This window comes from Gopherus evgoodei, chromosome 16, assembly GCF_007399415.2.
Source record: "Gopherus evgoodei ecotype Sinaloan lineage chromosome 16, rGopEvg1_v1.p, whole genome shotgun sequence".
In the NCBI taxonomy this organism is placed as follows: Eukaryota; Metazoa; Chordata; order Testudines; family Testudinidae; genus Gopherus; species Gopherus evgoodei.
In genome coordinates this window covers 804051-873363 of record NC_044337.1, presented here as the reverse complement: position 1 = coordinate 873363, position 69313 = coordinate 804051, and the positions used below count along the sequence as shown (strand labels likewise).

The 69313-nt window shown below is 50.8% G+C and overlaps 2 protein-coding genes and 2 non-coding genes across 11 annotated transcripts; 1 reads left to right on the top strand and 3 right to left on the bottom strand.

Moving 5' to 3' along the window:
* Positions 1 to 11452: 11452 nt before the first annotated feature.
* RPL12 (ribosomal protein L12) lies at positions 11453 to 16750 on the bottom strand. 3 transcript variants are annotated; one of them, XM_030535096.1, is made up of 7 exons: positions 16624 to 16750; positions 16093 to 16166; positions 15045 to 15143; positions 13984 to 14065; positions 12896 to 12982; positions 11644 to 11756; positions 11459 to 11548 (listed from the first exon to the last, which is right to left on the bottom strand). In XM_030535096.1, the coding sequence occupies exons 1-7, from the start codon at positions 16658 to 16660 to the stop codon at positions 11543 to 11545; spliced, it is 498 nt and encodes a 165-aa protein (XP_030390956.1). In that variant the 5' UTR covers positions 16661 to 16750; the 3' UTR covers positions 11459 to 11542. The 3 variants fall into 3 exon arrangements, with proteins under 3 accessions (XP_030390953.1, XP_030390956.1, XP_030390954.1); XM_030535093.1 differs by lacking the exon at positions 11644 to 11756 and having other exon boundaries at positions 11453 to 11548; XM_030535094.1 differs by lacking the exon at positions 15045 to 15143.
* On the bottom strand, positions 13123 to 13250 carry LOC115636270. Its single transcript, XR_003996868.1, has one exon. It is a non-coding gene; the product is annotated as a small nucleolar RNA SNORA65 (small nucleolar RNA).
* Positions 14310 to 14439, bottom strand: LOC115636269. Its single transcript, XR_003996867.1, has one exon. It is a non-coding gene; the product is annotated as a small nucleolar RNA SNORA65 (small nucleolar RNA).
* A 119-nt stretch (positions 16751 to 16869) lies between the features above and the next one.
* Positions 16870 to 68400, top strand: LRSAM1 (leucine rich repeat and sterile alpha motif containing 1). 6 transcript variants are annotated; one of them, XM_030535090.1, is made up of 25 exons: positions 16870 to 17304; positions 21906 to 22079; positions 25657 to 25713; positions 27814 to 27858; positions 29820 to 29897; positions 32053 to 32121; positions 34929 to 35013; positions 38316 to 38437; positions 38865 to 38955; positions 40476 to 40606; positions 46426 to 46455; positions 47817 to 47939; positions 48473 to 48612; positions 49994 to 50038; positions 51222 to 51292; positions 52611 to 52710; positions 53661 to 53748; positions 54442 to 54516; positions 56253 to 56333; positions 60844 to 60939; positions 61608 to 61706; positions 62712 to 62843; positions 63406 to 63487; positions 63810 to 63946; positions 65176 to 68400. In XM_030535090.1, exons 2-25 carry the CDS (start codon positions 22008 to 22010, stop codon positions 65299 to 65301), a joined length of 2175 nt encoding a protein of 724 aa, XP_030390950.1. In that variant the 5' UTR covers positions 16870 to 17304; positions 21906 to 22007; the 3' UTR covers positions 65302 to 68400. The 6 variants fall into 6 exon arrangements, with proteins under 6 accessions (XP_030390950.1, XP_030390949.1, XP_030390951.1 ...); XM_030535089.1 differs by having other exon boundaries at positions 21886 to 22079; XM_030535091.1 differs by lacking the exon at positions 16870 to 17304 and adding an exon at positions 17754 to 17772.
* The last annotated feature ends 913 nt before the right edge of the window (positions 68401 to 69313 follow it).

Sequence of the window (69313 nt, the reverse complement as noted above, 5' to 3'; positions counted from 1 at the left end):
GGTAACTCCAGGCATGGCTGCCTGTGTGCTTACCTGGGCCCAATAAACCCTTTTGAAGACCTGGGCCTCACTACAAAGTTACGTCACCACCTTGTGTTGACCTAGTTGTGCATGTGTCTACATGTAAATTTGTCTCCCACCTATGTAAGTGGCCTGTTACGCTAGCATAGAAACACCACTTCCCTGAGAGGCACTGAGCCAAGGCTGATGTGTGGAGATTGATACAGTACCTATGTCAACTCTAACAGTCCTCCAGCAGCTGTCCTACAATGCCCCGCACTGACTTCTCCAGGGTGACCATTATGATCTCCACTGCCAAGGGATCACAGAGACTGGAAGCCCCCTTGTCCCGCCCCACTTTAAAGCCCTGTGAATTGTTGAAATTCCTGTTCCTGACTGTCTGGCTTGGTGAGCACACTAACCAGCTCTCCCTTGTTGAGTGCAACTACCCAGCTGATGATGCCAGCTATATGTTCCAGACGTGCTCCTGCCTGAGGTAGGCAAGAGGTATTGGATCTCCTGGGCCTGTGGGGAGAACAGGCTGTGCAGGCACAGATCCAACCAGTTGTAGAAATGAGGATATCTATGAGCAGCTTGTTTGGGGGATCCAGGAAAAGGGGCACATCAGGGGCCATTAGCAGTGCCATATGAAAGCTGAGCTGCAGCACGCATACCAGAAGGCCAGCAATTGATCTGGGGGCAAGTGGGGGACCTGCTGCTTTTACAATGAGTTGCATTGCCATACTTTGTACATACACCACACTATCGATATTTCTGAGAAGCCCAAGTTACAGGCCTCTGCCATGTACAGCAAGGAGAAGTAGGGGGCAGATGAGGAGGAGGGGTATAGGGAAGGTAATTGGGAGGATCCAGCTGTGCAGTGAGCTAGGATCTGTTTTTGACTCCACCACAGTCTAGCCACTCAAGCACAGGTGAGCTCAATGGAGAGGGGATAACCTCTGGTAAGGGTGTACATAAATTTCCATTACAGGGGTGCCCCCCACCCGCCCAGAATAGCAGGATACAGCTTTTGATTTTTCATCAATTTACTAGTGCTAGAAGAGGGAGAGTGCTATGCTTTTCATCCCCCCCACCCCAAAGTGAGGCAGGTGGGGGATGTGCGGAGCAGTTTGTTTATGTACACAGGGGTGTCCCTTGAACTACCTGAAGGGGGGTTCCAAAGAGGAGGGAATGCAGCTGTTTTCAGTGGTGGCAGACGACAGAACAAGGAGTAATGGTCTCAAGTTGCAGTGGGGGAGGTTTAGGTTGGATATTAGGAAAAACTATTTTTTACTAAGAGGGTGGTGAAGCACTGGAATGGGTTACCATCCTTAAAGGTTGTTAAGGCCCAGCTTGACAAAGCCCTGGCTGAGATGACTTAGTTGGGAATTGGTCCTGCTATCAGCAGAGAGTTGGACTAGATGACCTCCTGAGGTCCCTTCCAACCCTGATATTCTATGATTCTGGCTCTGCCGTCTGATTCTGCTCCAACCACTAGGTAGCACTGCCTACATCCCTATGTGTGACAGGTGGTTCTGTGCTTGACGCAGTATCCAGCACTCCTCATAAAAAGGAAAAGGATGATGGTGTGTTCCAAGTGGTATGGTTCTCATCCCTGGCTGTCCAGTAGTTGGTCATGAGCTGCTTAATCCTCTCTCTGCACTGGTCACCAGGCTGATGCATCCCCAATGCTGCCAGCTTCTTCACTATTTCCTGGTATACATGGTCATTCCTTGTTAAAAATCACACTTTTTGCTCATATCACACCAGAGAATCACCAAAATCTGGCCTGTGCTTGGCAAAGGACTTGCTCTGGGAGTGGCCATTGCAAATGCAGGCATAGGTTCAATGTGTTTGCAGCTCAGCAGTCAGAATAAAATGAAAGGGTTAAATACCGAGCAACTGTACTAGAACAAGAGGGGCCACTTCTGTGTCTTGGGAGTCATTTACCACTCTTGGGATAGAGAGGCTAAATAACACAACAGTGTCAGCAAACTCTCAGGGCTTGAGTCTGGGGGGGCCTTGGCCCAGGCCAAGCTGTGTCCACACTGCAAAATGATGGCATTTGGGCCCAAGCCCCCAGGGGAACCAGACGTGACCCTTCCACTCCTGTAGAATTCTGGGCCCAGGCCCAAGTTAGACAGAATTGTGTGTACACTAACAAGGGTTTGGACTTGCCCCTATATCTGAGCCCAGGCTTACATTGCAATGTGTACGTACCCTAAGTCTCTCTGATGGGAGTCCTGCTTAGCACTGGTGCAGTGTCTCTACACTAGAGGTTTGAACTGATGTAACTTCTGGGACAGAGTCCCCTAGTCTCGCCAGGCTCCAAGGCAGAGGGGGAAGTGCCTTCCATAAGGTCACACAGGAAGGCTAGCAGAGTGGTTCCAGCTCCCCAGGCTGCTGCAATAAGGGAGAATGGAACCTACAAGTCTTCAGAATCCAGGGACTTGTTGATGTCATACAGAGGGGAGCTATTGTTCCACCTAATGGCTGGCAGACAGCCCCCCTGTGCCTCCCCAGACACAAGAGCAATACGTCGCAGAAATGGAATATCAGCAAAAACTCACCAAGTTTTTGGCCCAATACTATATGAACGGCAACCAGCACTGGAAACCACATGGGAAACCATTGCTTAACAAGCAGCACTCACAGTATCACTGGTAATGTTGGGCAAGCATGTTTAAAGAAGGGGGATTTTCTCGGTGCCCTCTCGTCTGCTGGGGCAGCTCCTGTGAGCCCAGGGGTTCTGCCCTTAGGGTTGGTCACACTGGAGGTCCCCCTCTGAGGGTTTTCATTCTGCCCACAGAATCATGAGATTCTGATGCTGAGCTCATGTTTGAAGTGTTAACTCAGGTGTTGGGTTTGAGCTATTCGCTAACAGGACACCTCCATGGCAGGGTTAGAGCCGCCTTCCCTTTGGTTCACCAGGAGTTCAGGGGAATGGCACTGGGACATTGTGCCATTCACAGTCAGGTCACAGATTTTAGTAAGTCCAGACTGATAGTGACCAAATATCATCACAACCTGACAGCTGTTCAGTGGCTGGGTGGCTGTGAGGTTGGTGGTCTCCAGTCACAGCATTCCCTCAGTCTGCCATTTCCACCTCCATGGGCACCCTTGTCTGCAATCCCTGCAGCATCCCCGGGTGACTGAGCTCCAAGCTTCATCTCAGGGCTGGTGTGGGCAAGCTTACTGCTGCCTGAAACCAGCCCTGAATGCTCGGTCACTCCCTTGCACAACATCCCAGGCCAGGCCCTGTGCACAAGGGCTGGCCACAGATCCAGTTCTTTACCGTTTCTTGTGCTGTCTCTGTTGATTCCTGTTATAGTCTGTTTGTGCTGCTCCCCACATGCTCAAAGGCGCACTCTTTTGAACACAGCTGGTACAATTCTATTTTATCTGTATTTGAAGCTGGCATCAGCTCCATACCTTAATACCCACCTTGTCACTTCTGTGTGTCATGGGGGGCAGTCCTCCCAGAGAAGGCTCAGCACTGCCCAAGGCTGTGGGGAGGGACTGATGCTCAATGTGTCTTGTTTGCAGGGGTCGTCTGAACAGAGAACCCAGCACGCTTCTGTTTCCACAGATCAGCGCGCTGAAGGGCAGCAGTAAGTAAAAGTGCCTCAGATAGCCTCGGCTAGGGGGAAATCCTGCCTTCATCGGGGCTGCAGACCAGAGATGAGCTCAAACTGCTTAGCTCAGCCGAGCTTGGGGTGTTCAGATCCAGCATTTTACCCCATAGCCATATTTAGTAGGAATGAGACTCTCAGCAGGAATGACAATACTTTCTTCAGCACAAGCTTTCCGGGGAGTTTTCACAGTGAAATGCTCTGCCCTAGGGCCAGCAACTACTCCTTTTTATTTATTAACAAATAGCTGCTGCTGGAAAGCGGGGCCCTCCCTTCCCTCAGCCAGGCTGGCAAAAGCTCCCTTCCTGCCATCACCCGATGCTCCCCTGCTGCCAACCATGTACCCCTTGCCCTCCTCCTGTTGGGATACATCAAGGAGGCAGGTGTGCACTATGCTGGGTGGCCATAGTCTGTCAGTGGCTACATTAGTCAGACCGCAGGAGGCAATTGAGGCCGGCTCCCTCCCTTCCGAGTATTGTCATCCCTGCTGAGATTCTGGTCCCTACTCAATATGGCTATGGGGCAAAATGCCAGATTTGAGCACCCCAAGTTCATCTCCAGTTCCTACTGGTCTCCAGGAACAGGCACGCTAAGGGGGCTTTCACTGGGGTCTGGGGAGCAGCACTTGGCAGCACACAGTTGCAGGGGAGGGAGGAAGGTTGGCAGTAGCACAAACAGCCAGGCTCCCCATTTGCATGCCCGTCTGTCCGAGGCCAAGTCCCAGGAGGAAGCATGGCTAGATTCCTAAAGCCCCAGTCAGATTAGCTAGCTCATGTGTGGGGAGGAAGCTTCTCCTGACATTCCAGAACTGCCCAATGCAACCACAGTTGCACCCTAAAACGCTCTGCAGCTGGCTCTAACATGGTGGTCCATGGTCCCCACCACAGAAGAGTCCCTGATGTTTGTGCACAGAGCCCAAGCCCCGGAGCGGAAGAATGTCAGAGGAGAGACCCCCCTGTGGTTTGGGTCTAGGATCCAGCAGCCCAAATATACAGTGACATCACAAGGGAGGTGTTTGCACCCTGCAGCACTAGCTGTGCCAGGAGCCCGCCCCACTGTGCCAGGGCAGGGAGGTGCCCAGAGCACAAGCTCTGAGAGGCAAGGCCAACCTATGCCTCCTACTGCACATCTACTGGAACAGCTGCTCCTGCTGTCCTCCACGATCCACCCAGCTCTGTCTTCACCCAGCTCTCCTCACAGGGGATCCCCCCCTGCTCTTCTCACCGAACCATATCCCCGCTTTTCATGATAGGCCTCTCCTCTTCTCTCACCCTTCCAGTCCTGCCCCCAAAAGCTATCTGCTCCCACTCTCCTCCCCACCCCACTGGGACAGGCTCTAGTTCTGGGTATTTCCCAACCAGTTGGCTCTGTGCCCTAGTGCCTTGTGCTGCTGCTGAGTCCAGCTGAGGGACAGCTGGCAGAGGGGCTTGGGGCTCCTGTGTAGCCAGGAATGGGTCTACAGTGTTTACAAGGCATAGCATTGCTGTGCTAGAGCCACCACCCATATGCCAGGGCACTGGCTTGGGCTGAACCAACCCAGGGGTCTGATAGCTAAAACCTGGGACAGTACTGAACAAATGAGGGCTGCTGGCAGCTATGCTTCCCCTGAAAGCCCAGCCAGCTCTGGAACAGCCCCGCAGCGTGTAACTCACAGAGGGGCATGGACCACGCAGCCGGCCCTTTACTTCAATGAGCTTGGCTCCTTCACCGCATTGTGCTGTTTTCCTAGGCTATAGAGAGGCAATGGATAGCCGGCCACCACTGGTCATCAATGTGGATAGCCCTGGACCAGCTGCCTACTCGCCCCCGCCCATGAGCTGCAGGGAGAGCAGTGCTCCAGCCTACACTTTTGGGAGGAAGACACCCCCTAGAGGTACTCAGTGGAATGACCTGCTTTCAGTCACTGACCAGATGTCTCACGAACTCCCTGGGGCATGAGCTGTGTCTTTGTTCTGTGTCTGGACAGCACCTAGCGCTGTGGTGTCCTGGTCCAGGACTGGGTCTACCCCAATCCAAACAATATTGGTATGTTTAACTTTTTGCCCTGGGACAGGGAGTAGTGAACTGCACAGCTGTGGCTCTGCAGGTATCTGTCTGTCTTGGTGGCTTTATTTCAGTCAGCTCTCCCCCAGTCCTATCAAGCGGTAGTGTAGGTGGAGCAAAGGGCTCCTGGGTGAAGGAAGCAGCTCCCCAAACTTACCCTTTGCTGGTTGTTTTCTCCAGAGGGTGGAGGCCGCAGATCCTGGCAGAAGTCCTGGTTCCAGAGCAAAAGCCCCTTTACCAGGAGGGCGGATTTTAACACTGAGAGCGATGTAGGTGATGCTTGTTTTTCTCATTGGTTGAATCTTTACAAATTCCTCTCCCCCCACAGAGCTCAGATTGGAAAAAACAGGAGGTGGTGTTCTCCCAGGCTCTGTCCTCTGCCAGCCCCACCCAAGATCGAATGAGACGCAATAGCATATTCTGTTTCTCACTCCTCTGGGTGCAAAGAGCCTTAATGGTGGGGAAAAAAGATTATTGCATGGCCCTGGACCTTTTGCAGCCATTCCCAGCAGCGCAGAGCCAGTGCAAAAGGCTTGCCGTTAGGAGCTGGTAGCATTTTACAGCCACTCAGCATGTGTTTTACACTGGTGTAAATGACTGTCCAAGGCACAGGGCAGGGATGGAAGAGGCTCAGACTAACAGTTGAGCCTGTGGCCAGCAGGATGACACAGGCAGTCACAGTCACATGGAGAGGACACCTCAGGCAGTAGGGGGAGTAGATGGCAGACAGACCGTGTAGTCACAAGTATCAGAGGGGAGCTGTGTTAGTCTGGATCTGTAAAAGCAGCAAAGAATCCTGTGGCACCTTATAGACCATCCGACAAAGTGGGTATTCACCCACGAAAGCTCATGCTCCAAAATGTCTGTTAGTCTATAAGGTGCCACAGGATTCTTTGCTGCTAGCGTAGTCACAGGTTTCAGAATAGCAGCCGTGTTAGTTTGTATCCACAGAAAGAACCAGGAGTACTTGTGGCACCTTAGAGACTAACAAATTTTTTTGAGCATACGCTTTTGAGTGTAGTCACAGCATTTAAAGAGCTCTACATCACCCAGTAGAACTGGAGCAGCCTGAAGCCTTAGCAGCTGAGGCTTTGGAGTCTGCAGGCTGCTCCAGATCACCCTGACCATCACCCTTTCTGTTAATTGAGGAGTCCCTGAGTGTTCTAACCCCCTTTTCCCCACAGACCCATGGTGCACGAGTCTCCTTGATGCTCTTGCAGTGGGATATGCCCTGCACAGTAATGTCTGTTGCTTTACTTAGCTCTGTGCTTTGATAAGAATAACTCTGTTCTGGTAGTGGCCGTCTCCATTCCACTACACTCAGCCCTCGACCCTGGGCCCCCGGCAGGCCAGCAGACCAGGGTACCCGAGCTACAGCATTGGGAGAAAGGGGAAATTCAGCCTGGTAAGCAAAGGTGAGTGCTCTGATCAGGGCCATAACCAGGTGGGGTGAGCAGGGCAGCAGCCCCAGGCACAATGCCATGGGGGCGTAAAAATGACCAAACCTCCCCCCCCAAAGGGGGCACAAACATGCTCACTCACCCTGGATGCTAAAACGCTTAAGTTACAGCTCTGCTATTAAGACCGAATCCTCCCCCTAAGTTCCTATGCCCAGTAAGGTGGGCTCGTCTCTGACCATCTTCCCCAGCACAACTCTCTGGGCTGCTGTCAGACCCGCATGTGCCCTTCTTGGGGCAGCTAAGGGCCTACACTTCACTGCAGTGGGTGGGTCCCTCTCTTCTGCCTAGCTGATCTCAGTGCAGCTCTCAGCCTTAGCACTACTCTGTTTTTCAAGGCCTCATTTAAGAAGCCTGCTTCCCAGCACTGTCCTCTAATGGTTTATATTCTACTGTAACTCTCTAGCTGTCCCCCCTGCAGACAGAGAAGAGCTGGCATTTTACCTCTTAAAAGGACATGGTCAAAGTTTTTTTTTTCCCCCATTCTTTTTCTTCCCTGTTACTTAGCCTCATAAAATTTTGCACACTCAATGAGGGGTGGGAGTTGAAAAGGCAGGTAAAACACACATTGAATCAAAAACCTGTTTGCTCAAGCACAGCATGAACACAGGATTGCACACTGTAGTTGGTTGTTGAAAAGTCACACCACCTGTATATTGTGGGAGTTACGGTCCTATGGCCTGATTCTATGCTGTTAGCAAGACAATAGGGCAGACCCCAATACCACTGTCTCTTCAAAGTGTCTCCAGATTTTGTTTGTTTTAGGCCTGTTTGGTGTCATACTTTCCTGTTTATTTTTCCAGATGCTCAAATTAATCCAGCACCAAATAAATATGACACAACACCAGCTTATTTCCAGGTGCTGCAGACCTCACCTTCTTACTCCATAAGAAACCGGCCACAGGGGACTCATCAATGGGACAGTTCAGGTAAAGAAAATCAAAACCTTCTGTAATTAAATCTGTTGCTCTCTGGCTGCATACACACTTCACCATGCAAGCTGAACAGCAGTTAGCTACAGAGTACTCCTCATTCTTTTAACTTCCCCCACACTCCCTGCATTACTGCAATTCATAGAATATTAGGGTTGGTAGGCACCTCAGGAGGTCATCTAGTCCAACCCCCTGCTTAAAGCAGGACCAAGCCCCAGATTTTTATCCCAGTTCCCTAACTGGCCCCCTCAAGGAGGGAGTTCACAACCCTGGGTTTAGCAGGCCAATGCTCAAACCACTGAGCTATCACCTCTCCCTTTTTCTTCTTACCACGGTACTATTTCTCTTCCCCTCTGAGATTTTTCAGGGGAAGGGACAGAGCAGACAGATGCCATTGTTGAAAACATAGGAATAGGTTGTGTCAAGCTGAACACTAATAATTTCCACACTCATTGGTAACAGTGAAATGGCACTGACAGAAACTGATCAAGCAGAACTTACCTTTATGAAGATAAAACAGATAGCAGCAGCCAACCTGGGGGTCACATATTTTGTCAAAGCTCAGTATAAACTAGGAAACATTCAGTTCCATTCTACATGGGAAAAGAACCCACAGCAAAACAAGCATTTTTGGCTTAGTCCAGTTATGGGTCATGACCCAATTTTTCTGCACTAGGTCTTTTTGACAGTTGTTTTTTTTTTTTAAATCACTTCCCCCACCCACATTACTATCGTAGCTGAAGTGAAATATAGATCTGGCCTTGGTGGCATTTGGACTAGAGAAGTTTCAGATTTACAAGATTGTCAGAAGAGTTTAGCTACTATTTAGGCACCTCAACAAGTAGCAAGGTTTTTAGGATTGCTCAGCATGCCCTTGAAAATCTGACCTCAGAACACAGGAATTTCTCTCCCGAAAGAGGAGCTGAGATACATGGAAATAGGGACTGCTCTGTTCTAATCCCAGCTGACACCACTTCAGCAGCCAGGTTGGATAAGTCACTTGAGCTCTCTGGCTCAGTTTCCCCTTGTAAACTGGCGAGGTGAGCTGGGGTGTGAGGTAGCACATGCTAGGTAACAACTGCAAAGCATTTTGAACACGAAAGGCTGGACAGTTGACTATTGTTCATATTTAGATGCATAGCACTGCACACACACTATTGTAAATACTTCCAGACATATCCCTGACCTTCGCACCATGGAGAGAGGAGTGTTCTAGCTCAGGCTGCCTTGTTTTCAGTTACAAGTTGTAGCCTGGTTCAGACAGACTGTATGATTGCCCCAATAGGAGTGGATGTTATACTGAGATGAAGCAGCAAGACAAAAATCATGTGCAGAATGTGGTTCTTACACATGGACTAAATATTTTAGGAGTAAATCCTGTGCTGGTGAAACTGCCATTGTCCAGTGTAAGTGAGAATGGCCCATTGTAAAATTACTGGTGCACTGGGCACAAATCACAGAAAATGTGCATTGGTGTTTCTGCCTAGGGTAACTAGATAACCTGATTTTTGGGTCTTTTTTCTTATATAGATTCCTATAACCCCCTCCCCCATCCTGATTTTTCATATTTGCTATCTGGTCACTGTCTTCCTGCCATTCATGTATCTGGCTATTGCTATGTGCAGTTACCCAGCCTAGCTCTAGAATTACTTTTAAGCTCTCTGGAAATCTAGCTCTTCAAACATTAGTTTAAGTTAGCACTCTCCCACTGAAGGGATGGTTCACTTATTCTAGCATGTAGGCTTCTGCACCAGGGTCTCTTGGTAACTGGAACACACTGAAATTAAAACAAAGCAGGCTGCAGCATCTGAATTGAATTGGGTCTCTATACATCTAAACAACCCTGACAGACACATCAAGTAGGGCAGCAGCAGCTATGGAGTTGGTTGTTACAGCTGTAGGTGAAATCCTCACACTCCTAAGATGCATTTCACATGCTATGGACACAGCACTAAGATCCTGTTTTCACGTTGTTATGAAAGCCACTGGTAAATGCTGAGCACAGACTCCTAGAGGGAGCTTTCTAGTACCAAGAGAAGGGCACATAATCCACAAGTTTAAAGTGCACTAGCTGCTGGATTCTCTTCCTTCCAGGGAACACACCAGGACCAGGATTATATGATGTTGAGAAGGGGCACACAGCTCGTTTGCCCAGCTCCCCAAGTGTTATCATCCAGGGCATCAGAAGACCTAAGAGACATGAAACCGGGCCCTTCACAACTCTTTGAACAGGAGCTGCAAAGACCAGTAACTTTGCTCAATTTCCATCTGCTCGACAGCAGCTAATGTAGTGTGTTCATTTAAAGAGGCTCACAAAGTTAACACAGCCTAAGATTCATTATGCCCTATACTCTATTACTAAGTTACCTCCCTACACTGTGATTCTGATCTGAAACAACCTGTTAATTCAGAGGCAGAAGTACAAGCCCAGTACACCTAAAAAGCTGTACTGTAATAGGTAGCTTTCACTGTTAGAAATTGAGGATGCTGCCGTTCACCATACATTTACTAGTAATAAACCCTTGAAAATTGAAGATTTGAATTGGACTAGGTGCCTATTAAACACTAAGACTGAGGGAGCCTGTCTTCACTGCCACTCACGTTGAGTTTGGGAGCACTCACTTTTTACCTGTATTAAAACGGATTGATCTAAGTATATTTAACATGGCTGGGTGTTCAGGAATAGCTTTCCATTTAAGATGGTAGCGTTATATAATGTCAGGATCACGCTGTATCCTGTTTCACCACTACCATGAATGAAAGCTTCATAATTTAAACGAGTTAGTGCTTAAGCTAGCCACCTGAACAATTTGCCTGCAGGCTGTACTACATTTTAAACCATGATGGCAGTTCTCCATAGCCTACACATGCAAAGATATCAGTATTATTTATGCTCTTCTAGCTGCTAGATACACATAGCACTCAAGCATAAGTTAAGATTTGCAGATTTACTATTCTGAATAAGCCACCTGCTGGCATCATAGCAAATATGACTAAGTAACTTCTGACAAGCAGTACATATATTTATGATGGCAAATTTTAAGAGCGATAGGGAGTTAGGAGTTAAGCAATGCCAGTCTGAGTACAGTGGCACTTTATGTTCCACACCATGAGGTATAGTCTCCATTAGAATTAGAGGCAGAGGCAATCTCCATTTTTAACCTTTGTAACATTTCTGTAGCATATTTTCTCCATTCCAAAATGCAGGGGGTGTCGAGTACAACCCGTTAGTGTAGCTAGTAAATATTAATTCACTATGTGACCAGAAAAAATTCTGTAATCTTGATGTGGCATAATACGGATTGTCTGGAACCAGCCATGTGTTTAGATTCCAACATTTTGCACCTTCAGATGACAGCCTGGATTCTGTATTTAAACTACCAGATCATTCTCAGACAACTGCAGGTTTTATTGAGGTTTCATAATTGTTACAAAAAATCTTAATTAACTTTCGTGTTGTGAGTTCTTGGCTTCTGTATTAGCTCTGTTGAAAAAAGAAAAAAAACCAAGACTCCCATTAGTAAAGAGATATTTGTTCATAGTCAATGCTAGTGAATTTCAACTAAGTTTGAGACTTACAGCTGGGCACTCTATTGTGCCACTGTTGATGTCATCGATGACATCATGAGGATGTCTGCCATCAATATTGCAGCCAACAGACTGAGCAGTTCCTAGAATCTCCTTAATGGTTCCTGTAACAGAGAGACTGCATCTTAGCCCCACCCCACAATACAGTGGTGTGACATTGAAAGCAAGTCAGGCTTGGTCTGAGTTCAGCTTTATGGGGGGAGGGGGGAAAGGAGTGTCCCTGCCAGGTTGGTAGTAGTCTGTTGGCAGCAGCAGTCAGTGACTTACAACAGCATGTTCGTTGCTGAGCACATCTCCCTCCCGGTGGAAGTCTGTTAAACGCTGAAGTGTTTGATGAATGGGTGCAAGGAGGCTTGGCATGTATTATATGGGATGCTCCTGGGGTCCAGTGACCGCTAAAAGATATTCAAATGGGGGTGCAGACCCCTTTGGAAATCTTAGGCATAGTCTGGGGATCATCAGAGATCGATGGCTGACAGGTTGAAGGCCACTGCCCTATGCCATTTTCCACCTAGACAAGCCATAACCTCCATCCCCAGAGGTCTGCAAGGTGCATTAGCAGGATTCACAGCTGAGGGCATAATGAGCATGTCCTGGTACATGGGTCTCCTGCATGAGTGCAGAGCACTGACATTCCCAGGAGATAACCTAGAAAGGTCACTGATGTTTCAGGACTGACAGGAAGGTACATAGGACCTTCTTGAAGGAGATTCACACATTCCCTTAGTATCCCCCTTCACAGCTGACTAGGCTGAATGTATCTCAGTAAGACAGGCCTGTCACTAAATGGGTCTGACCAACTTCTAAAACTAAGGTATCTTGAGAAACTGAATCAGATATGCAAGCTACTCAAGAGGATGTATATTGTAGTTTAGGAAGCTAGCTAATGCCCAGGTATCTGTCAGCAGAGGACCAGCTAGTCCCCTTTGGGAACAGACTGCACTGTGACAGGGTCAGGAATATGGGGGGAAGAAACATGTTCTGCCTCTGCCAGCTTGACTGTCCAACGCTCATGAATCTACCTCTTCACACCAGGAAGTATTGTAAGTGAAAACCTACAGCAGAGACTGAAGTTTCTGGCATGGAGCCCAGAGCTGCATTGTAGGCCAGCTAGTGGGTGGACAAGCAGGATGAGGGTCTCTGAATTCAGATGGGCTGCAGAAGGCAGAGCTGGTTCAGGCACTCAGGACCAGCCTATGGTAGCCACCACAATAGTAACCCCCTAGCAGCATACTGCTCTTACCAGAGAGCTCCCGAGCCAAGGACCTGTGCCTCATCTGGCGTGCGATGTTTACTATCTCATCAAAGCTGACACTGCCACTGTGTTTAACTGTGAACAAAATCAAATCACCTGTGAGTCCCCTGAAGAGTGTTAACCAAATCAGTTCAACTTCTCAGCCCTGGGAGTGGAGAGGGTATGGGGATAATACACCAGCACACTCATTTCTTATGAGGTCTTGGTTTATCATCTGGTGTTCCCAGACTTTGGCACAGAGTTACCTACAGAGAGAATCACCCTGTTTCCTAAGCTGGTGTATTTTATCAGCTCATCACTGGATTGTACCAGCCACTTCATACTAGACAAGTACAGTGGCAGGTGGCTGTTTTACCAAATTGTTAGACAAGACATCCTCCAGCTAGTTCTGTGGTTCTCAAACTGGATGGCATGACACTTCAAGGGGTCATGAGTAGTCAGCTCCAAACCCTGCTTTGGCTCCAGCATTTATAATAGCATTAAATATAGAAGTGTTTTTAAATTGTTGGGGGGTTGCACCCAAGAGGTTTGCTGTGTGAAAGGGGTCACCAATACAAAAGTTTGAAAACCACTGAGATGTTCATACAAGTACAATGATCCACAGGCAGATCATTTCAATTCCCTGCATCCTAGGGAGTAATTTTCCCTTCAGATAGATTTGGATTGTACTTCTGTGCCTTTCAGATTGGAATCTCAAAGTGCTTCACAACATTAATGAAGCCCCACAATCCCCTACAAGGTTGGCAAATATTCCCATTTTGCAGGAGTAAACTGGAGGCAGGCAAGTTTGACAGCCAGCCAGATCTGGGCTGGCTGGATGCACCACTTAGCACTAGTGACCAGTGGAAGTTAGCAAAGCAGGGAATCAGGGGGGCGGATAGCTCAGTGGTTTGGGCATTGGCCTGCTAAACTCAGGGTTGCAAGTTCAATCCTTGAGGGGGCCACTTAGGGATCTGGGGCAAAAATCAGTACTTGGTCTGACTAGTGAAGGTAGAAAGCTGGACTCAATGACCTTTCAGGGTCCCTTCCAATTCTATGAGATAGATATATCTGCATATATTATAAATTAATCTTACTGTTCTTCTGCTTCTTCCTGTCACGAGGAGGCTCCTTGAGGGCTTTGATGATCAGGGCAGAGGCAGAAGGGACAACCTCAATCTAAAAAGGGGGAAGAGGCACATGTTTTCTTTAGGAGATACTGAGGTCAGAAAGCAAATCCAGAATCCTTGACAGAACTAGTCAGTCTCAAGACAGAGCTAACTAAAACACATCCTCCAACTCACACAGAACTGTAATTAATCTAAATGCATTGTATTTACTAGAAAATAATTATGATCATCCTCCCACCTGTGTGTACTGGACATGCTTGTTACTATTCTTCTCTATGGAAAGAGATGTGACTCAATGTTCCCAGCCTTTCGGCACAGAGCTCTCCACAAACAGAATAGCCCTGCTTCCTAAGCTGGGGATTCCTCTCAGCTCACCACTGGAGTACACCAGTCACTTCAGGACAAGACAGGCATGGTGGCGGGTGGCTACAAGTATACTGAAGAACAGTTGGACTATTTCTGCTTGGCACAGTGTTCCAGTGGTATAAAAACTTGCTCTCCACCTCCCACCTCCAGTATATATCAGTCAAAGGTTACACCTGAAATACTCTCTCAATAGTGTTGTCGTCATGGTTCCAAGACCAATATGATACCAACCCTGGCAGACTGGCGAACTCATTTGTTTCTCTCCATTCTGTTATTAACCTTGGCAGTTGGTTTGATGCCTGCTCTTGACTCAGACACACTCCACTATTTCTGTGCACAGTGAAACATACAGCACTGTCAGTCTAGACAGCCCTGAATTACAGACTAAAATGCAGCTGCCTCTGGATGGTGGGCCAGAGGCAGTTCTGGCCTTGGATACTCCTCAGCTCTTCAGAGCCTACAGAGATTAGGAAGGACTTTTGTTTTTAAGGTCTTGTCCAGGAGACCCCCACACAGTAAACTGCATGGAACTCATTTTATCTACCTCGAAAGGATGAAGGGCTGAGTCGACCCTGCCGGGATTGACTTTGTGGTTCCAGCAAATCCAGGTGTTTCAAACCTGGCGCTTCTACCACTAAGCCATCCCTTCTGGCATTTAGTACCTGAGCTTGCCTGTTCTGGATAGTGAGTTTCACGGTGATCCTCAGCCCCTTCCAGTCACCTGTTGCCTTGGCAATGTCATCACCAACCTTTTTGGGAGACTGAAGACAAGAACAAGCATTTAATTGACTCTCTTCAGAGTGACATTTTCCAACACACTCATTTGTTTGAACTCCTGCATTATATTGTACACTTCATGCCCTGTACCTGAAATTATCTTTATTGCTGTATTTGAAAGATTCCCCTCTTGCCAAACAGCTAAATTCACTGATGTGGGCAAATACAAACCCTCTTGTGTATCTCTGCAATCTCATGGAGAAAGAAATGACTCAGGAGAGCAAGCCACAAACCTAGAAGTGGCATCAGGAACTGCTGAACACACATTAGACAGCTTTCCCTCTGTCCTTACTGGCCATTTGCACCAATCCACTCCCACCCTCAGTCATTCCCCATCACACTTCTCCCCCCGCCCTCAAAAAACCCATCTCAATACCACAGCCCCCTCACACAGGGAGGTGCACTAACATGTTCACGCACCACACCTAAAGAGATACAATAGCCCAGTTATACAAAAACAATGCTAAATTCAATTTCTTGCAAGTTTGCTCTCTGCCCAGTCACAAATATCAAATTCACGTCTATGACAACCCCTACAGCATTTTAGAAGAGCCAAGTCTTTATTATGTTGAGCAAGTTTCATGCACTGAGAGTAGCCACACACTTTACAGAGACTGCTAAGACAGTGACCAGAGTTCCTATCTAAAAGGGAAATGGGTACACTGGATTCCTGCAGTAAAAGAGGCAACTGACTCAATCAGGAGTCATACCTACATACTTACATTTCAGCTCATGGCTATTCTGCAGTGGGGGGTTAGACAGTCACATTGGGTCAAAAATCTCTACCTTAGACTAAAGTAATTCAACCCTAATTATACCCCTTTACTAGATTAGCCATCCAGGCATCAGTTACAGAAAGTTTTGGCAGCATTTGTTAAGTACATTTTAAACCCATGAGCTACATATAGTAACATCTTTCCCAGCACCACTTACCAAACCCAAAGGGCCAATTTTAGGTGCCAGCGCAGAAGTGGCCCCGACCTCCCCGCCGGTGCATCTCAGGAACACTAAGGTCAAAGCAGAGCAGAGAGGCCAGTGAGCTCACACCGCTGGAGGTCGCTCGCTCGCCAGGCTGGGCTATCGCCATCTGTACCCAGGGACAAGCCCAGAGGGCCCGGCGGGGGCAGCACGTGCAGCCTGAGCTGCGCACGGAGACCAGCCACGTGGCCCCAGCCCGACGGCAGCTGCGCAGGGGACACGGGCCGGCCGGCCAGGCGGGATGAGATCGGCCGCACCGCTGCACGGCCCCCGCCCCGCCCCGGCCCGGCCGCCAGGGTTTCTCGGCTGCCGCAGGCGGCTGACCGGGCCGGGCACCGGCCAAGCAGAGCGCGCCAGGCCGCCCCCCGTCAGCGGAAACCACCTCAGGGAGCGCCGCGCCCCGCCCCGCCCAGCACAGCGGCTCCCCGGCGTCTCGCGGACCCCGGCCCGGCATCTTATGGGCCGCCACCCCCGCCCCAGACGTACCGACTTTGATCTCGTTGGGGTCGAACTTGGGCGGCATGGCGGCGGCGGCGGGCCCGAGCCGGATCCGGGGCGCGAGACACGGACAGCTCCCCCTCCCCTCCCAGCCTACAACAGCGCGCAAGAGACCGGAATGGCCTCCGATCGCGCAACATATACTAGCCGAGATCTCGCGAGAGAGATGCAAGCCACACCCTGGCCGCCATGTTAGCTGTGGGCAAGAGCCCAGGGGGGCGGGGAAACTCAGCCGCCATGTTGTGTGTGGGCAAGGGGCCCAGAGGCGAGCGAGCCGCCATGTTAGGTGTGGGCGGAGCCCCAGCAACGAGGCTTAGTGGCCGTATCAGGTGTGGGTACAGAGCTCCACGGACGGAGAGGCCCAGCCGCCATGTTATCTGTGGGCAAGGCCCTCAAGCCGGGCAGGCCAAGCGGGGCCTAGGTCTCTCCCCTTCCCTCAGAGCAGGCCTGGCTCCTCCTTCGGCTCCTAGCGAGGAATGGGCGGGTCGCACGACAACAAATTCCCCGTGTAGCTGCAGGTCCCTATGGCTCCGGGTCGCGGGGAGGCTCGCGCCACCCCTCACAGTTCCAAGCCGCTCCGGCTTCTCCTGTGGCGGTAGGTCAGGTCATGTGACCCCGCCGCCGAGGGGGCGGGGCACCCGGAAGTCCCTGGGATGACAGCGGAGAGTGGTGAGTAGGGGAGCGAGATCGGGCAGGAGAGGAGCCGGCCGGGGTCCGTGCCGGGGGGGCTGCCTGTGGAGCTCGCCGCCGCCGCCTCTGGCCGTAGCTGTCCGGGGCGCCCGGCGTTGCCCCGGGTCCTTGAGGCTGGCTTGGCTGTACCACCGCGCAGGTTGCCATGGTCCCGTGGGGCTCCCCCTCCACGGGTGTCCGTGACAAACCGAGTGGGGGGGAGGGCTCCCCCTCCCGGCCCCGCTGTGCGGCCTGAGCTGGGAGGGGAGCGGCTGCTTGCCTTGGCGTTGCCCCTCCTGCAAATTGCCCGTCAGCCTCCCGTCCTGGCCAGAGGCCCCTTCCTGCCTCCATAGGTTCCGCACCCAGGGGAGATTCTGGCTGCACAGCTGGGTGGCTGGCTCGGGGCTTGTCAGTATCTTCAGAAACAGGCTGGCCCAGTCACCCTTTGCACATCGCAGGTGATAGAAGGTGCATGATGAAAGAAGTGTATCACAAGGCCGTGCAGCATAGCATGTCACAGGGGTGAAGTGCAGATATACCCAGAAAACTGTTACAAGAACATTCTTAAAGGTTTGAAGTTCAGGCATGACTCAAAGTTAGGAAATACTAGAATTCAGACTGGAAATAAGGTGTAAGTGTTTAACAGTGAGGGTAATTAACCAATGGAACAACTTACTAAGAATTGTGGTGGATTCTCCACTGCTGACCATTTAAAAATCAAGACTGGCTATTTTTCTAAAAGATCTGCTCTAGGAATTATTTTGGGGCAGGTCTCTGGTCTGTGTTTTATAGAAAGTCAGACTAGTTAATCACAATGGTCCTTTCTGGCCTTGGAATGTATGAAGGAGTGCTTGTGCAACCTTAAATCAGCCTCCTTGCATGTATGCATGATACGGTCTGTAATTACATGGTCACATGGTATTTGACATATTGACACCCACATGTGTCATCAGTGTGGTTGGAACCTCTAGAGCCACCTCATAGACCTCTGCCACTTGAGCTAATGGAGTAACTGATAGTAGGTTGTGTGCTGGAAGGGAATAAGAACATAAGAGTGGCCATACTGGGTGAGACCAATGGTCCATCTAGCTCAGTATACTGTCTTCCAGCAGTGGCCAGTGCCAGGTGCTTCAGAAGGAATGAACAGATTGGGCAATCAAGTGATCCATCCCCTGTTGTCCACTCCCAACTTCTGGTGGATGGTAGGAACACTCAGAGCATGGGATTGCATCACTGACCATCCTGGGCAATAGCCATTGATGGACCTATCCTCCATGAACTTACCTAATTCTTTTTTGAATTCTGTTGTGATTTTGGCCTTCATAACATCCCCTGGCAACAAGTTCCACAGGTTGACTGTGTTTTGTGAAAAAGTACTTCCTTTTGTTTGTTTTAAACCTGCTGCCTATTAACTTAATTGGATGAGCCCTGGTTCTTATGTTATGTGAAGGAGTAAATAACACTTTCTTATTCACTTTCTCCACACCAGTCAAGATTTTATAGACCTCTATCATATCCCCTCCTAGTCTTTTTTCCAAGCTAAAAAGGCCCAGTCTTTTTAATCTCTCCTCATATGAAAGCTGTTCCATACCCTTAATCATTTTTGTTGCCCTCCTCTGTGCCTTTTCCAATTCTAATATATATTTTTTGAGATGGGGCAACCAGATCTGCGCATAGGATTCAAGATGTAAGCGTACCATGGATTTGTATAGAGGCACGATGATCATTTCTGCCTTATTATTTATCCCTTTCCTAATGGTTCCTAACCTTCTGTTAGTTTTTTTGACTGCTGTTGCACATTGAACAGATGTTTTCAGAGAACTATCCACAATGACTCCAAGATCTCTTTCTTGAGTGGTAACAGCTAATTTAGACCCCATCATTTTGTATGTGTAATTGGGATTATATTTTCTAATGTGCATTACTTTGCTTTTATAAACTTTTAATTTAATCTGCCATTTGTTGCCCAGTCATCCAGTTTTGTGAGATCCCTTTGTAACTCTTCATAGTCTGCTTTGGACTTAAGTATTTTGGGTAATTTTGTATCATCTGCAAATTTTGCCACATCATTGTTTACCCCATTTTCCAGATCATTTCTGAATATGTTGAACAGCACTGGTCCCAGTTACAGACTCCTCTGTTGTGAGGTAATATTTATATTGTGAGGTTATATTTACCATTTATTCCTACCTGTTTTTTCCTATATTTTTAATCAGTTACCGATCCACGAGATGACCTTCCCTCTTATCCCATGACTGCTTACTTTGTGTAAGAGCTTTTGATGAGGGACTTTGTCAAAGGCTTTCTGAAAGTCCAAGTACACTATATCCACTGGATCATCCTTTTCCACGTTTGTTGAGCCCCTCAAAGAATTCTAATAGGTTGGTGAGGCATGATTTCCCTTTATAAAAGCCATAGTAACTGTTCTCCAACAGATTGTATTCATCTATGTGTCTGATCATTCTGTTCTTTACTATAGTTTCAACCAATTTGCCTGGTACTGAAGCTAGGCTGACCAGCCTGTAATTGCCAGGATTGCCTCTGGAGCCTTTTTAAAAAAAAAATGATGTCACATTAGCTATCCTCCAGTCATTTGGTACAGAATCTGATTTAAATGATAGGTTACCACAGTTAGTGGTCTTCATGTGATCTGAGTGTTCCACCCATCCAACTGGCTCTCAGCTTTCCCACCCTCTGCTTTTTCACTGGCTCTTGGTTCCATTTTCCTCTCCATCCCCTGGCTCTCAGTCCCAGTCTCCTTGTGCACCCAGTTCTAGCCTACCCTCTCCACATCAGCTCCATGCCTTCTTGCCCAACCAGCCTGAATTTCCAAGCAGTTTCGAAGCAGCTGCCGTTTAAAGGATCCAATTTGCCAGACAACCGGTTGAAATTTCTCCTTCTAAACTGCTCATCCTGCCCTTCACAGCAATCTTCAGTCTTGGAGGAGGGGCATAGTTAAGGGCCCATGTCTCACAACTGATTGGGGATAGAACCAGGTCTTCACTTTCCACTAGGATGCCAAGCACCCAGTTCTAGCCCTGGAAGGACCTGAGATATCAGACTTTCCACTTCCCTCATTGTTATATCAGAAAACTATTTTAATGTTGTTTAGAGGTCTTTACAATATATTATTTACAACTGTCCTCACCCACTGCAGCCTTGCGTGTTTGGGTGTATATAATCTACGGCAGCCTACCTTTGTAGGTGAAAGGCCCTGAAAATCGTATCAGTTTAGAAACCTAAAATCTTGCAAACACTTTTACAGTGTTTGACATATATAAAATGTATGTGGGGATACGGTAGGCATAAAGAAACCCTGCCTTCCCTGACTCACTTGTGCCTTCACTGCTTGTGAGTTATGCAGCTACCCCAACATCAGCCGATAAAACCTTTGTAATGGACCAGTAACATTGTGTATTGTGTGTGTAAATTTCTACGTAGAGTATCATGTTATAAAGCACTAGGTGCCATTCAAACAGCCAGATCTGGATTGGCTGAATATTCCTAATTCTCTCATTCTGCATCTGGTGCTAGCTGCTCTTAGTTTAATTCTGACTGCTGTACTGTTCCATTTTAAGGTTATTCTGAGGGAATGAAAGCTGCCATATTTTTCATGAACTTAATGTCATTATTTTGTTGTTCATATTATAAATCTTAATAATGTCTAGTGCTGTGATGCTCCCTCTGATGGGACTGTATCTGCCATATACATGTATAGCAGATTGTAATACATAGTCCCAGTCACAGCTCATCTGAGAGAGAACCATTCAGTTACTCTGCAACCCTGTATCCCAAAGCTCTTTGAGGTTTTTGGTACATTATCTCCAAACAGTAGTAACCCCCAGGGCATCTTAGTTCATGCACGCCTCATTTCTGAGAATAGGAATGGTCTTGGTGTGCTAACAGCACTCTCATCTTATTGCTATTGTTACTACATGACTGCGGTATTGTTTGCATAGTTGCTGGTTAATTCAGGATTGGCTAAATGTGTCCCAGTGTAACAAGGCCACCCTAGTGTTTAATACGGCAAGACTGTCTGCAGAAACTAGAGGTTGCAGCATCAATACTCAGGCTTGAGCTGAGAGGCTTGTGCTCTGGGCACTGCAGTTTGGAATTTCTCATCTCTGCAGCCCATGCCACTGCATATGACTAATGCGGTGACAATTAACTCTGATTTTATGGACAAAGTTTAGGTGCACTTGTATTAACGTAGGTTAGAGTGTAAGTGATTATATTTTGAAAAGTCTGCCAACTGAAAATGGGCTTTAAACTACTAGATGTTTTAAGCAAAAGTATTAGGTGATTAAAATTGGAGAAGTATCCTACTTGGATTCTGTATTTCTGTCTAAAAAGCATGTGCCTGAAAAGTATTACATTAGCCCAAGGCAAAGGTGGGGTTTAAAAGCATACAGTAATCTACTGTAATGGCAGGTACTGCCTGGATGCAAAATAATCGTCCAATTGGGCACTCTAATCTTTCTGCCAGCATGGAGTCCCATTGATTTATGGGGATCATCTGGCAGAATCAGGGCCTAAACGAAGACAATGCAGAGATGGTGATTTTCTCTTCGTTTTACTTAGAGTGCAATTCCTCAACCTAGGCTCCCTGTCAACACCTGTTACATACAGTCTCTGACTCTTCTGCCTTTGTTTACACTGATCACTTTCTGCCACTGAGACGGGTCTGGAGTGAAAAGCTAAAGATGCTGCTGTTCTTCCGTAAAAGGAAACCCAGTGAGGAGGCCCGGAAGCGCCTTGAATACCAAATGTGCCTGGTAAGCTTTGGAGTGGTGCTTTTCCCTTTTCTGTATCTCTCTTTCGGATAAGGATGCTAAGCTGAACTCCCAACCACTGGTAACTACAGATCCTATGGCATTTTCACTACTAGGTGCTACTGCAGTGCGAATAATAATAATGAATAAAAGTCCAGGTGTTTACCTGCACTGTGATTTGGCCAGGATAGCTGGAGTAGATCCTCAACTGGTATAAGTTGTCATAGCGACATTGAAGTGAATGAAACTACAGTGCTTTATACCTGCTGAGGGTCTGTCCCCTGGTTTATATTCTGCCTCCTTAAAACAATCCCCAAGTAGTTTTTTCACCACTTCTAAAAGTAGTTGTGGAGTGGTGCTGGCATAGGATGAGTGCCATGTTCTGCCCCAGAGGTAGCCACTTTTCAGTAGCGGGAGATTGATTCCTATTTAAGCAGATAGCAAAGTGCTTCAGGATGAAAGGCCTTATGCACTGGATGAGGTGTAGCTGGGATAACTGAGAAGAGATGAGTGGTTTTAGACTTTTTTCCCTATTCATAATTTTAATTGTTTAGAGACACTAGCTAGCCAAATGTTGCTTTGGATGTCTGCATCCAGTGTGCGTATTTTAAACTAGCATGATTCATAAGCTCTGCCTCTCTAAGCACTTCCTGCTATCTTGCTCTGCACTAAAACCTTCATTTAAAGCTGAATTTGGCCCCTGTATTTTCTAACACATATCTTCATGACATCAGTTTCACTACCTGGGTTAATAACAGTAGTTACATCTAATTGTCTGGTGAAAACAGGAATGAATAAGTAGGTATTAATGATGCTACTCCCTGAAGTCATTACTTTGGAAACTATTAGACCCCCAAAATGTAATTTATCTTAGAAGCTGCAGAGGACTAGAACAGAGTTTTTCAAACAGGGGTCGCTGCTTGTGTAGGGAAAGCCCCTGGCGGGCAGGGCCGGTGTATTTATATGCTCCGCCCGCAGGTCCGGCCGATCGCGGCTCCCCCTGGCCACAGATCGCTGCTCCGGGCCAATGGGAGCTGTTGGAAGCGGCATGGGCCCAGAGACTTACTGGCTGCCGCTTCCAGCAGCTTGCATTGGTCCAGAGCAGCGATCCGTGGCCAGTGGAAGCCACAATCAGCCGGACCTGCGGATGGGGCAGGTAAACACACTGGCTCGGCCTGCCAGGGGCTTTCCCTACACAAGCGGTGGCCCCTGTTTGAGAAACCCTGGACTAGAAGAACTCTTCTTCCAACTGGTCATTGTATCTTTTAATAGCTCAGAGATGAGGATGCTGAGTGTTATGAAGAATTGCAGCTACTTCTAATTCTTCCTGGTAACCCCAGAAGCCTGACCAGTGAAAATGATGGTTTTCTTTGTGTCTGAACATTACAGTGATTCATGTGTTCAGAGTCCAATCAACTAATTGAACTGACTTGGTAGTTATTGTTAGCCTCTGTTGGGTTCCTCCTCACAACTCCCTTTCACTTTTATGTTCATGTAAGCTGCCTTCATTTCAGTAGACTGTGTGAAATGAATTTGCGGGGAGGGGGTCTTTGGCTGGTTCCTAGTGGGACAGGTGTACCTGTCACAAAATACACAAAAATGGTTACTTATTGGCCCCCTCATTGACAATCTCAGCAGAGAGGCCAAGGACAGTGAACCTACCCTTTTACCCCTGATAAGGTCGCACCAGGTCAGGATTGGCACATTGGTGGGGCAGTAAAGGGGCAGCTTGCCCTGTGTTGCTGGGACTGTACCTGTTCTGGAAATAAATGGGAGCTTTGGTCTCCAGGGCTATCAGTCTGTTACTCCACCATCCCTAAAATTCACTCAAACTTCCAACTTCATGGATAAAGCTTAGGCGGTGTTTGGAATTGAGTTTTTGCTTCTTGAAACTTGTCTGAGGAGCCCCAGTTCAGCAAGATGCATAAGCACGATAGAGCTTTTGAGTCAGTATTCACAAGCTTAAAGTTAGTCGTGTACTTAAATATTCTCCTGCATCAGGGCCTAGGTGCTTATGCACTTGAAGACCCTGATCCATTCCCCCTTGAAGTGAGTGGTGAAACTCCTACTGCTTGTAGTGGTGCAGAGTGTCACGAAGTCCCCGAGGGGTGCTTTGGAACTGCTCCCCACAAAGCCAGTCAGGACTGTGAGGAGCCTCCTCTCCTTTGGAGCAGACTGTCTTCAGGGCAAGAAGCTTACACGGCTTCACCTTCCTGGGTCTGACCATGGAGCATTCAGCATATGCCCCTCCATGCGCCTCCCACAGCGAGTCCACCCAGGCGGGGTCCTGGGGAAACCAGAGGGTCCTGCACGCACCCCTACTTCGCAGTCAGATGTGACTCTTAGCCAGCCAGTAAAATAGAGGTTTATTAGATGACAGGAACACGGTCTAAAACAAACCCGTCAGCTGGGTCCATTTCTGGGACCCAGTGAACCAGACAACTCCGTCTGCCCTTGCTTCCCATCCCCAGCCAGCTCCAAACTGAAACCCCCTCCAGCTCCTCCTTCTCTACTGAGTTCCTTTCCTGGGCCAGGAGATCACCTGACCTCTTTGTTCTCCCACACCTTTAGCATCCCCTTGCAGGGGGAAGGTCCCGGGCCATTAGTTATCAGGAGACAGTGTCAGCCAGAAACTGAGGCACCCACACAGTATTCAGAGGAAACATTAAGAACTGTCCCACTTCATCCCACAAGGTCAGGCCTAAAGTGTGTCTCTGCTCTGGAAAAGTGTCTGTAAAACTAGCACTGTAGGGCCTGGTTTTTGTTGTCCCAGGATTATTGCCATAGTGACTGTGCTTATTCTCCAAGTGAAAGGATTTGTCTTCTAACTGCCAGCCTTGCAGACTCAGTCTGGGCTCCAAGTCAAGCTGGACACTTTCCATCCTCTGAGCATCACTAATAATAACAAGTTCGGGAGGCCAAGTTACACTCACTGGTGCAACCTCATTATTGCCTTTAGTGATAGCAACAGGTTTACACAAGTGCTACTCACTGGAACATAATAACTGCTTTACGCAAGAAGGAATGAATCCCAGCTCCCCTTTCACCAGCGGAGTTAGCCCTGGAGCAGGAATAGAAAGCAGCAGCAATTACTTTTGTTCCCATAGATAGCAGAATCTGATTCTCAGTGCACAAAGGGAGTAAGTCTGTTGACTAAGAGGTGTCATTTTTACAATAGTCCCTTTATGTAGTAGAGCCTCCCTCTCATTCATTGCATGATCTATTTCTCTCCAGTCCTAGAGAACCAGGAATTATGTCACTAAAACACTTTCATATGCTCGCTGTTAAAATTTTCTTGCACAAGTAAGTGACGTCTCTGCTCTTGATGCAGAAATTCACTTTGCTGCACAAACAATGTTTGTATTGTAGAATTTAGTTTCTTGGTTGCATGAGCAGGGCTGCGGGTATAACTATGGAATATACTTTGCATCTAATACTGGCCTTTGATTGTGGTGGTCATAACAAAGATTAAATTTCTATGTCAGCAGGGTAGTTTAGCCAACATGCAGCAAGAGGCCCCTTGTCTCTCTAAGCATTCTAAAGCTGGAGCACATTTCTCTCTCTCTTTCTCTCTCTGTAGGCAAAAGAAGCTGGTGCTGATGACATTCTTGATATATCTAAATGTGAACTCTCCGAGGTATGTGATTTGCAGAGAGAGGGGACCTGTCCAGTTCTCTCATTTCCTCCCAGTACTGAACTTCAGTCGTTATACTCTGATGAGTCTAGAGCAGTGGTCACCAATTGGTCGATTGCGATCAACTGGTCGATCCTGGAGGATCTCCCAGTTGATCATCATCTCCAGCTACACAGCAGGGCTGCCGCTAAGACAGGCTCCCTGCCTGTCCCGGACCCACGCCGCTTCCAGAAGCAGCCAGGGGGTCTCCCTCCACACACTGCTCCTGCCTATAAGCATCACAGCCACAGCTCCCATTGGCTGGGAATGGGGAGCTGTGGCCAATGGGAGCTGCGGGGGCAGTGCTTGCAGAGAGGGGCAGTGCCCAGAGCCACGTGCTGCCCGTTCCCTCCCCACAGGGGCCACGGGCATATTGGCGCTTTCCAGGAGTGGCATGGGGCCGAGGTAGGCAGGGAGCCTGCCTTAGTGGCAGCCATGCTGCACCGCCGACTGGGAGCCGCTGGAGGTAAGTGCTGCCCAGCGGGAGGCCGCACCCCAACCTGCAGCCCTGAGCCCCCTCCCGGAGCCAGAACCATGAACCCCCTCCTGCACCCCAAGCCCCAGTCCTGAGCCCCCTCCCAGAGCCAGCACCCCGTACCCACTCCTGCACCCCAACACTGTGCCCCAACCTGGAGCCCCCTTCTGCACCCAAAATCCCTCCCAGAGCTTGAACCCATCACCCCTTCCTGCACCCCAGACCCATCCCCCAAGCTCAGCCCAGAGTCCCCTCCTACATTGTGAACCCCTCAGTCCCAATGGAGTGAGTGGGGTGGGACTTTGGGGAAGGGGCGGGGCCTCATGGAAGCAGTGGGTAGATCCTGGGTTGCCCTTAAATTCAAAAAGTGATCTGGGCATAGAAAGGTTGGAGACCACTGGTCTAGAGATAGAGATGAACCTCTTGACTTATCTGTGTCATCACTTTATCCGTGCTGAATTGTTCCCTTTTTGTTCAGTCTAGTTCATCTCTTGAAGTGTGGGGCTTCTACCTCTTTCCTGGGAAGTCTTCTCTGTGGCCTAAGACAGTAGTTCTGCACCTTTTCCATATTAGGAACACCCTCCCATCTAGCAATATGGGAAGAGAAGGGTGATCAAGACCCCCGACATCTTATTGTGATCCCAGGTTAAGAATCCATGGCTTAATATATCTCATTGTCAGGGAATTTATTTGTGAAAGGATAACGGTTGCTTTTCTTAACTTTATCCCTTTAGTACTCAACCTAGGAATCTTGCAACCTGTGCTTATTTACCTGTACACGTAAAAGTCTGTGGTTCCAATACAACTAGGCCGCTGCTTTAGAAAGAGAGAAAAGCCCTAACTGCAGAGCAAGGCCCCTCTCCTAGCTTTGTCTTCTTCTAGGCTGCCCACAAACTTGGAACAACCCAGATGTTGAAAAGCGAGGACAGTAATAGTGAATGAAGAATTGCCACACCCTTTAGCGAGACACATCTTCACATTCTGGCCCCCTGATGGTCTGTGAGTCGCAAACCAACTGATGTTTCACCTTCATGTGAACAAGACAGGTCAAAGCATCAGCAGTTCCAAATGTGCCGTGGTGCTTGATAGTGGCTAGAAGTGTGTGCTGATCTCAGTTTTTGACTACCCCTGTGTACAGTTGCCAACATATGTAAAGGCATCTATCCTCTCCCCTTTCCCATTTGGCCAGGGTGTGTGCTGGGGGTTACAAAGACATGCTGGGATCCCCATTTGTATAGTGACTCATTTAGAACGTGCCTGGGCTTCTGAGGGATCTACACACTGCCTGTTAAGCCGCCCAAGTCCTGGACAGCTGCCGAGACCTAGCAGCATGTTCTCTGTTAGCCTGAAGTCCCTGTTGTGCTGCCCAGAACCACTGGTTGACGTTCATAGCAGTGCAGTGAAGTGCTGGGTCCTGGGACCAGCTATTGACTAATGACAGAGACCAGTAATCTTAGAATCAGTTGGGTTTTTAATGAAAGCGGATTGTTCAGTCCTCTGGATGGATACTTTAGAAGTGCTTAGAAAAGTAAGGGCATGTTGCAATGTATCGTTGTGATATATTGAGCTATTTTTATGCTTGATTTCAGATTCCTTATGGCGCTTTTGCAACATGTAAAGTTTTGCAAAAAAAGGTAAGAGAAGTCTAAATACTAAGCGTTATTACAGTATGGGAAGTGCCTGTGTAGCGTATAGGGGCATTTAGATGATGCTTCAGAGGAAGATGAAATCTCTGTCCTTACTGCACTTGGCCAGTTTTGCAATGCTATATAGAGAGAGTGTTGTGATGTTTTCTTGGGGCACACAGGAGTCTGTTATCTTGTTACTTCCTTGCCTCAGTGAGAAAGAGACTTGCTCGTGCTAAACACGATGTCAGTTCCCTGTCACTTTAGTCAAACAATCTCAGAAGCGCTGCCAGCCTTGCTTTGCCTTGCCAGTTAACTTTAGGTGCACTCCAATCCCTCTTGAAGGCATTCCCTGCAGTATCCAGCCCCTGTCACTGGACACTCAGAGAAATTACCAAGTTTGCTGTCTCCAAAAGGACTCCACACACCCACTAGTCTGTTGGATTCAACTAAGGATTCACACTTTGCTTAGTATTACAGCACTGAGATGTACTTAAGATAAAATCAAGAGAAATGTATTAACAAAGATAGAGATTTAAGTGATGCTGCATAAAGGTAATGGAAACAGAATTGGTTAAAAATAAAAACAAAAATATAACACACTTCTAAGAGACTAAACACAACTTTAGCAGGCTACAGTCCTTTGGCAAAAGCAGTTTTCTCACCCTTAAAGTCTATCTGCAGAGCTTGCTGGTTTTCAGTCAAAACCAGGATCCATAATTGTCACGAATCACTCCCCTCTGCCAGGGACATGGATAACAACATGTCTTTTTGCTTCTCCTTATATTTCCCCAAAACTCATTGTTTTGATCCCGGTGCTTTCCCAGGCTGATTTCACACTCCCTGCTTCCCCGTCAGCCGGGCTTTTCCTGTTGACTTGCATGCAAATGCAGCTCCCATTGTGTTGGCTTTTGCATTGCTTGATTTATCTGCCTGACAAGGTCTCTGATGTAAACCAGCATTGCTGTATCTGCGATAGACTTGTTCATCAGCCCTGCCTGGTCACGTGGTTTGAACACATTTGTAGCACATACATACAACTTCTTAGTTATCACTCATATATACATCTCACAACGCCTGCAATGACCAGTATACCATAAGCCAGAGGTCCCCAAAGTGTGGGGCGTGCCCCCCATGGGGGCATGGAGGAACATCCGGGAGTGCCATGGTGCCCAGGCCAGCTGCCATGGGGGCAGGGAGGGAATGCTACCCAGCGCCTCCCAGCCCCCAGCTCTGCTTTGCTCCTGCCTCCAGGTGTCCCTGGCCCTGGCCCCAGCCTCAGTGTGGCTCCACTCCCGGCCCTGCACCAGTCCCCATCCTCAGCACCTCCACAACAGCTGGGCTGCGGCCCCGCTCCCAGCCCCAGGCTCACCCCTGGCTGCAGCCCCAGCCTTGGCCCTTTTACCCCTGTCCACATTCTTCCCCCTGACCCACGACCCTGTTCCTGGCCACTTTGGGGACCGCTTTGGGATCCTCTGTTTGGGGACTGCTGCTATAAGCTTTCATATAATACATCACATGACCTTCTTTACAGACAAATACTATGATAGCAGTGTGTTAGGTGTAGTGAGTTTGTCAAGCCTGATAGGAGTTGCTGTCAGAGAGTAGTGAACCACTAATGGGTCTCTGTTTCACAGGAGACTATGTGTAGGGATTCTTGCTGAGCCCCTACAGGAGTTAACTTAGAATGAATCAAATCTCCTGCTGTCTTAGCCTACATGACCTCAAGTATTATTGATCAGAAAATTATCCAGACCCCAGTTAAATCCAGCTGTGATATCTGACTCTGGCCTCCTGTGGCAGCTAGATCCACTCATGCAAATAAATATTTTATTTAATATTTAATCTAATCAGGTCTGAACCCCTTACAGAAATAAAATAATTGAATACAGAATGATATCCATGGGGATGTGGTTGTTCAGGCTGTAATATCTCCTGTGATGTTATTCCAATATTATTTTTCTCTTCAGGTGCTGATTGTTCATACAAATAATCTGACATCTCTGGTTCCAAAGTCCTGCAGTCTCCTGAATCTCATAACTGTGAAGGTAACCTGTGACCCTGTAACAGTGTCTCTGTTCTGCAGAATGAACCAAGTAAGCCCTCTACCCATCCAGTGGCGTCTCTAGGCACCAGCAAAGCAAGCACATGCTTGGGGCAGCCCATTTGCAGGGACGGCAGGGATCCAGCATGAGAGCTGAGAACCAACAGAGGGCCCTGGGAGCTGTAGTTCCTTGGTTAGCTCCCTGCCTATAGAGCCAGCCCTGGAGCAGGGAAAGAACTACATTTCCCAGCATTCCCTTGGCAGCTATCAATAGGAAAGGAAGGAGGGGGACCTCATGCCGCAGTGTGCTGTGAGTGGAGAGTTGCACTGTGAATGGTAGGGATACCATATTTTAACATTCAAAAAACGGGAGGGAGGATAGGCCCACCCTGCCACCATCTACTCCCTCCGACTGCCCCCCACAGAAACCCCAACCCATCCAATACCCCCTGCTCCCTGTCCCCTGATCACAGCCTCCCGGGACCCCTGCCCCTAACTGCCCCCCAGCACCCCACCCCCTATCTAAGTGTCGCTGCTCCTTGTCCCCTGATTGCCCCCCCAGGACCCCACCCCCCATCTAAGCCTCTCTTCTCCTTGTCCCCAACTGCCCCCTCCTGAGATCCCCCCCTAGGACCCCACCCCCTACCTGTCCCCTGACAAACCCCTGGGACTCCCATGCCTATCCAACCGCTGCCTGTTCCCTGACTGCCCCCCCCGAACTGCTGACCCATCACTTCTCCCTGCCCCTGACTGCCCCCCGTACCTCCACCCCATCCAACCCCCCCTGCTCCCTGTCCCTTGACTGCCCCCCCTGGAACCTCCTACCCCTTCTCCAATCCCCCAGCTCCTTACCGTGCCACTCAGACCAGCGTGTCTGGCTCTGTGCAGCTCAATCTCAATTTGGGCAGCTATTACATTTCTCCCAAATCAAATATACTGATCCACTGTAACTTGCTGTAGAAAAAGTAGGATAAAATTGAGCAAGAAATGCTTCCCAGGGGTTATTAGGACTGGAATTGCTATTTTCAACAGCCATTGCCATTTTTTTGTTTGTTTAAAAGGAAGACAGTGATATTGCATTGGCAAATTCCCCATAGAAAGAAAGAGTGGAACAAAAGAATAATAAAGGCACCTCAACTTTTCCTCATTTACGGAGGACAGTCTTATAATATGCATCCAGATATCCTCCAATTATGGGAACGAATCCTGTCTGTGTTTTGTGCACATCCAAAATTCCTGCTGAATGACCCGCCCTGGGAGCGAGTTACCAGTGACCCAGGGCTGCGGCGGAAGGAGGGTGCAGGTGGGGGCGGGGGAGAGCCCAAGGCTGGGGTGGCGGGAGGTGTGGGGGGGCACTGGTGGCAGGGGAAGGGAGGAGCCCAGGGCTGGGGTGGCAGGGGCTGTGGGGGGTGGGGGGAGAGCCCAGGGTTGGGATGGGGGGCAGCCAACATTTTTTTTGTTTGGGGTGGCAAAAAACCTAGAGCCGGCCCTGTACCATCAAAATGATTCTCACCTTTAGGGACTGGCAGCAAAGTGCAAAGGCCCTTCTTCACTGAGCTTACCCTTTCAGTTTCATCCCCAGGAAGCAGTGGCAGGAAGTCTTTACCAACTGGTGGCTGTTGAGCTCCTATCATTGGCACTACCGAGAATCCATTTGTTTGCAGAGGCTGGGTTTTTCCTGGAGTCATAGAAATGCAGGGCTGGATGGGATTGGGAGAGTTCATCAAGTCCAGCCCTTTGCACTGAGGCAGGGCCAAATAAATGTAGACCACCCCTCACAGCTTTTGGTCCAACCTGTTCTTAAAAGCCTCCAATGACAGGGAATCCCCACAAGCTCCTTTGGTGACCTGTTCCAGTGCTGAACTATCTGTAGAGTTAGAAAGCTTTTCTTAATATCTAACCTAAGTCTCCCTTGCTCCAACCTGAGCCCATTACTTCTTGTCCTTCCTTTGCTGGGCATGAAGAACAATGGATCACTGATAGGAGTTAGATGCCCAGCTCCTATTGGAAGTCAATAGGAAATGGATGCCTATGTTCTTAGGGCCCTTTGAAAGTGGCAGACTGACTTTCACTGGTAGGTAACTGCTCTCCTTCTGTGCTTACAATGTGACACCTCACCACAAGCTTGGTTGAGATGGAATCTTCTCCTCCTGTCCTAGGTTTTAGATCTCCATGACAACCAGCTGACATCGCTTCCTGATGATATTGGCCAGCTGACATATCTCCAGGTAAAGGGTTTGTGGGTTATGTCCTGGGTGTCTGCTTTAGGATCTGTTCTAGGGCAGCGTGGTTGACTTGTATTGCTATTAAATAGCTAACTAGTATTTTAAATGATAGCTGTCAGTAGCTTGGATCCTTATCACTCACTTGACTTTCCCCAAGAGCCAAGCTAATCGCAGTGAAAATGGCAGGATGGGGCATAACAGGTGCGTCACATTTCTTGGTGCCAGTTTACACCACTCTGCTATAGTTGGCCTTCAGGCTAGGGCAACAGCTAGCAAACCAGTCACAGCAGGTCACCAAGCATGTGCCAGAAGCAGAAGTTTCCAGTCCTATTGTCTTTCTGAAATACTCAGGTTCTGCAGCTCCTATTCATAGAGAATCATAGAATATCAGGGTTGGAAGGGACCTCAGGAGGTCATCTAGTCCAACCCCCTGCTCAAAGCAGGACCAATCCCCAATTTTTGCCCCAGATCCCTAAATGGCCCCCTCAAGGATTGAACTCACAACCCTGGGTTTAGTAGGCCAATGCTCAAACCATGGAGCTATCCCTCCCCACCCATGAATGTGTTGGGAGTGACAATCCCAGTGTGCCTATTGTAACTCTGGTCTCCTGTTGCCACTGGAGAAAGATACTGGTCCTCCCATCCTGCTCTGCGCTCTTGCCACAGAGGGCATTGCTCTAGGAAGTTACTGGACATTCCACGATGAGAACCCACTGGAGCACAGGGATCTTGTCTCCTGAGAAACGAGGAAGAGCATTACAAGACTTAAAGTATGTGTGTATTGTACATAATACACAGCTACGTTGGACCAGTCATGTCAGCCGCATGGATGCCAACAGAATCCCCTGCCAGCTTCTCTATGGTGAGCTCTCCCAGGGCATCCAGCATATAGGTAGTCCACGAAAATGTTACAAGGACAGTATCAAAGCCAATCTGCAGTATAGCAGTATCAAACCCAGGGACCTTGAGGACACCGCCAGCGACAGAACACAGTGGCATGCAACAGTCAGAAATACCTGCATCACCTTTGAGGAAGACCGCTGTCGGCATCTACAAGAGGCAGGTGAACGATGTCACAGAGCACCAGCAGCACACAACCCACTGACTGTGAACTTCCCATGCACCATCTGCAGCAAAATGTGCACCTCTCGAATTGGCTTGTCTAACCATCAGAGGGCACATCATGAGACCAACAATAGATGATTTGCTCAGATTTGTCATCATCGGATCGATGGACTACCAAGATGGAGGGGGCACATGTCCTGTGCAACCTGTGAGAGACCTGCCCTCAGCAGTGACTTTGGGAGCCCTGTTCCATAGACCATGGGAAGCTGTGCATTGTGGAGGAGGGAGATGGTCTCCGTGGGTAGGGCAGGATTGGATCGTTATGTGAACAAACTAACTGAGACCCCAGCAGCATGCTCTGATTGGGTTGGATGCTCTGCCCGTCTGTTGGGAAGGTGGTGCTCTAGCAATGGAGGCTGGGAAATATGGTCCAGATCAGGAAGAAATACATTTTATTTGACAAACCAATGTTAATACTCTTTGTAAACTCAAAACAAATTCAAACTTAAAACAATTGTCTGAAAATGCTAATATTTGCTAGTATGTAATGCTAATATTTGCATCTGACATTTTATCTATGTACTTTCTCAAAGTCTCAGATCTAATTTGTTACATCTTTCCTGGAGGTTATTTTTAGGTTATACAGTGCACTAACAATATAGGCGCTGGGTGTATTACACAGCATTGTTATGTGTTGAACAGGGGCACTTGTAGTGTGAAAAATGTTTCTCTGGAGTCTGGACCTTGCCAAGAAATTATACCCTGGCCAAGAAATTTAGACGGTGACAAAAAAAAAAAATTGACTACCCCTATCCTTGACCCTAATATTCCTCAGAGAATTCTGCTCTATTATGCATGTGCAGAAGTCATGTGTCCTGCTGATTTTTTTTTTTTTAAGCAAAAAATACATTTCTGTCCCAGAAGTATGGCAGTTTTGCCTTTGCCCAGCAGAGGCCGCTGTGGCACCAGAACAGCTAGCACAGAATTCCCCCCAAGAGTAACTCCGAGGAGTCTGGTGGGACAGCCATGGGTTACTACTGGGTCCTCAGCCTGTGTGTCAGTATATAGCACCCATATGATCATATCTGGCTTATTTTTCTGTGCAAACAAAGGGAAAAGAGACCTCTGCAGGGTCTCTTACTAGCAAAGCCAGACCCTTAGGCCATATCTACACTCAAGCCTGTGGGTCAGCAAAATGTATGTTGCTCCGTGGTGTGAATATTTCACACGCCTCCGAGTGACATAAGTTACACCAACATAAGTGTTTGTCTGCACAGCACTATGTCAGCGAGAGAACTTCTCTTACCAATATAGCTTATGATGCTCGCGGGGGTAGTTTTATTATACCAACAAGAGAGCTCTCTCTTGTCGGCATAGAATGTCTTCATCAGAAGTGCTGCAGTGGCGCAGCTATATCAGTACGGTTGCATTACTGCAATGCTGTCCATGTAGACATGGCCTTAGGGACTGCAAATTGACAAATCCTCTTAAAGTGACTCAGTGGGAGCTTCCAAGAACAGCTCTTCCCAGCTGAGCCAAAACTATGCTCTTGTATTCTGGTCAGCTGCAGACTCCCAAGTCTCCCTGAGTGATTGGCCAATGGCTCTTTCCAAGAGCTTTGTTACCCGAACAGTTGTTCCTAAACCCATTGTGCTTGTGGGCTCCCTGACAAAGCATAAGCAAGCAGAGGTTCTGAGGCTTATGGAATGAATCACTTGAATATCTTCTCTCTCTTAATATCCTAGGTCCTAAACATTGAAAGGAATCTCTTAAAATCTCTTCCACGGTCTATAGGGGACCTCACCCAGCTCCAGACACTCAATGTGAAAGGTATGGCAAACTTTTCTAAGGCTAGCTACCAGGAGAGCAACAATAACAACTTCCCAACTCCTAATCTGCATGTAATTTACATATTTTAAAACCACATTGGACTCTCACACCTATGGTTCTTGTTTGTCCTTGTATCTTCCTCATTAGATGACCAGAAACTGTTGCTTGTTCAAGCTCTCCAGCAATTAAAAATAATGGTCCTGTGCCTGCTCATACCAGTAGTTATATGGAGAGAGCAAATGGCATCTGCATTTTAGAGCTCCCCAGTCTATATTTCACCCTCTGGCTGCACTTTGGGCACCTGGTTTAGATAATACATCCCTTGAATCTCCCAAGCATAGAGGGGAGGAGAGCAGGGCAGCCTGCATCTGTGGAGGGAAATACAGAGAACCAAAGTAGCCTCTTTCTGCCTGGTGACTTTGCCTCTGCAGATGCCAGTGGTGCTAGGTCGGAGGAAGAGGACTGGAGGGCAGGGGAGTGGGAATGCTCTGTATGCTGGGTGGGGTACTAGTGACTCGGGGGGGGGGGCGTAGATCACATGCGACCTTAACCTGTCATTTCCTCTATTTTGTGGGCTTGTTACTAATGTACAAAGCCCACTGACACCTCACCCCTTTGTTAACAAAGTTTTTGTGTGGAAATTTCCCTTGTGTATATTCAGGCACAAAACTTTTCTCTCCTAAGTGCTATGTTTTGGGAGTGTATGTAGCGACTCTGAATACAGATGATGGACATGATAGGAGAAGTCACGCAAACAGAAGATGACAAATATTTGAGTGCTGAGGTTGTTTCTCAAACACACTGGTGCGCCTCTTGCTCTGTGATCTCCTATGAAATCGCCCTGCTCTGAACCAGGCGCTAGGTCATATCAGTTTTCTGCTAGGCTGGTAGAAAGGACCAGGAAGCAGTAGGATTGGCAGATCTGCTGTAGGCTATTGAAATATCCCCATTTTAGTTTAGTTGTGACAATGCTTTTGGTGTGGTGTTGTGGGGGATGGGAAGAGCTAGACTCTGTGCTGTGAGACTAATTTCTGGCAACAAGAGAAGTGAGGGGCTATAAATATAGAAATCTCTCAGAAAATCTGGCTCTGACACTATGTATAGCAGCAAGATAATGAGAGGGGTGGACAGCAGCAGAGGGGTAAGTCAGGTGTTGTAACAAGCAGAAGTAGCTGTCTGGAAATAATTTGCACTAGCCAAGCTTTAAGGTAGGCCCACCAGAACTCATCATCCAAATAATCCTCCTGGATTCGCCAGGCCTGTATCTCTGCTTTGGCCATGATGGGCCAATGTCCCTACCGAGCAGCACAGAGAACACTCTGACAAAGGGAACACTGTGCAGCAGGGACTGGACTGGAGGGTGTCAGAGCTTAGGTAATTGCTCTGTTCAGCTGAAACCTTGGCCTCTTTCCTCTTAGATGCACAGACCAATAATCAGTATCCTTCTCTCTCATCCCATGTCTTTGCAGTGGAGTTAAGATGTTCCAGCACCGTGTGTGGCCTGTTAGGGTACATCTACACTGCAAAAAACCCATGGCAGCAAGTCTCAGCGCCTGGGTCCACTGACCCAGGCTGATACTGCAGGGCTAAAGCTAGCAGTGCAGATGTTCACACTCAGGCTGGAGCCTGGACTCTGAGACCCTCACCCTTTGCAGAGATGTATCCACAGACTCAATGTCTCAGTAAGAGCTTGTCTACACTACCGTGCAGGGTCGATCTAAGATACGCAACTTCAGCTAAGTGAATAGCGTAGCTGAAGTCCACTTACTTAGATCTACTTACCGTGGTGTCTGCACTGTGGTAAGTCGACAGCTGGCGCTCTCCTGTCAACTCCACTTGTGCTTCTCGTTCTGGTGGAGTACCATCGACGGGAGAGCGCTCAGCGGTCAACTTATTGAGTCTAAACTAGATGCAATAAATCGACCCCTGCTGGATCAATCGCTGCTCGCAGATCCTGCGGGTAGTGTTGATAAGCTCTTAGTGTGACTAAGGAGGGAGGTTCTGTGCATGCCGAACTGCCCAGGACATTGTAGTGCTTAGAAATAGCTGATTTGGTAAGCCTTAGGCTGGGGCTGTCAGGATAGGCCCTGATGTCCTAGTTGGCTGTGGCTAGCTAAGGCATCTAACAAAGCATTAGCCATACCAGAGTGTGTGTACAGTTTGTGTAGTTTAATAAACAGTCTGGAACCAAGAGGTCCCGCAAGCCCAAAGACTAGCTCTCACTCTGAACTAGGTAGCTGACAGGGCTGATTTCACTCAAATGACCAAGAACAGCAGTTTAGCTATTTGGAAAGGCTAACTTTTCTAGGTGTACTGTCCCTTTAAATGTTAATACCTTTGTCAGGGGCTGGGGGCATTTGTGCCTGCTCCTGTCTTCCTCCCCATCTGTTCCCCATGTGTCCTCGTTGTCACATTAGGCTCCTCGCCCCCATCATGGCTGTTGGCAAGTCTTGTCATTTGTGACTATCCACAGCGTCTATGCCCCAGCCTCTCTCTGCTCTTACCATTATGGTGACATTTTCACTGCCCTGTCCCCCGCATCCCATCTGGCTCCTCTCCAGTCTGGACACTGCTGCCAAAATCCCTCTCTCCTAGCTGCTCAGCCCTGGGCACTTCCCCTCTTGGAATCACTCAGTTGACTTCCACTCCCTTCCAGTGCCCTGTTCTCCACTTCCCCTGGCAGGCACTGACCAGCTCCACCCCTTCCTCCAGCTCCCTTCTTGTTCCCTCCTGCCTCCTGAATTCCCTTTGTGAGTTTTTCTCCCACGTTCATGTTTGTTCCTTTCATGTTGCTCCTTAAGCCTGGAATCCCTTTCCTCTGCTTTGAGGTCAAACCCTGCCTCTCCGCAAAGCCCCTCACACTCAATCCACTGAGTCATTAACCTGGTACATTTGGGTTCTGGGTTGTAGCTGGTCAACCTCTTAGGCCAGGGACCATCCTCCCAATATCTTTTGTAAGGGGCTGGCTGGTCACTCATCTGGCTATGTCCCACTGTGACCTTCCCAGGGAAGCAACTGCTGTAGTGACACCAGGGATGTTATGTGGCATTGCTGGTGAGCAAACTTGACTATGAGGGAGGCATCTACATTGGTCTCTGTGTTTAAAATGTGCTGAGATCCCCTCATGTATGGTACATAATGTAGAGACAAAGTGTTTTTTATTCACAGACTAGTGTAATCTCAAGTCAGTGTATTGAAAATACCAAACTAGCTGGCAGCTGAGGGGCTTGCAATTCAGAGGAGTGAATTCTCTGGAGGGTTGATTTGGAGGGTGGACTAATTGGCATCCCTTTTCTCCCTAGGTAATAAGCTGAAGGAGCTGCCTTCTACCCTGGGTGACCTGCGCAGCTTGCGCACCCTTGATGTCAGTGAGAATCTGCTGCAGAAATTGCCCCAGGCATTGGCTCACATCCGCACGCTGGAGGTATGCAACCCCTGCACACACATGGCAGTGTTAGGCACCCGCAACCCAGGCAACTGCAAGGGGCCACGAGGCAGTGAGAGGACCCTGCATATGATGACTCAGTTACTTGTCCCTGGAGACAAACACAGTTGCAGCGGAGCTGGAACACACCCTACCTGTGCAGATGATTCCATTTTTTCTCTACAGAATGGCATCCTCTGTGCACAGTGTATGTGAGATCATGCCGGCTGCAGGTGATGCCTGCTAGTGCAGAAACATTCTGCCATTCAGTTATAGTGAGGTGCAATGAAAGTCTGGCAGTTCAATCTCTAGGGTGAAACTGTCCTTTTTTGCTGCTTTGACCCCTTGGCTTTGAGCCAGCGGGACTCTGTCTGGGTTGTTAGATTGTGAATGAAAGCTGGAGCTCTGTGTGCTCTTTGTTTTGGAGACTCTAATGCTGGATGCTTCATCCATGACCTACCCGCCATATGATGTTTGCAGTGCCGGCACAGAGTGTGTCCAGCAGTTCCTGTGCAAAGGTAAGCAAGGGGAGAAGCCTGTAGATGGGGGTGAAAGGTCGAGGGTCTGCTGCACAGTGTACCTGCGGCTAAATGCCAGTTAGGTCTTGCCCTGAGTTCCAGGACTGTGTCTATGAAGACGTGATGTTCCAAAGGGGATGGGTACTTCATGAGCTGTACTTGGTACCTAAGGGAGCTCACATTTGGTGTTTAGCTCATGTGGAAGATACATTACAGCATGTAAGCCGTCACTGGCAGCCAGCCAGAGTGTGACCTGAGGGCTGGGTATTCACTTCTCACTGACTTCTTGAAATTAATGACCAATTTCTGAAAGGGGGCAAGGTTGGTCTTGTGGTTAAAGCATAAGAGTGGGAGTGTGATGGCAGATGTTGACCCCACACTCTCCAGGAAAGGGTAATGAGCTGCTGTGGGCTCAGTCAGCCCTGCCCCACTCCACCTGCAGTAGGTGTCAGTCTTGGAGGGAGGGTTACCAGGGGAACAGCACAGCTCAGTGGGGGCTGACTGGGACAGAGACCAGGCTTCCAGCTCTCACTCTGAAAGAAGCGCCTGGCTGGGGCTGCAGACTGCTTGAGAGACAGCTGGCTGCCAGAGCCTTCCCGGGGGAAGCTGGGCCTGATGCAGGACTGCTCGGTCTTGCTACTGATGACTCGCCTGCAGTTGCAGAATCAGATGGCTGCAGTATTGCACCTCCTGAAAGGGACGACATCCCGATAAAACCCTTTTGCCTTTTTACACCTGCCCAAGGACTCTGTAGTGCTCTGTCCTGAGCCAAGGAGAGATCCAGGTGCATGGAGTCCGGAGAGCTATTCCAGGCTGCGTCACTGACTGTGTGACTATGGACAAGCCACGGTCTCTGCATCTTCTGTTTCTCATCCATAAAATGGGGACAATGTGACTTCTCTTCCTCATGGGAGGATGGCAGGCTTCTTTCACAAAGGGCTTGGAGGCCCTTGGAGAAGGACACGGGACTGGTATTAAAACGGAAACACTTAAGCCTGCTAGGTGAGAAGAGGGCAAGGGAGGAAGTGCTGCTTGTGTGTGTAAGCTATATAGCCAATATGGGAGGTGCTAAATGGAGTTAGACTTTCAGCTGAGCTGCCTGCGATAAGAGCAATCGGGGAGAGAGTCAGAACTGTAACATTACGGTAATTCCAACTGAGCGCAATCTCCCCCTCGGCTGATCCCCAGGCAGCCCAGTCGAAGTGGCTCTGGTGACTCCGAGTAGCCTTGTTTGTCCCTAAGGAGAAGGAGACACTAATGCTCCTTCCCCCCAGTGCATGAGACCATTCATCACAGCCGCCATCTTCCTAGGTGAGAAGAAAGCCGCAGCACTCCCCTCAGAGCCTGCCATTGCCAGCTCCTGGCTGGCTCCAGGGATCAGTGAGCTCCTTCAGGCACTCTACCAGGGTGGGGAGTGAGAGACCGTGACTGGAAGCAGAGTCTCCCTGGGCCAGCCCTGCCCCACGTGTTGTGTAACTGGGTGGCTCTGTGTGATTTACCTAGTGTCTGGTGTCTTCCAGAGTCGGGAATCAAATACTGCCCTCCCTCCCAGTATCTTCTTCCGGTGCTGGAAAGTGATGGAGGAGAAACATCAGTGGATGGTGTCGACAGGTGTGTGCATAAATACATGGAGAAAGAGAGCGAGTGGCAGGTGAGGATCTCAGCCACATACAGAGCAGAATACTGGCACTTTGCACTTCTGCTGCACCTTCCATCTGCTGATTTCCATGCCCTTAGTTCGCCAAGCCTCAGGAACTCTCACCCTTGGGAGGTATGGAAGCATCATCCTTACATCCATTGGCTAAACGGAGTCACTCGGGTCATGGAGTAAGTCAGTGGCGGAGCCCTGATGCCCTGGAACACAGCTCCATCACCACGGCCCTACTGCTCAGGGTGTTCAAAGCACACTAGAAGCCAGTTGCACAGAGCACATTATACATATTCATGTTAGTATTTTCCTGCACTACCTTCATTTTAGGTCAGCATCTTGAAAGCAAGGAGGCAGGATAGCTAGAGGGACGTGCAAAGTGTAATGCACTGTGTGGCCTGGCATTGCAATACTGGGAAATTCTGAGTCTTCTGCAATGGGCATCAATGGAAGCATTAAGGCTCCATATAGGCCACTTTCCCATTCGAAGTTCAAGCTTTAGAATGGGAAGTTCTGCAGCTCCACTCAGGAAGTGTGGAGTCAGCCTCTGTAGGTCTCAGTTCGATACTGATTAGCTACTGATGCCACATGGCAAGTGTGCTGGGAGAATCTGTTGAGAATCCTTCTCCTATAAGCCCTACTGTGTTTTATTTGAACGCTTTCCTCATTTGGGGTATTGTATACAAACCAGCATGCCCCACTGCTTGCTTCTCATTTGAGGCCAACGTGCCTAATTAGGCCCAGTTTATTACCATGTACATCCAGAATCACTGCTTGTGGTCAACACATTTACATGAGAGCAGAATCTGGCTCATCAGCTTCTGTCTCTAATATCTCAAACCCTTCCATGTTAACTAATTGGCATTGGCTTTAGATGGGCCATGGTATTGCAAACTGAGGACCCAGATTTCTAGACATAGTATGGGGCATGCAGGGTCAGCCCTGTACAGGGCTGTGTGGAGAAGAGCTTTTTCATTGGACCAGCTTTAGCTATTAGGATAGGGCTAGATATCTTTTCAGTTACAGGCTCCCTCTGGGAGCTTAGATGGAAAATCTACTGCTATAAAAGCCTCATATTCATTTATTTTTTTGTAATAATGAAGAGATTTGTTTGTATTTGGATTTTCCCCCATCTGCAATCCTGACATTGCAGTCTTGTCCTAGGGCAGGGGTCGGCAACCTATGGAATGTATGCCGAAGACGGCACGCGAGCTGATTTTTAATGGCACGCTGGGGCCTGCCGGGACTCCAGCATGCCATTAAAAATCCTGCCCAGCGTGGCCCACTCTCCTCTGCTCTCCACTCCCCCCGCGGGGGCAGGGAGCAGAAGCATAGCCGTGCGCACGGGGTGGGCAAATGGCCCCCCTCTCCCAGCGCGGCAAGCCGTGGGGTCCGCCCTCCCGGGCCGGAGCACTGGGCCGAGCACAGCAAGCTGACGGCCCCTCTCTTGCCTTCTCCCCTCCCCTCCTCTGGAACCCTGTTGCCGTATGCGTAGCGCTCTGGGGGTCGGGGCTGCGCGCTCCCGCAGGGCAGCGTTTGGCTCTGCGGGGAGGCAGAAATGCTTCCCCCTCTCCTGGAGCCATGCTGCCCTGTGCGCTCCCACAGGGCAGTGTTTGGCTCTGCGGGGAGGCAGAAACGCTCTCCCCTCCCCTGGAGCCATGCCACCCTGTGCGCTCCCGTCGGGCAGTGTTTGGCTCTGCGGGGAGGGAAAGATGCTCCCCGCTCAACCGGAGCTCTGCCGCCGCGCGCGCAGCACTCTGAGGGGGGGGCTGTGTGCTCCCGCGGGGCAGCGTATCTGGCTCTGCGTGGAGCCTCATGCTAAGGGGTCCAGAGCTGTGGGGGTTGGATAAGGGGTGGGGGCTGTCAGGGAGTGGTGGTTAGGGGCGGGGGGCCTCTGGAGGGAGCAGTCAGAGAGCAGAGGGGGTTGGATGGGGCATGGGAGTCCCGGGGTCTGTCAGGGGGCGGGGGGTGGATAGGGGTCAGGGAAGTCAGGGGACCGGGAGCAAGGAGGGTCTCGGGGGGGGGGCAGTTAGAGTGGGGGGTCTCTGGAGAAGGTGGTTAGGGGACATGGAGCTAGGGAGGTTGTCTGAATCGGGAGTTCTGGGGGTTCCTGTCATATAGCAGGGGTGTGGAGAGGGGTTGGGGCAGGCAGGGAGCAGGCGGGGGGTTGGATGGGTTGGGAGTTCCGGGGGTCCTGTCAGGGGGTGTGGAGTGGTTGGATAGGCATGAAAGTCCCAGGGATCTGTCTGGGGGTGCGGGTGTGGATAAGGTTCGGGACAGTCAGAGGACAGGTAGGGGGTAGGGTCCAGTCAGGGGACAAGGAAGAGGGAGGCTTAGATAGGAGGTGGGGTCCTGAGGGGGCAGTTGGCGTCACGGGTCCCAGGAGGGGGTAGTCAGGGGACAAGGAGCAGGGGGTTTGGGAGTTCGTAGGGGGGCAGTCACCCAGCCCTCTCCCCTGAGCCCTGACCCCCGCCCCACACACACACCGCCCTCTGCCCTGAGCCCTGCACACACCCCAGGCCCCTGCCCTGAGCCCTGTACCTCTCTCATACACACCCAGCCCTCTTCTTGACTCCTTGATCCCCCTCCCACAACCCTAGCCCTGACTCTGGCACCCCCACTCATACCCAGCCCCTGCACTGCCCTGACACCTGCACCCCCCCACATACCCAGCCCCCAGCCCTGACTCCAGCCCTCTGCTCCCAGCCCTCTGCCCTGACTCTTGCACCCCCCCCGCATCCCCAGCTCCCCCCACACCCCATGCACCTGCCACATCCCCACCCCCACCCAGAGCACCAAACGGGAGCTCCTGCACTCCCCCCACATTCCCGCCTGCATCTCTCACATCAAATGGGAGCTGCCCAGGTAAGTGCCCCACACCCGAACCTCCTGCCCCAACCCTGAGCCCCCTCCCTCATTCTAGCTCCTGGCCAGACCCTTCACCCCCAGCGCTGTGCTCGGTCCACTCCCACCCTCAGCTCAGTGCAGAGAGAGGAAGAGAATGGCCAGAACCAGGGAGAAGGTAGGTACCCGCTTTATGTAGGCAGGGCCGGGACCCCAGACCGGCAGCAGGGTGAGTGGATTTGGGAGCCGGGATCCCGGCTGGCAGGAACTGGTGGATGGAACCTCTGACTGGCAGTGGGCTGAGCCGCTCAGTCCGCTGCCGGTCTGGGGTCCCAGCCACTGGCCGCGCACAGCCTGCTGTTGGTCTGGGGTTCTGGCTGCTGGACCCTTGCGAGCCAGGGTCCCGGCTGCAGGCCTCGCTCAGCCCACTGCTGGCCTAGGTGAACAGAACCCCAGACCAGCAGTGGGCTGAGCAGGCTGGCAGCGTAAGATCAACATTTTAATTTCATTTTAAATGAAGCTTCTTAAACATTTTGAAAACCTTGTTTATTTTACAATACCACACTAGTTTAGTTATATAATACAGAGACTTATAGAGAGAGACCTTCTAAAAAACATTAAAATGTATTATCGGCATGCGAAACCTTAAATTAGAGTGAATAAATGAAGACTCGGCACACCACTTCTGAAAGGTTGCCGACCCCTGCTCTAATTTAAGGTTTTGCATGCCAGTAATACGTTTTAATGTTTTTTAGAAGGTCTCTTTCTATAAGTCTTTAATATATAACTAAATTATTGTTGTATGTAAAGTAAATAAGGTTTTTAAAATGTTTTAAGAAGCTTCATTTAAAATTAAATTAAAATGCAGAGCCAGGACCCAGGCATTGTGAGTGCCACTGAAAATCAGCTTGTGTGCCGCCTTCCCCTGCCTTACAGGCTTGGCCCTGAATCTTCAGTGGCCCCAGAGCATGCTGCTTTCCACCAGCTTCTGAATCTCAGTGGCACCTGGCTGGGATGGGCACTTGTCCGAAATGTGGCTGGGCAGGGGCAGCGCGCTCTCAGAACAGTGACTGTGGGTCGAACCATTTCCTCTTTAATCAGATTTAACAGATTGTCAGGCCATGTCTGTGCTACAGCAGCAGCTATGCTGCTTCCTCCTATAGCGACGAAGGGTTTTTCTGTCTGTAGGTAATCCACACCCCCGAGCAGCAGTAGCTAGGTGAACAGAAGCATTCTGCCATCAACCTAGCTGCATCTATCCCAGGAGTTAGGTTGGTATAGCTACAGAGTTGCCAAGTGTGAAACACTATAGCTATGTCAACCTAACAAGTGTAGACATGGCCTTAGGCCATGTCTACACTAGAGAGCTTATAGTGGTGCCGCTGTAAAATCTCCAGGATAGCCCCTCTCTAATTAAACCACCTCCAGCAAGCGACAGTAGCTGTGTTGGTGGGAGAAGCTTTCCTGCCAATATAGCGCTGTCCATACCGGTGCTTACATTGGTATAACTTATGCCATTTAGGGGGAGAGTATTCACACCCCTGAGTGACATTAGTTATACTGATTAAGTGGTAGTGTAGACCAGGGATCGGCAACCTTTCAGCAGCGGTGTGCCGAGTCTTCATGTATACACTCTAATTTAAGGCTTCAAGTGCTGGTAATACATTTGAACATTTTTTAGAAGGTCTCTCTTTAAGTCTATAATATATAACCAAACTACTGTTATATGTAAAGTAAACAAGGTTTTCAAACTGTTTCAGAAGCTTTATTTAAAATTAAATTAAAATTCAGATCTTATTAGTTTAATGTGATCCTTGCCCTTGCTTTTCCTTGCTGAGTTTTCCAATGTCTGGTGGCACCTATTTAGATACTTTAAGCTGCAAACAGGCTTCTGAGTTATAAGTTGATAACTGGTTGGCAGAAGGTCAGTGGAGCTGGCGCTGGTAGGGCTGAGCAGGGCTGGAAGCCTGGACCCTGTCTGGCAGGGGGCCTGCGCTGGAACTCCAACTGGAAGCAAGATGAGTGGGGCTGAGGAGACCCCTGCTGGCAAAGGGCCAGCAGCCAGAACCCCAGAGCAGCGGGGGGCTGACCACCAGAGCTCTGGGGTTTCCACCACCGGCTCCTGCCAGCTGGGGTCTCAGCCCACTGCCAGCCTGGGGTTCCTTCCCCCAGGCCAGCAGCTGGGCTGAGTGGGACCGGCTGCAGGACCCCAGCTGGCAGGAGCCAGCTGCGGAAACCCCAGAACCAGGGCTGGCTGAGCAGCTCAGCCCGCCTCTGCTCTGGGGTTTCGGCTGCTGGCTCCTTGCCAGCTGGGTCTCAGCCCGCCTCTAGCCTGGGGGTTTCTTCCTTCAAGCCAGCAGCGGGTGCTGAGTGGGGCTAGGGGGGGACGGGACCCTGGTTGGCAAGGGGCCAGCAATGGGAACCCCGGAGCCAGGGTGAGCTGAGCAGTTCAGCCCGCTGCCACTCTGGAGTTTCCACCACTGGCTCATGCCAGCTGGGGCTTAGCCCGCTGCCAGCCTGGGGTTCCATCCCCCAGGCCAGCAGCTGGGCTGAGTGGGACCATTGGCCGGACCCCAGCTGGCAGGAGCCAGTTGTGGAATTCCCAGAGCGGTGGCAGGCTCAGCAGCTCAGCCCACTGCCACTCTGTGGTTTCCACCATCAGCTCCTTGCCAGCTGGTGTCTCAGCCCACTGCCAGCCTGGGGTTCCTTCCCTCAGGCCAGCAGCGAGTGCTGAGTGGGACCCTGGCTGGCAAGGGACCAGCAGTGGGAACCCCAGAGCCGCAGCGGGCTGAGCAGCTCAGCCCGTCCTGCGTGCCATGAAAAATTGGCTCGCGTGCCAAAGGTGCCGTAGGTTGCCGACCCCTGGTGTAGACATAGCCTCAGTCGAGGAAGAGGGAACAGAGTGGCCTAACATTACCTAGAGAATGTGGTTCCCCTGATTAAATACCTCTCTCCTAATGATTTAATTTACTTTTCAGAACAAATTCTTGGATTATGAGAAGAGGAAGGTAAGGAAGAGTCCCTGCAGAGGCCTTTTCTGGGAGTTCTGAGTGTGTTCGTTTCTCTTTCTGTCCAGTTGAGCAAACCAGCACTGAATGCCTTGAAACTCGGAGCTTTGCAACCCCCTGCTCTCTGAGTGAGAGAGGCATCAGAACACGTGCTCCACATCTGACTCTGAAGGCAGGAATTGCCTGACACGCACTAGTTGTTTTCCTTTCAGATCAGTTTGTTTTGGCAGCTGTGGCATATATTTGCGTGAGAAGTCCCAGTTCAGGTTAAGCATGTGTCCATCTCCTTGTGGAGGAAGCAGGGCTGCTTCTAGTGCTTATGCTTTCTGGAGCCATCCCAACCCTTTCATCACTTCTTTTCTACTCTCTAACTTCAGGAGTTTAAGTGCCTGGCTAGATCCAGACACTGTGTGTGAACGTATCCACACACAGCTGTGCCAGAGCACCCGCGTCCTGACCTGCAGCCCCCTGCTACTCCAGCCCTGGGCCCCATTCTGCCGAGGTATCTCAGTACTGCCCCACAGCAGCTGCTGTTCCTGACCCTCTCCCTCCTACCATATAGCTTTTCCAGTGCATCTCCAAGCCAGACCTGCAGTCATAACGAGAGCCCTTGTTGCTGCTCCACTCCTTTGCACATGCAGCTAAAATGTCAGTGATCTTTTCTGCAACCAGAGTGCTGATTTGCTGTCAGTTGTCACCCCAGAACTGACATTACTGCTCATCTGGCTTCCACCTCTCATTGCGCCTCTGGCTCTGGGATTCTTTCCCCCTATGCAATGACTGGCTGCATTTTTCCCAGTGAAATCTCACTTTATTTTCTGCCCCCCTCTCTAACCTCTACCTGTCCTCGCTGCTAGGCCGACGCCATGAATGTTCTGCATCAGCACTGCCGACCTCTGTTAGTCACTCACTCTGTTAGTCCCCCTCCCTCAGCTCAGGCTTTCTGACTGGCTCATTCTGTTGCTGACAGCCTTCTCTGCTGGCGTTCTGAAGCTCCTGGGGATTTCCCTAGCCTTCCAGAGGCTAACAGTACCGTGCTGCATCTCTCTCTTCCGTACAGCGTGTTGTGGGGCTGGGGGAGAGGGTGAGCTCACTGAGTGAAATGACTTTCTGACCATGCTGAAATGTCGGTAGCAAGGCAGCTGGAACAGCAGTTTCCTCTTGATGCTGTTTGTATTCCTGTGTAGGAATCGCTGGATTTTTCTAGAGCTCTCCAGCTCCCTGGCTGGTTTAGCCTGGACATACGTTGGGATCTCATTGCCCTGACGCTGTTTTCATCAGCCTGGGTCTTGGTTTGAATAGTGGAATAGCCTGCAGGCTGCCGATCCCAACCCTCACTCTGCTTCTCACTCCTCTGCCAGGAAGAGAAGATGCTGGAGAAGCTGGAGTTCGAGCGTCGCCTGGACATGGGGCAGAGGGAGCATGCTCAGCTTCTTCAGCAGAGCAGCAGTCAGAAGGAGGAGATTCTGCAGACTGTGAAGAAGGTATATCAGCTGGGGCCCAAGGCTCTGGCACCTGGCCTGTGGCTGAGGAGTACATTTGATCTGTACTGTCCATCTGTTCTGCTCTGGACAGACTTGACCCTTGCCCACCTGCTCCCTTTCAGAACAGGCATTTCATGTATCGACATGTGGGCCCCACCCATGCTGACGGACCCCCCAGAGGCAGCACTCACAGGGCTCTTCTCTCAGCTCTCTGTCATTTTTATTCTCAGTTTCTCCTCTCCTTTTGATTCTCCAGAGGGCCTTTCAGGGTCTGCAGGGACAGTCCTGTGCTGGCCCCTCATGCTGGCCTAGAGGTGATCTAGCATGTCTCTGCTCTCTCTGGTGTCTCTGGCTTTCACGTGATGCCATCAGTGTCCATGTAAGCTCTGGATAGGCTCCTTGTCCACCCTCTTGGAAACTTTCAGCTCCTTGTAATAAAATACCATCCTCAGTGATTTGCACGGGCTGTGGGCACAGCTCATCAGAGTTGTCACTTCTCCCTTCGGCTAGTTTCCCTTTTCCCCTTGCCACAGGAGCAGGTGAGGCTGGAGAAAGGTCTGACGAAGCATCAGCGCAACCTGGAGGGAGAGCACCTGAAGCTGCTGGAGCAGCTGAAACAAACGGAGCAGGGCATTGCCAGCCGAATCCAGAAGCTTCTGGAGGAGAATCAGAGGTTGGCCTCCTCGCTGGACACCTTACAGTCAGCGCTGCCCCTCTGCACGTTTATTTCTCTGTGTCCCATTTTGCGCTGACCGGCTGCTTGTGACCTGTCCATTTCTCTGAGGTTTTTCCATAGTCAAACTCCCCAAGCAGCACAGAAATGACTGAGCGGTGAGGGTGAATCCCTGTGATGCTGTGGTGGGGCAGGGGTGAGGCTGGAGAACAACCCCAAGGGAAACCCTCAGTTCTACAAATCACCCAAGGGAAACCCTCCATGCTGCTAATCCTTGTTTGGAGGCACATTCTATCACAGCCTTCCTGGTACAGACTGTGGGCAAAACTAGCCAACGTGCCAAGGTGTCCTACTTTCTATGGATATAAGTCTCTAGTGTGGACACAGTTACACGGTGTCTCTATGCCTTGTACCTAGAGAGCTGGCCTTGGGCTTAAGACACCTGACGGGGACCTGAGCTTTGGTTTCACTTCCCAGCCCTACTAGTCTCTGCTTCTTCTCTGGCTTTAGCAAAGTCTTTGGAGGTCCGTCTGAATGACCAAAATGGTCCTGCCGCCCCAAGTCTGAACTCTGAAATTTGTTAGGTGCAAGTCAGCCACAGTCTGTTGTTGTCACGGGGGCTGGCCATTGGAGATGGGCATGATCACATGTGTTTAGCCAACAGGGACAAACCTAAACTTTCAGCCCAGAATTCTTGGTGCAAATAACCGTGAACAGAAGAGTTTGGGCTGTGGTGGAAGTGGCTGCACCCTGGGTGTCCCAGCTCCCACTGCCTGGCCTGAATCTGCTCGGCACAGAGCTGCAGAGAGATAGGTGCTGATCTGAGCCCAGATACTGAGGGGAGGGAAATGTTGCAGAGGCACTGTACCCCAGGAACTGTGTGTCCTCTTGCTTTGCAGGAGAGGGGAATGCCAGCTAGTGTGTGTTGTGAAGCTGCCAACAGCAAGGAAGGCTGCCAAGCTCCTCCATGTTCCAAGGGGTAAATCCTCTGGCCAGCGCCTAGCCCAGGCCCTGAGAAAATAGATACAAAGAAGGAGTCCTGCTCGACCCCCACTCCTTTCATCATGGGGTTGGCCTCCCAGTGGCTCCCCCATGGGGGTGAGGATGGGAAGATCTACCCAGAGGCAGTGTCCCCCAGCCCGTTGCCTTTTCCACTGATGCCTGTGCCCTAAGGGAGGGGAGGAGCTCACATAGCTCCTGCCCCCTTGTAGCAGAACTGCACCCTGGCTGCAGCTGACAGCTCCACCAGCACAGAGGCAGGGAGAGTGGCCAAGCCAGTGGGCTGGTGGTAGCGGCATGTGGCTTGCTCAGAGAGGACTCCGCTCCCTGGGGAGAAGGGTGCCCTACTCTGCAGTAAAAACTTTCTGCTTTATTTTTCTAGGCAGAAACAAAGTTCAGAAATTTTGAAATCCCTGGAGAACGAGAGGTAAGTGCCCTGCCTAGGATAGGCTCCTCTGGGCAAGGGTGAGCGGCTGGGATGGAGGGATGGACTCAGTCACCTCTAGGCCATGATTCTGAATCCAGCTCAAGTCAGCAGGGTTAGAAAGTTGTTTGCATCTGGCAGCCATTGGGTGGCCTGTGTACAATGAGTTTGTTGTTTCTCGGCCTGGTTCCTGATGAAGCAAGAGTCCACACCACAAGAACCGGATCCACAGTTGGCAATAATTGGCCCGGGTGCTGGCAGGCCCAGCAGAGAGGTCAGGGACTAACCAGGCTGTGAACGTTGCTGAGAATATCAGATTGTTACAGCTAACAGTATGGGAAGGGCGAGGAAACGGTTTCTCACTCTTCAGGATCAGGATGAGACGTAATGTAGGGGCAGATTATCCCTTGTCTGCCTGCTGCAAGATTCCTTGCACCTCCCTCTGAGGCATATGCTTTAGGTGCTGTCAGAGACCTGATGCCAAGCGAGATGGCCCCAGTCTGATCCAGTCTGTAATTCCAATGAGAAAATTGACCTCTCCTCTCCCCGACAAAGAGGAGGTTCCTGCAATCTCCTGCAGCCCTAAAATGTGGATCAGAGGACCCAGATACATCTGCTGGCTGTTGTAGGGCAGAGGGTTTCTGGGAAGGTGCCGCGCTGTCGGGTTGAGCACTTTGGGGCCATCGATCACCACCATCCTTGTTGTTTATGCAGTGCCATTGATGTGCGTCGCAAGGCAGAGATACAGAGTCCTTGGCACTCTAAAGGCTGGGGATGTGTATATGGGGGGACCCCAGAGAACAGGAAGCAAAAGGAGGGAGTCACCATTTAGGCAGAGGAATAGAGGTTTCATAGAAGTTATTTTATTTCACTTATTTCTTATTCCCTTGGGTTTTCCCAAGGGCAACCAGCCTTCTGGCAAAGCCCTCTGATTTGGCCCTGCTGGGAACAACATAGGCACCCTCCCCAGTGGATAGACAGTGTCCTGTCTGCGTCTGGAGATTCCTGAGCCTCTGCAGGCCTCCTGGCATCTCTCGCTCACATGGATGAGTGACCGGATGGAATCACTCAGCCATTCAAGCCCAGGGTGCAGCTTTGAGGTGGGTGGAGAGGGTGTGGCTGGCTGGCAAGGGTGAAATGTGGCTCTGGCAGAAGCAGTGGTTGAATGGACCTGCTTCTTTCTTAGAATAAGGATGGACCAGCTGATGGCAATCACGCAGGAGGAGACAGAGCAGCTACGCAGAAGGGAAGTGGCCTGTAAGTCCAAGGGAAGGGGTTTGTGGTGGTCATCTAGGGGATTGGGGAGCGGGGAGAGGGCTGTATCCTCTGATGGGTGGAGGGGGGCTGAGAGGACCGTATTCTCTGGGTGAGGGGGCTGAGAGGGCCATATTCTCAGGGGGGTCGGGGGAGGGCTGTGAGGGCCATATCCTCTGGGGAGATCAGGGGGAAGGTCTATGAGGGCCATATTCTCTGAGGGAACGGGAGAGGGAGGCCATATCCTCCTAGGAGTGGCTCCTGGCTACACGTGACTCTTACTGCTATAGCTTGCCTGAAATAGTGGTGTGAGCAGGCGTGTAGCTAGCACTGGGTCCCTGGATGGCAGCTCATCCATTACCCTCCTGCACTGCACCACTAATCCCAAGGGAGTTACATCCCTCTGGCCGCTGCTGTGGCTGGAGCAGTGAGAGATCTGGCAAGGGATCAATCCCCAGCATGCACATAGCGCGTTGTACATGCAAACCAGCTACAGCTGGCAACCAGCCAAGTGAATGAGGCAGGGCTCATACCTGCATAAATGTTACCATGGGTAAATACTGTACCCTGTGGGGGTGGGGTTTGGGGGTGCTGCCTGGATCCAGCTGAGCCAACTCTGCTGTGTAGGACCGGGAAGAAACTGATTTTGAGGTTTGGAAAGCTGCCCAGTGTGTGCGCTCGTTACACAGAGACATGCGTCTCACCTATGCTGCCAGCATTTGCTGTTGGGATTAAAATGTGTGTGTGCAGAAGCAAGCGCGTGCTCTGCTGCGACAGAGACATCTGTGCTGAAGCTATCTCAGAGCCAGTCTCCTGCCTCAGCCCCTATTTGTGGGTATTTCAACCCTCAAAGCAGTCACTTAAACCTGCCTTGGTGGGATGGTGAAGTTTTTACCCATCTCTCTAGTTTTCTTTCCTTCAGCAGCTGGGTGGAGGCCCCAGGCTGCAGTGGGAAGATCAGACCTGCAGCCCAGTGGGACCACTAGTTAGTGACTCTGCTCCTGCAAGCAGCTGCTGGGGACCTGAAACTGGGGTAGTGCCCTGCAGAGGCTGAGAGCGTGTCATCTGTGTAGAGCAGACTTCCCAGGGCTCTCTCCTGGCAGGCCTCTCATCAAGCCCTGATTAGTGGTTGCCCATTGGGAGGGTGCAGCTAGCTGGCTTTCCACTCTGAATAGCTTTACATGGAAACAGGGATGGAATAAAAATTGGAGGGGGGACCCCAATTTTAGCATGTTCTTGTAGCTGAGTGGGGAGCAGGAACGATGCTGGACACAGAGTTAACCTGCTTCTAGCACTAATCACTCCACTTTGTGTCTCCCAGCTGCCATGCAACAAATGCTGGCTGAGAGCTATAAGAACAAGCTCATCCACATGACCTCTGAATCTCGAAGGCAAGACCTCGTCAACCAGGCGTGCTCCAGGTACTTTGAGAGAGCAGTGCGACTGAGAGCAGTCTTATAGAACGCCTTTTCCGGCAAAGGGCCCCCGCACTATCCTGAGACATACACACAGGGATCTCTGCAGCCACTTCTGGAGCGGAGCACAACAGCTATTTAACAGCACACAGCAGTATTAAAAATTGAAAAACAAAAGGGACACCAAGATAGAGCTCTTACATTTAAACACGAATAATAATAGTGTTACTAATGCTCTGGATTAGTAGGAACTGAAAGAATGGTATAAGCCTGATTTATTTTATTTCTTACATTTCACTCAGTTTGGAGGGTGAAAATGAAACCAGTCGTTTCATTTTTGATTAGTCACTTTCACTGCCATGCAGTCGCACAGTGCTCTTTGGGGGCCTCTCTGTGGCCTGGAATTCATGGGGCGCTTTGGGGAGAGGAAAAGCATCAGAATGTTGGTTCTTACCCCTTGAAAGCAGCCAGAGCAGTTCTCTCATTGAGCATCAATCAGTTGCACTTACAGCGCAGTTCTGCTCTGACAGTGACAGTACAAATGGCCCACTGGGGTGTCTTTTTACTTGAGAACGGAGAGCATTTCCTCTGCGGTCACTGAGGCAATGCACTTCATGGGACTAGTTATACAAAGTCCCCTCTTGGAGCAGAGGCCATGCTTTGATGTTTTATGAGCTGTTGGGCATGGACACTGAGTGACTCTCAGCAGGTGTCCCAGTAAGCTGTGCCTCTGCTTTTGTTTCATTTATCAGCCAGGGTTGGTTGGTGGGAAGGAGTTTACACACCTGCCAAGTGCATGTGAGAGCTCTGGCTGTTCACTCATGCTCAGTAATAAACTCGCCTGTTTTAGGAAGTCCCCTGACTTCTCTGAGTTCATTTCCATGGCCAGCTTGACCTCTTATTTGCATTGCAGTCTGAGACCCTGTAGTAATCCCCTGGTGATGTATCTCTTACAGCCTGGCAGAGATGGATCAGAAGTTCCAACAAATCCTAGCTTGGCAACAGCTGGATCAGAACAAGGCCACTAGTCAGATCCTGCAGGAGGTAGGCTTGTGATCAGAGAAGCTAAGTGCATGTTGTAATGGGGGTGGGGAACAGAGCTGGCATGGCAAACACATTGGCTGCTTTAAAGCCTTGTTAAAACTAGTTAGTTAGGGGCAGAAATCTCTGGCAATCTAGATAATTGGTTGCAGTGGCTAAAGGGAAACTATGTAATGACTTGTTCTTTACCCAGAGAGCCAGCAGGAAGCTTTGAGGCATCTGTGAGAGGAGGGCAGGTGGTAGAGATCATGGGAAGCAAAGACAGTCAGGTGACTGAGGCAGGCGACCTGGTTTTGGGGCTGGGTGACCTAGAGCAAGTCACAGGCCAATATTTTCAAGTCAATCACTAACTCTGGGTTCCCAGGGGAGATGCTGTGGGCCTGACTTTCAGAGGTGCTAAGCCCCCTCAGCTCTCACTGATTGCTGATAGCATTTGGAAAATCAGACCCCAGCTGTTAACACCTGCTTTGAAAATGTTTGGCCTTAATTTCTCTGTGCCTCAGTTTACCAGCTGTAAAATGGGGCAATTGTGTTTTATTTCTTGAGATTGTGAGGAGGCACCCAAATTCTGCAGGGGTGAGCACCAGGAAAGTGTTTGTAAATCAGATCTTTTCAGTATAGTGAGGGTCACTGGTGTGTTTGCATCCCCATGATTGGGCCTTGTTCCTGGGTTAAGCAGAATGTAATGTTTCATAGAGTGAAATGCAGAAAGCGGCCTTTGAAGCCCTTCAGGTGAAGAAGGATCTCTTGCACCGGCAGATCAGGAACCAGGTGAGTTGGCGCTGGCAGAGCAGAAGCAACCAAAGATTCAGTTCGTTCATCTGAGTGGTGAGAGCACTGCAAGGAAATTTGCCGTGCTGCCTATGCAGAGCAGGGTCTGAGGAAAACCAAGGACCCTTCTGTTTCTGTAGGGCTGTGTAACACAAAGTGTCAGGCAGCACTGATTTGATTTAATAACACTTCTTGCCACCATGGAGGAGTGACGGTGAGGTCTAATAGATCCAAGGGAAATGGTGGAATCCCCATTACTTGAGTTATCAGAAACTCGACTGGCCAAAGCACATGAGAATGGGTTATAGAGAGCAATCCTGCACTGGCTTCTAGGGATGAGCCCGAGGGAGCCAGGCCTCTGCCATGTGACAGGCTGCATAGTAAGTGAGGCTGCTGTCTCCATAAGAATTCATTGCATCTCCATCCAGACCATTAGATTTGCACATTGCGGCATGAGCTCATTATTATTTGTTTCTGTTGCCAACCTACTGTTTGATCTCCATTTTGTTAAAGATGAAGCAGGTTACTCGGGGTGGGTTGTGGAGACAGTTCTGGGGAGCACGGCACTAGGGTGCCCCTATGGTTAAACGACAGAGAGGACCTGGCCAGTTTCTCAGCGGAGTGCTCCAGGCTTTCCCCTCTCTGACCCTAAGAACGGAGCTCGGTGTAGGAGATGGGGAGGAGAAGTTGAATGGCTTTGCTTTGCTATAATGAGCTAAACAGGGCCAGTCTTTGCAATGTGTGGGAAGCCCGCAGGCCTTATCAGTGATCAGATCACACAAATGTGCTTTTTGCTTGAACTTGTACCTTCCTTGCAAGGTTCCATCACTGGTGTTCACCAGCAACAAGAACCTTGTGGATGATCAGCCTACTTATCCTTGGTCTACAGTCCTAGGGCGTCTTTGGGTCATGTCTGGCCCTCAGACCTCACTGCTGTGCACCTTTCTGTTAAACACTTTGCTTCTGGACCTTCACTTCCCCTGCGTTCCATTGGCATGCTGTGCACCTAATGGAGGGTTAGGATGCCCCTGGAGCAGTCAGCTGCATGCCAAGGGTGTTCTTCCTGGCTGGTTGTGGGATGTATGGCAGCAGAAAAAATAATGATTCAAGTACAAGCCTGGGTGACAGGCGATCTGAGCTTTGTTCTTGGCTTTGCCACTTATTTACTGTGGGATTGTGGACAAGTCTCTTTGCCTCTCTGTGCCTCAGTTTCCCTATCAATAGTATATGTTATTGGTATTGTAGTAGCACCTGGAAGCCAAATGTGGTGTGCCCTGTACAAACACCTAGCAAACAGATGGGCCCTTCCCCACGGAGCTTACAGTCTAAGGAGCTGCATTAACACAGAGTTAATGTGTCCCTACTTTCCAGGCTGGCTGAGAGGCTTGAATGAACCAACTGACTGCAAAGCACTTCAGGGCCATAGGATAGAAGTCGCTTAGAAACAGGCATATAAAGCGCCTTTTGTTGTGTGGGGGTGGAACACAGCTAGTTAGCATCAGTCAAGAGACTAACCATGAGCAACTGGCAGTGCAGTCATGCAGGCAGTGCAAGGCAGCTTGTGGGTTTACTTGGCCCTGGAGAACTGACAGAACAAAGGGAGAGGACAGGCTTCCCAAAGCGCAGTCGAGCCCCCTGTCTCCCCAAGGGCAGCTGTGCAGTTAAGGCTGGCACTAAAGCAGCTAAATAAAAGTCATTTCAAATGTCAGTAAAAAACTGTTTCATCTTCTGTTTAGATTAAGTTAATAGAAACAGAGTTATTGCAGCTGACACAGCTGGAGTTAAAGAGGCAAGAACTGGACACAGAGACACTGCAGGTATGTAGGGCTCCCGGGCTGCCCCCTCTTCTACCCTGTACTTTCGCTCTGGAGTCTCAGAAGCTCTGCTCACTTCCTGTGCTCTTTGCAGTTTCTAGGTGGTTTCATGCTTAGTCAGAAGGGGATGTTCCCCAAATTCCCTCTCTCCTGCTGCTTTCTGAAAACATTGCTGCTGCTCCTGGAGATCTTGAGTAATTTTCCGTTTGAAAACTTGGCAGAAGTAGGCTCATTGGGCAGGGCAGGAGCTTCTCCTAGCACACATCTTCCAAGCATCTCATGTTTTCTTGCATTGTTTTTTTTTTAATTTTAATTTGTTTAAATATCTGCCAAAAATGACCCACATCTCTCTCGTCCTCCTTTCTAAGCCATATCTCCAAGGTCATCACAGCATCCCCTCTGCCTGCCAGCCTCCCATCCCAAGGGCAATTTTCATCCAGCTGTAAAGGGAGCTCAAGTTGGGTTAAAGCAGCTTAGCTTTAGTTTTCTTTCATGTGCCTTTGCAGGAATTGTTTTGCAATGTGAATTACCCCATATGATTTGCTGGTTCAGGTCACTGGTCCAGTAAGTCTGGTATCTGTAGCCAATAGCTGATGTGTCAAAGGAATATAGTTTGCTTAGTACACCCTGCACTGATCAGTTGACACCCTGAAGCATGAGATTTGATTGCCACTTACTCAGCGTGTGTGACTGTAAATGCTGTTAGTCATAAAACACCCCAATAACTGACCTCTGGTGGCAGGGAACCCTCCAGGCTCATTATGCCTGGGGGAAGCAAGCCAGTCACAATTTCCTCTCTTCTGGGAGGCTGCCAAGTAGCTCACTGTAGATTGTTAAGAGCTGGGCACATCCCTACACTCCTGATACACAGCCCAAGGATCATGACACAGGTAGTTGCAAAGCAGCAGCTACAAGAGGAAAGAGTGGGAAGTCCTGTGGTCAAGCGAATGAGATGGGGCTAGGGTGCAGGCAAACTGGCAGTGCCAGGGATGGCGGTAAAGTGTCAGGAATGGTGTCCTGACTCTAATCTGTCAGCTACTCTCAGCGCTGACCGCTTAGAAACTACAACTGAGCCACATTCCCCCTGGTAACCCATTAGCCAGCATGGTAATAAACAAGCCCATAGCACTGTCAGCAGGGATTCACCAAGGGCAGGTCATGCCTGACTAACCTAATTGCCTTCTATGAGGAGATAACTGGGTCTGTGGATGAGAGGAAAGCAGTGGATGTGTTATTCCTTGACTTTAGCAAAGCTTTTGATACGGTCTCCACAGTATTCCTGCTGGCAAGTTAAAGAAGTATGAGCTGGATGAATGGACTATAAGGTAGACAGAGAGCTGGCTAGACCGTCGGGCTCAGCGGGTAGTGATCAATGGCTCCATGTCTAGTTGGCAGCCAGTATCAAGCAGAGTGCCCCACGGGTTGGTCCTGGAGCTGGTTTTATTCAATATCTTCATTAATGATCTGGAGGACAACGTGGACTGCACTCTCAGCAAGTTTGCAGATGACACTAAACTGGGAGGAGTGGTAGACACGCTGGAGGGTAGGGATAGGATACAGAGGGACCTAGACAAATTAAAGGACTGGGCCAAAAGAAACCTGTTGAGATTCAACAAGGACAAGTGCAGAGTCCTGCACTTAAGATGGAAGAATCCCATTCACTCTTACAGACTAGGGACCAAATGGCTAGGCAGCAGTTCTGCAGAAAAGGACCTAGGGGTTACAGTTAATGAGAAGCTGGATATGAGTCAACAATGTGCCCTTGTTGCCAAGAAGGCCAATAGCATTTTGGGCTGTATAAGTAGGAGCATTGCCAGCAGATCGAGGGACGTGATCATTTCCCTCTGTTCGACATTGGTGAGGCCTCATCTGGAGTACTGTGTCCAGTTTTGGGTCCCACACTACAAGAAGGATGTGGAAAAATTGGAAAGAGTCCAGCGAAGGGCAACAAAAATGCTTAGGGGGCTGGAGCACATGACTTATGAATAGAGTCCGAAGGAACTAGGATTGTTTAGTCTGCAGAAGAGAGAATGAGGGGGGATTTGATAGCTGCTTTCAGCTACCTGAAAGGGGGTTCCAAAGAGGATGGATCTAGACTGTTCTCAGTGGTACCTGATGACAGAACAAGGAGTAATGGTCTCAGGTTGCAGTGGGAGAGGTTTAGGTTGGATAGTAGGAAAAACTTTTTCACTAGGATGGTGGTGAAGCACTGGAATGGTTTACCTAGGGAGGTGGTGGAATCTCCTTCCTTAAAGGTTTTTAAGGTCAGGCTTGACAAAGCCCTGGCTGGGATGATTTAGTTGGGAATTGATCCTGCTTTGAGCAGGGGGTTGGACTAGATGACCTCCTGAGGTCCCTTCCAACCCTGATATTCTATGATTCTACAGTAGTTTCATGCACGTCTTGAACCCTTAATGCAGGATCAATGCCCAAAATGGGGTGCAGCAGGAACTCACCTGAAGCCCAAGTGTTGCACTAGATGTGCACCAAGTGGAGCAGACTGCAGCTGCCACCCTCTTTAGTACCAAAGTGCTGCCTGTAGAGACACTAGGTCCCATTATACAATGACTGGCCTGAGCACCCTTCCTGCTGCTGCAAGCTGCAGTCTGTGCAGGCCACAACCGACCAGGGTAGCTGGAGAGCAGCATTGGAGACCTCTGTGGTTGCACTCCAGCCACACATGCTCCAGGGGCCTAACCCCCTGAATCGGTACTGCGTGTGAATGTTCTCCCCTGGCAGCAGCTTGATCTTGGGCCTCCATGAAGCGGGTACACTGGGCATGCCTGGGGACTGTGGAGAACCTAAGAGAAGGCCTGAATAGCTGGCCAAGGAAAGCTGGCCACGTGGGGAGGGTAGCACCAGGCTGGATTCGTCATGTGAGAGCTAAGCTGCTGCTTCTGAGCCATGCATCAGTGGCTAAAGCCTCCAGAGCTATTACTTACCCTGTCCTGAGCAAATGGGGAGAGGATCAAGCACTTTGGAGTGGGACAGCATGGGGGGCATGGGAGCTGATTGCTGCCAGAGGTATGTTTCCAGGAGGGCTTTCCAGGTGACTTCTCCAGGATAGTTGTCTTATGACCTTCAGGGAAGCTGATCAGTTCTGTGCTCCAAACCAGCCCTTTCTTGCTCACAGAATCCATGTGCCAGGATCTGTGTCTCTGTGGAAATGAAAGAAATCAACAATTACAAACAAACATGAACACAACAGTTCTGTGTCGAGGGAAATGTCTTCTCCAAATGAGATCAGCAGAAGACAGAGGGGTTGTGTGGCTGGTGTCCCATGCTCAGTACCCTTCCTTTGGGACAGAGAGGAAGTCAGCAAGTATTTCAGACCTCAGACACTCACCACGTTGATGGAAGCTGCTGCCCTTATTTTGTCTGCAGTCTCCTGCTGCACCACCTAGGGTTAGGGGGCTCTCATTAAATCCTCTGCTGAGACATAACCCCCTCAAGAGTTACGCAACAGCAGTGATCAGAACCCGCCCCTGTTCCTGTCAGACAGTGTCTGAGCCCTGTCAGGGCCATGCTTGATGAGCACTTCTCTCTGCTCCCCAGGCCTCTTCTGGGGGGTTGGCTCCAAATAATCTTGCTGGCACTTTGGTCCCAGCCATCTAAAATTTCCAGATCCAGTGTTCTGCTGGTTTCACCAGACCCTGTGTTCCTCCAAACTAACACTAAGCTAAGTGGGATAAGCCTCTGCAGCTGCACCCCTGTATTGACCATCGGGAGGCGCTGTGATGTGTAATGTCCCAGGGTATTCCAGCTGTTCTGCTGTCATCACTGTCCTTGATGACAGTGGTTTACAATGAGGACTGCACCTCTACAGCATCCTCCCCTCCCCCAACAGCCACAAGCTCAGGGCAGCATACAACAGAATGAAGATCAGATCCCAGCCCTGTGACATACAGCTCCATCAAATCAAACAAGCCCCCTCCCATGGAGCCTGATTGTATCTGATACTCATGAGATCTCGAAGAGTCTAGCATCTCCAAGGCCATGGAGATGCTGTTAACTAGGCCCGTCCCCACCCACCTGGGTACCTGGCAGGCTTGCAGATCTCAGCCTCTGTGGCCTTGCTGCAGATAAGGAAGGGGAATACAGATGTTCCTGTTGCTATAGATTGAGGCAGAGTCTTCAGCTGGAGTGTGAGGGTGGGTTATGGGCAAAGGGCTGCCTCAGTGAGTCTGGTCACTGCACAGCATGTGGTGGGACTGGGGTAATGGACAAGTGCAGGGTGGTATGTTGAGAACTGGGGAACTGCTGTTATTGGGTGTAATGCGCTTGGCAGCGACCCCTGGCCCCCAGCAGAGATCTCCTTGAGAGTGAGATTGGGCATCTGCTCAGCTTTGCTGAGGTTCAGTTGGACTCGGCTCAAAAACTTGGGTTGAGTATTTGAGCAAAATAAACGCTCTGCCCACTGGAGGCTATGGCTGAGAGACACAGCTCTGCAGCTGCACCCCTGCCATAGCCTTCATGTGACCGGGAGACAGGGCTGCCTCTGCTTCTGCTGCAGGAGGTGATCACAGAGCAACGCCGAGCCCTGAGCTACATGCTGCAGCAGCTGCTCAAGGAGAAGAAGCAAAGAGAAGAGGAACTGCAACAAATCCTGGTGTGTGATGGGACTTGTTAATGACTCTGCATAGACCAGGAGCAGCACACAGTGCTATGTGGGGGGTGACCATGGGCGCGCTTGGCCATGGGGGAGAAAAAGGGACCAAGACGAGGGATGTGATATTCTGTGCTCATAGGGTCCATTAGTGTCAATGGGAGCCTTGCCAGTGACTTTAGAGAGCCTTGAATCAGGCTCTTAGTGCCCCTGGACCAGTGTGGGCACTGTGTTTGGCAGAGGTCGTCATGCATACTCCCTCCCTGCCAGAGCAATGGCGTCCATTGCAGTGGTGGTTTCTAGGGGAGGAGGGAAGCAGGACACAGAAACCCTATGCGGTATGATAACCTGCCAACATGCTTACTCTTCTCGAGCCATAGCCACTGACAGCCCCTTAGCACAGTTTGGTCCCAGTGCATGGGACAAGGGTGCCTGGAGGGCAGAGGGAGATGGAGAATCCTGGGGTTGAGCAAGAGGAGGGATGTAGGGATCAAAGCAGAGCCAGCCCCAGGAGGCCATTAAGGTCCCTGCCCTGGCGCTCCATGGCAATGTGAGCTCCCATCGGTGGCTCTGAGCTTGCTGCACACTGACAGTGCCGTTGGCTTCTCCTTTGGTGCTGCAGTTCAGACTCCCTAGAGCCTGGCTTCTAATTCACCTTCTTTTTCTTGCAGCTGGAGATGGAGGCAAAAAGTGAAACGAAGCAGGAGAACTACTGGCTGATCCAGTATCAGCGCCTACTGAACCAGAAGCCTCTCTCACTGAAACTCCAGGTCACTGCGGGGTAGTGCTGGGATTGCGGTAGTGCTGGGGGCCATGGGACTAGGCGCTGCCCCAAATCTAAGCTGGTAACAAGCGCTTTCCATTGCCCTGCTCGGCTGGAGAGCAGTTCCATTAGCAGTGTCACCGCAGCGGCTGAAACGCTACTAGATCTGCTTTTCTCTGATCCCCTTGTGAGGGGCCTTGCTAGACCTCCCTGCCCTACTCAAGGTTGTGGCTGCTCAGCATATCCACAGAAATCCCAGTGCAGCTGGTAGGAGGAGATGTGCTTCCCATGGAGCCTGCAGTGAGCCAATAGCTCAGCATGGCATTGGGGGGCACTGGGCTGCCAGAGGTATGGGCCTCAGCCTGAATTTTTAGCTCCTGGTGGTGATCACACTGATAGCTGTTTTAAGAGTTGGACTTTTGGTCTTAGCCAAACTTCAGCTCAGGTAGCTGCATTCGGCTTCCCCAAATCCCCCTGCAATTTCAGTTGAATGCAGGAGGCTTTTCACTTTCTGCCCGTAACTTTTGCCCTGTGTTGCGCACTGTTACGTAAGCTGCTGGAGTGGTGGCTGAGGCGGCTGATTTCAGCAATGGCTGAATTGATCCTGTTGGCTTGCATATCGACTGGGGTTTGTAAAGCACTTTGGGAGGGCAGGTACCTGCCAGAATGGGAACTGTCAACCCCTTGGTTTTACTCATCCAGAAATGGAACATTTGGGGCATGGCAGGTAAACTAGAAAGGTGCAAACACTGCTCAGATGCAGCAGTGCTTCCAGGAATCCAGCATCTCTTGGGGAGCAACTTACCTCTGAGGAAGGCTTCTAACCAGTGATTACCTAGAGCCAGAGTTTGGCCTAGAGAGAGAGTTTGGGAGCAGTGCTTGTTCCTCTTTTGCAGCTTTGAAACAGGGTCTCATCCTGACCCGGGGCTGATCTCGCGCGCTTCCCGACCGGGGGCTGACCCTGTGCACTTCCTGGCCGGGGGATGGCTGGGATTTACCTTGTCTTTTGCAGGAGGAGGGCTTGGAGAGGCAGCTGATAAACCTGCTGATCGAGCTGTCGGCTGAACAGTACATACCAATCTTTGCCCATCATCGGCTGTCGCTGGAAATGCTCAGCACCATGACCCTCAGCGACCTGGCAAAGGTATGATGGCAAATGCCCCTGTAATGCCATTCCCTGCCTCTGCCCTGCACTCCAGGGGCTGATCCTGCCATGGCCCTGGGCCTGGGCAGCCTAGGGAAGCCCTGTTGGGTTTTGTGCTTACTGCTCTGTGTACGGATGTGGGGGCTGGATGGAGTGCCTCATGCAGCCCCATGTGCCAGATCCAGTTGGGTGCTCTTCCAAGGGCCTGTCTCCCGACACAGGGGCCTTACCAAAATGGCTGCTGCTGTGCAGAAGTCACCCCCTGCAGCGTCTGCTGGAGAGGAATCTGTGCAGCTGACTTAGAACCTTCTTCCTCCCTCGAGTGCTCTCCGGGCCTTGCTGGCTCATGCCAAGAAATGCTTTGGTTCTGGGTCCAGGGCCTAGTGGAGACACAGGAAGGCATCGCCTGCTTCCCAAGGCATTGCAGCATGAAGCCAATGAGCCTTGCCCAGGCTGTGTATCCTGCTTAGGAAAACATGGCCTCCCTCTCGCTTTGCCTCCCCAGGAGCTCTGTTCTCAGCCCTGGCCTCTCAGAGCTAACTGGTCTCTCCTTGTGCTGCAGATTGGAATCACAGAAACTGGCCTGCAGCATGCGATCCTCAGGCGAGCCCAGGAGATCCTGGCTGTGGCTAAAACAATCCCAGGTATCACCAGCTTATTCCTCTGCCTCATTGCTGGATGTCCATGTTCTATAAGCATCCAGGTCCCCTTCAGCCCGGAGCAGCCTCCTAGTCCTCTGTGCTGAAGGTCTGCAGCCCTGTGCAGGCACTGGACAGCCCGAGTGGGGAATGTGCAGGGCAGAGTGGGATCCAGAGAAGAGGCAGGCCAGGGAGAAGCTGCAGAACCTGTTGTTGCTGCAGCCTCCCACCGTTCAGATGGCAGGGCTCCGTGATATGCTGCTTGCCTGGGGGCTGGTATTAAGAGGAGGCTAGTGCTGGCATTCATGCTTTCTCCTGCTGTCTACAGAGCTGCTGAAGAGCACTGAGACCAAGGGCCCTGCTGCACCAGAGCCGAGTGCCCCCCCTGAAGAAATCCTCCCTTCTGCACCCCAGCTGGAGCTGGACAAGAGGAAGTCTGAGTGCGTGGTCTGCATGGAGCAGGAGGTGAGATCCTGGAGCTGGCGAAGGGACTGATGGCTGGAATGCTGCAGCTGTGCAGCAGTGTACAGCGGAGAGCTCCCGGAGGCTGACCTACTAGGTGGGCTCAGCAGCCTAGCCTGGGGCAGGGCCCTCTCATCTCTCCCTTTGTGGAGGCTGGAAGGCACATGACACCCACCTCCCGCCTCAACAGCTGGCTGCTGTAGGGAGCTGCTTCTGATCCTCAGCACTTGCCAAGAGCCCAGTGCGTCTTCTTCACATCTGCGAGCCCAGCCCTGGGCTGCCAAACAGATGGCCGAGAAGAGCAGCGAGTGGAGATGCCGACCCTGCTCACCTTGGTGTCCTTCCAAGGAGTGCTCCCAAATGGGATGGGGGAGTAGGATCAGTCACCTGGCAGGTGGAGGAGAGATTTGAGTTTTCATCTGGGTTTATCCCTGAAAATGGAGCAGGGCAAGGTACAGGGTCAGACGGGGGTTGCTGACAGCCCTGATCTCCGCAGACTGACTCTGTCCAACCCCAGCTGTCCAGAGTGGCAGTGCCTGAGCTGTCTGCTTTGCAAGCCCTGCTTTGCTCAGTATATTCAGGAACATAGGAGAGTGAAAGCTGGGCCCAACACTGGATCTGCTTCAATAGAAATATGCAGTGCTTAAAGGAAGGGACAAAAGATCAGGACACCTGGATTCTAGTTCCAGCCAGGGCCGGCTCCAGGCCACAGCGCGCCAAGCACATGCTTGGGGTGGCGTGCCGCGGGGGGTGCTCTGCCGGTTGCTGGGAGGGTGGCAGGCGGCTCCAGTGGATCTGCCGCAGGCCTCCCTGTGGAGGGTCCACTGGTCCCACGGCTCCGGTGGAGCATCCGCAGGCACGCCTGCGGGAGGTCCACCAGAGCCGTGGGACCACGGGACCCCCCGCAGGGAAGCCTGCGGGAAGTCCACCAGAGCCACGGGACCAGCGAGCAGCGGAGCGCCCCCCGCGGCATGCCGCCATGCTTGGGGCAGCGAAATTGCTAGAGCCGGCCCTGGTTCCAGCTCTGCCATGGACTCATTGGGTGAGCTTGGGCAATTCACAGCCCTGCTCTGTACCTCAGTTTTTCCTCTGTAGAAGAGGAGTGACACTGCTCTTCTACCTGGAGGGTACTGCAAGGCCTAGCTGGTGATTGTGTGCACCAGGCTTTCTGCTGTGCAGTGGATGGGGCAAGAGCAGTGTGACCCCCTCTCCACTCTGCCTCCTTCCTGCAGGCCCAGATGATCTTCCTGAACTGTGGCCACGTGTGCTGCTGCCAAACATGCTGCGAGACCCTGCGCATCTGCCCCCTGTGCCGCAAAGACATCATGCAGCGTGTCCGCATCTTCCACAGCAGCTAGCCAGGGAGCAGCTGCTGGGCTCTTGGGGCTGGAGGTGCCATCAGCTGGGAAGGCCGCTGCCCGAGGCTCCTCGGAGGCCTGGGTGGGTGTCAGATCTGCTCATCTCCATGCCGCAGCGTATCAACCACCCCTCCCACTGTCACGTGTACACCTTGCACTGCTCAGAGCCTGTGACTGTGAGGCTGCTTTGGGGAGGACTGGAATGTGCACTGTCACCTCATGTCCTGGGGGTAACTCCAGGGCTGAATGTTCTCATATGCTCCTGAAGGCATGTTTAGCCACACCCCTCTTCCCCCACCGTAACCCCTGCAGTTGTCCCCTGTGCTATGCAGATGGAAGCAGACGCTGCTGAGTGACTTATGGGCTATCTCAAGTCCCCATGAGTGTCGGTGGATTTCTGCCTCCCTTGCCTTGCCTGTCTGTGTGCTCCCAAGATGCCGGGGGGCTGCAAGCCCATCCCTTCCCTGTCTAATGTATTTATTTGCCTTCAGCAACATGATCACACTACACTGTTTCCTCCCAGCCAGAGGAGACTGGTTCAGTCAGTAGCTTCCTTTTGTGTGTGAGGAGCTCCCTTTCTGCATGGCCCTGGGCACCTGGGAGACCAGAGCTCCTCCGTGGGTGCTGTTGCAGGGAAAGGCCAACACTTGGTAGCAAGCATGGGATTCTCTGGGAACCCTGTCAGGCCCTCACACCCAGACTGCTCCAAGCCCTCACATTCCTGCAGTGGAGGGATCTGACCCTTAGCAGCTGACCATGCTGGGAGAACCATGATTGCCCTCCTCCCCCCAACACACACACTTTAACCCATCTCCCATTGCAGGGGGAGGGCCCCTGGGTCTGCTGGCAAGGAGCTGTCTGTCAGGTTGGATCTGCTAGCTGGACACAGAGGGGGCTGGTTCTGAATGTAAGTGGCTGCTCCAGTCTTGCATCTTGGACTGCAGGCTGATAGCGCAGGTCAGGCATAGACCTGGAGGGCTCACTCCCGTCACCGGGTTTGGGGAGGGACAAACCAAGTAGCATCCGTCAGCGATGTGACTGGAGAACTTGCAGCTGACCCTGCAGGATGAGGCCCACAGCTGTCTGCACAGGTGGTCCCACTGGAATTGTGGGGCCATTTGTCCAGCCCTGCCAGGTCCTGGGTGAAAATAAATGTGCATCTCTGAGCTAAGGCTCTGATTTCCTTGGGGCGCTGCTGCCACCCTGAGCCAGCACTGTCTGTGGGGGAGAGCAGGGCACTCTTGCCAAAGCTACAGGCGGGAGGTAGTCGTGCATGGGGGGAGGGTGATCTTCTTGATGGAGCTGTTGGCAGCTTTGCATTGGGAGCAGGACATTTGGTTAATTGTTTCTCCATTTTAATTAATAAGTAACAATTTCAGTGAGTTCCCGCTTTCTAGACCTTGACCTACAAGCTGAACCAGCCTGTCTCATTCCCCCAGGCACAGCTGGTTTGTGCTGTTGGCTGTTCACTCACATTTTCTTGAGAAATGTGAGGGCAGTAGAAGGGTGACTCAGTGTTGGGTACTGGCCTTTTACCTCCATAGGCCGAGGTTCAAAGCTGGTCCTGGATCCCCAGTAGCAATGGGACTGCTGGGATCTCACTGGTTATCCTCCTCTGTCTGCATCAGCAAAGCCCAGCTCCTCCGAGCTGGTGGTGTTGGCTCATCTCTCTCCCAGAGACCAGTGGGGAGCACTGCAGGGTGGTGGCAGAGCTTGGGGGTGGGAAGGCCACAGCATAGGACTGAGAGAGGAGGCAGTAGGACTGAAGTGCAGGTGGAACTAGACCTGCTGATGCCAGGCCTGGCTCTCCAGAGCAGCACTAGGCAGTTCCCTCACTGATCTCAGAGGCTGAGCTCTGGGAGGAAAGCTCCGGAACGTGGGACCCACTGGCTGCTTCTCTGGCCCCGGCCCCGGCCCCATGACTGGTGATGACAAAACAGTGGAAGGCTGATGGGCTCGAGGCTACGAGACATGCCTTGGGGGAGCTGCATGCTCTCTCTGCGTCATGGTCAGGTGGCATTATGAGCATCCTTGGTCTGAGGGGGGTCACTTCCCATCTGAGGGACCCAGGAGAGCTGCAAGAAGGGCCATGTCAGTGGGGTCCCAGGGCCTGTTTCTCAGCACAGCAGGGGGCACTACCCACCAATGACATGGACGAGCTGCCTAAATGAACTCGGATTGAGATGGGGAAAGGGCCCCACAGAGGGGTTTCTCTCACCCCATCCCCAGGGCCTTTTATTGCTGGGTCCTGATCCTGTGGGCGGCTGAGTCCCCTTCGCTCCCAGGGCCTTCTGTGGGGGGAGAGGCAGGATCGTGCCCTTCCTCCCTGATACAGGGCTCAGTGCCGGAGCAGCAGGTTCATGCTGGAGCTTCCTTTCGCATTTTCCTCGGCTGTCCCACTCTCCCTAGGCTCCAGGACCCTGTGTGGGGGCGGTTCCAGGTTGAGGACTCTGAGGAGGTGCATCTTGGCACATCTCTGATTGGGGATCCAAAGTCAGCATTGGGTCTAGGCAAAAAAACCCCAAAGGCCCCTCTGCCCTTGCCTCAAAGAGCAGGCTGGTCCCTGGCTCCATCTTGGAAAGCAGCTTTGACCGCTCTCCAGAGCCCCTGCTCACAGAACAGTTGCTGTGCCCCCAGCGTGTGGCAGGGGAGTCAGACGGTGGCATGGGCTTATGGCAATGGCAGCAGTATGCACAACACCTTATCCCCATGTCTCATCCAGCCCAGCTTGGCAGTGACCCTGGCAAGTGAGATTGGGGTCTGAGTTCCCAATGAGCTGGAAGCTGCGTCTCACAGCTCCTCCTCCCTGCAGTGCCGTCTCCCCACTGACCCTTAGGGCTGATCTGTAGGCAAGGGTGCTATAGGCCTTGCGAGTTCAGTAGCCAGAGCTGTTCAGAGCCAGCACCTGTTTACTCGCTCCCAGCTCACCCACCCACTCTGGAAAGGCTCCCTTCCCTGCCGTGCTTGCCCCCAGCCTGCAAGCCAGGCCTTTCCACAGCACCCCTGAAGCCCTTGGGGAAGGCCAAGACCATAGTATGGCCGTCACATGTATGTATTTCACTAGTGAGCCTGTATGTGAATAAATGCCTTCAAAGGGTGGGTCCTGGCGAGGCCTGGATTGAGCTTTCTGCCCCGGGCTCCCATGCCCCACGGACTGCAAGCGTCTCAGAGGGGCACGGGGAGGAGAGTGCCCCTCTGGCTCTGGCAGGTTCAGATCTCAGGCAGGTTGTGAACTGGGTGTGTTGGGGGACAGGGTGGGGCAGGGAGAGAGGCTCCGGCAAAGACAAGACTCAAGCCTTTACGTGCAGCTGTTTGCTGGAGACGTGGTAGTATCTGTAGGGAGAGGCCTGTGTCCCATTGTTGTGTGTCTTCCCTGGGACTGTCAGGTTAGATCCTCCAGCTGCTGCTCTGGGGGCAAGGCCTGGCATGTGTGAATGCAGCATCACAGGTGTTTCTGTAACACCGTCCAGCCATCTGTGCCAAAGGTAAGGCAGAGGTAATGAATGACCAAGCCAAGAAGCAAGGTCCACAGCTTGTTAATAAACAAGCCTCAAGCCAAAGGTCCTTGGAAAATGCAGAGCTAGGAGAAGTGTTTCTTGGCTCTCCCCCCTGTGGTAGCTAGGATTGGGCTGTGGGAATGAGTCTCGCCTGTCGCTGCTGGAAATTGCTGGCTGTTAGTTGTGCAAACCTATTTGTGTCTTGTTTCTGGCAAAAGAAAAGAAAGAGGCATGAAACTGAACAATAACAAACCAATCGCCCAGCTAGGGGCTAGTGCTCCCTCCACAGCCTGTAGCAGCCGCAACAGTGAAGGCTCTGCATCTTGGGCTGAGTCCCCTGCTGTTGCCCAGCCTACGGCAATGCCATTGGGGGGGGCCTATGCTGGTAACACAGGTCAAGCCTCATGTCCCCACCTGGGGCCTCCCTTGCACCCTGGGTGTTCTGGTCACACCTTGTAAGTTAGAGAGGAAGGTGGGTCCTGCAGACAATGGACGGATCTTCCCTCTCAGCAGCC

Bases quoted from the DNA above. Each gene is read 5' to 3' on its own strand.
- RPL12 (XM_030535096.1), bottom strand. From the start codon at position 16,660: ATGCCGCCCAAGTTCGACCCCAACGAGATCAAAGTCG. The intron at 14,066-15,044 runs GTACTAAATGCC...CCCCCTTTTTAG, and splicing joins TCCAGAACAGGCAAGCTCAG to ATTGAGGTTGTCCCTTCTGC. The intron at 12,983-13,983 runs GTAAGATTAATT...TTTTGTTCACAG, and splicing joins CAGGAAGAAGCAGAAGAACA to TTAAACACAGTGGCAGTGTC.
- LRSAM1 (XM_030535090.1), top strand. From the start codon at position 22,008: ATGCTGCTGTTCTTCCGTAAAAGGAAACCCAGTGAGGAGGCCCGGAAG. The intron at 47,940-48,472 runs GTATATCAGCTG...CCCTTGCCACAG, and splicing joins TTCTGCAGACTGTGAAGAAG to GAGCAGGTGAGGCTGGAGAA. The intron at 63,488-63,809 runs GTATCACCAGCT...TGCTGTCTACAG, and splicing joins TGTGGCTAAAACAATCCCAG to AGCTGCTGAAGAGCACTGAG.